The sequence below is a fragment of the Glandiceps talaboti genome, chromosome 14 (genome assembly GCF_964340395.1).
Source record: "Glandiceps talaboti chromosome 14, keGlaTala1.1, whole genome shotgun sequence".
Lineage (NCBI taxonomy): Eukaryota > Metazoa > Hemichordata > Enteropneusta > Spengelidae > Glandiceps > Glandiceps talaboti.
This window is the reverse complement of record NC_135562.1, coordinates 22,113,641-22,185,729: the sequence shown is the minus strand read 5'-3', so window position 1 is coordinate 22,185,729 and position 72,089 is coordinate 22,113,641. Positions and strand designations below refer to the sequence as shown.

The window sequence follows — 72,089 nt, the reverse complement described above, 5'->3', positions numbered from 1 at the left end:
AGAATCTCTGACTGGTTCCGTTTGACCTCGCTATCACTACCAATGATTGTCTGGATATGAGACCTGGTTTGATTACTCTTTTCAAGGCCTAGAAAATATTTCGTACTCTTTTCACCCATTTCCACCCATATCGCTCTAGAGCGGACAATTATCCCTTGGGTGACATAGTCGTATAGTGAATCTAACTCGATTTTAGCATTGTTCAGGAGCTCAGCGGTTTCGGATGAAGGGTTGTCGCTATATAAAATGTCTAAATATTCTAGTTTCTTTTCAAGTTCGCCTCTCCTTAGCTTTTTGCTTACTGTACTTGATAGTGAAATTCCTTATCCTGTATTTAAGGAGATCCCATAGAAGGCTTTTACTGTGAATATCAGCATATTCACCACACCAATCATGAAAATTTGAATTGATTTGATCTAGGTAATCTCTATCGTTCAAGAGGCTACAATTTAATTTCCAGTGGGACGGTCCCCTTTTCGAATCTCGCGAGTCCAATGAGAGGACAACTGCTGAGTGATCACTAAATGACACAGGGCAAATGTCTGTCGAATCAGTAATAGTTTGCGTATGGTCAGAAATGAGAAAATAATCAAGTCTACTACTCACAGGGGAGGGCCCACCTCTCATCCATGTAAACCGCCGAGACCCTGGGTTGCGAATACGGGGGTAATTGTGTTTTGGACTGTGATGGAGGCCCATTTTTATGTGACTTGGAAAACTTACATTTACGTTAGCTTTTCGAAGCTTGGACATATTAGCTCAAAGGCTATGAATAACCTCAACATTGCCTTAATAGAAGCAAAAAACTGCAGATCTGCCAGGGGTAAACCCCAAGGACTCCCTAAACCCCATCAGAGGTCACTCATGCATTCAACCAACAATCAGATGCACCAACAACCTTTTTACTGTCATAATGGTATTAAAATTTTCTTAGATATTTTCACCCTATTCTAATTTGAGATGCTATTGTCTTTTAAAGATGTGAAATGTTTGCCAAGATAGTCAAAATTGCCTTCAACTCCAAATCTTCCCTACCAATGATACTACCATTAGAGGTGCTGACCTTTACTACATGTATATAATGATGCTATTTAACTTTTTAATAACATATTTCAACCCTATATAAGTTATAAAGCATAGTATCTGATACTTGATGGTGCTGTCTTGTAAAGCATGGATTAAGTTATTACTTGAAAGGGTCTGAATAGCCTAAATATTGGCTTTAAGAATAAAAATCCTCCAAATTTTCTAGAGGGAGACCCCCTCGGACCCCCACATGAGGTGGACAAGATGCTATCAAAGTATATTTCAAAAGTATTTCAACCCTACCGGTATGTAGCTGCTTTTTACATGTGATGTTGGTGCTGTCTTGTAAAGCTTGGAAATTATTGTCTGAAAGGGTCTGAATAGTCTCAAAATTGACTTTTCAGAGTAAAAAACCTCCAGGGCTTCTATGGGGAGACCCCCTAGGATCCCCCCCCCCCCACTACATGAGGTGTAGACATCCCAGTCTCAAGCTCTTCCCTCTTACTGATAAGATGCTATCAAAGTATAATTCAAAAATATTTCAAACTTTATGAATACAAATATTATATCTGAAATATACCTACCTACCTACACACATGTACACACACATACATTGAACCCCCCCCCCCACACACACACACACACAAACACAAACGCACAACATACATACACGCATGCACGTACGTATGCACACTCAATTTTATGCGTGGACTGAAAGTAAAGCTGTTGATAACGAGACAAAAACATTATGTTGATCAGTACTTCTAAACTGCGGACCGATCAATCATAACATCCCAGAATTTTAGTCATTGACCACTCATTCATTCCTTGTCCTGAATTGTTCAATCTCAGGATGTGACAACTCTCTTTATTAGCTCCGCTGTCAGCGAAAGCTGAAAGCATAGCTTTAGGTATAGGTGGGTATAGAATATAGAGGTATAGGTGAATCATAGGTGTCCGTCAACTTTTATTATTTTCATCATCTTCTCTTAAAGTAACGGCCAGAATACTTCGATATTTGGTGTGCATGTTCCCTGGGGGAGGCTATTCAGATTTGTTCATGCCAAGTTGATCTGTGCAATTTTCAATTTTTTATGATTTTTTTTTCAAAAATGATATTTTCATCATCTCTTCAAATACTACTTGTCAGTTTGTTTTGATATCTGTTGTGTTGATGCACAGAGGGTAGCTTACTCAGATTTGTTAATTTCAAGTCAGCACGTCTTCTTTTCTATTTTTGATGATTTTTTTTTTTGTAATTTGAAATTTTTTTTTATATGTTAATGAGCATTATGACCGACGCCATATTGGAAATCAGTCGACGAGACTTTAAGTAAACTGCCACTTTTCAAAAGACACTATTGACGTCAAACAAGCAATGTAATATGTGCTATAGTCATAATTCTACGCATTGTGCGCCCAAATGACAAGCGTTTGTTCGAAACAGGGTTGTAAACTTCAAATCCAAATTCTGTACCCCTTCTACATAATCAGCCAGTCCGCAACATCCTCATTTGCATACATCTATCCTTCAGATTGCAACGATTACACTTTGAATGGCTGCTCATGGGTCTTATTTTTGGGTATTTTCAATTCGCCGTAACTTTCACTAGAGCCCACCATTTTAGATATTGTAAACACCTAAACCTCAACTGACATCTCTTCTTTCGTACCAGCAAAACAAATTTTGGAATTACATTTAGGAATACCAATTTTCCGACGAATTCGGGATGTATACTTGAGGCCCTGAAATTTCGACCCGGTTTTTTGCTCATAGTTTCCTTAATATAATACGGACCGGAAAGTTTTACAAATTGCACAAAAAGGTGTTTTAAATAACTATGGCAAGTAAATTTAGTAGGATCGTTGTGTAACGCTCCGTTCAAGAATTTTCGGTAGAAAACTACTTATTTGACCAGGAAGCTGAAGCTGACCTCGTTTGACCAGGCGATTTTCCACAGCAACAATACGGGAGTTCTTGGTACTCACTAAAATCACACTTCAGACCCACTATAAAAGTTTGATGTTTTCAGATAACATGTAACTTGTGATTAATTCTATATTGTCGTGCAATTTGGAGTGACAGTGAACCAGAATGAAGACAACTCGCGTAAGGAAGGCATGCCTAGGCATGCGGTTGAAGTTATGCAAGAGCAGTCTCACTGCCGACTGTGAATCGACCAAACTTTGTTTATTAGCCGACAGTTTACATGTAAAGTTAAACGACATGAACGTGTCTTGCCATTTCCTAAATGAAAATATTTGGCAAGTAAAAATAATTAAAATTATTACAACTTTAATTTGGCTTCAGACTTTGCATTATGTTTTTCGTATCTTTCCCCGTTTTACATGTAAATCCGAAAAGGTTCTCTCTGGTCATGCCAGTGGTTAGCCCTGCTTACATACGACAGGCGGTGCACGAGTCTATATTGCTGACTTGACTCTAAACAAATAGTAGGGACAATTGTCAGAATCGAGTCACGGATTACTCCGTATGCAAGCACGGCTAGTCAGTGATCATACCGGGACTGCTTTGAGTACGAGCGAGGTGAGGCATGTTGAGGTATTTTGTTGAGAATTATAAATATTGCGAAATGTCGAGGACAAGGTTTAAATACAATGGAATGATGAAAAAAATTGGCCGAGTCTGCGCCGGTCACAAGAAACTCCGTAAATTAAAATATCAGACGATGTTATGTCTGCTACAACTAGTACAAGTTGAATGTTGTTGACTTGGTAAATTTGTTAGAAAATTGAAATTCGAATTGCCTCAAAATTATTTTAGATCCCTAGTTTATTTCATTCATCATTAAAATTTTCCAGGATTAAAGCTGTAAGACACTGGAATTATTTATAGCCAACCTCAAAATCCTCTTTTTTTCTTTTTCTTGTGTGCATTTCCCAGTCATTATTTTTCTGCGATTTTATGTAATTTTTCATAACAGTAGATTTTTTTAATAAAATGGTGACTATGGTATAAAAGTACAATACATTACCAACTTTCTGTGTAAAATGTGTTTTATAGTGAGACATCATATGAACCCACTAACCACTTTATTACATCGCTTAAACAAAACTGCATAGTGAAGAGCTGAAGAACTGAACCACTTCTACATGTTACCAAAATAAAAAATAAAATTAAAAACAACAGCGGAGCTATACTGACCGATAGGTCGCTTGTTTTATTAGTAATTATAATTAGATAGCCACAGTCCATAATTATTAATTCCAAGCGTTCGTGCACGTATGGTAGGGACGATTATTGAGACATGTCTCAATGACACAGATTGCACGTTTTGTGCCAACATCACTGTAGACGATATCTCACGTCTTTGGATGTCTACACAGTGTATTCATTTCCCGTTAATTGCACGATATGTCAAATTGACACGGCAATTTAGGAGAGCGCTTCAGCTTCTGTGAAGTGGAGATATACGATAAAGGTAAGCCATACGAAGCTTAAAGCCACTCTGATTAAAAAGCAAAAAACTACAATTTCTGTGACAAATAAATTCTTTTTACAGAGCAGAAAATTAATTTGCGAAACGAAAATTTTTATTCGTGTGGCCAAAACTTTATTTTCGAGTGAGAACATTTAAGTTGCGGGATAAAATGTTTAATTGTTGGTGCAATGTTTGAAACATTAGAACCGTTTTTTCTAAAGTTTTCTAACAAGACTTAAAATACCTCATTGCAAACTATTAATCCTACACCAAGTTTTCATGAAAAAACTCTAACTTTGTGTAAAAAGTATTTAAATGTCAAGCCGGAATATGAATTTAAGTCCATTACAATCTTATACTCTGACTGCAGAAACAACATTTGTCACCATACAACCTCCTTTTCCTATCGACGAGATTTACTTAACACAGGATGCAACATTAATGTTTGGGGACGAAACATTAATATGCGAGGACAAAACTTTCTTTTTGCTTGACGGAAGCAGGACTGCATGACGGAAATTGATTATATATCCCACAATCCTCGGCAAACTCTTGGTGGCTATTTCAACTTCGCGACCAGCACTATATCTGATCATGTCAAGTGGTAAACACATCAATTGTTTCCAGTGTATAAATGTTTTTTCTCTGTCTGTCTGTCTGTCTATCTGTCTGTCTGTCTGTCTGTCTGTCTGTCTGTCTGCCTGCCTGCCTGCCTGCCTGCCTGCCTGCCTGTCTGTCTGTCTGTTCAATTCAATTCAATTCAATACAATTCAATTCAATTCAATAACTTTATTATCCGTATATGAATGTGGAAATTTGTCTTTCGGCTCAAAACACAATTTACAAACAATTTACACAAGTACAATATATACAAATACATACAGTGAGTTTAAAAGGACTTTACAGTGAGTTTAAAATAGGCTGTTGGAACGAACGATTTTTTAAAAAGGTTTTTCCTTGCAGGAGGCATTCTGTAACGGTGTGTACGTGTGCAACTGTAATTGTACCTTGTACAAATGATACGTAAGTAAGTTAGTTCGTACCCAAGAATATCAGTTTACAATTTCAATTATACAAATTTGGATGTTGTTGGAACAGGTCCCTCAAAATACGATTTTCTCGGGCTATAATTTTTATATATATCTTTATATATGGCCGTACGTAGGCACCGGAAAAAACGTAGCAGAAACACTGTCACTTGGAAAAAATGCTGTCCTGTCAGAGCTTTGATTATATACATAAGCTTTGATGAGTTAAATAAGTTACATAATGAGTGCATGCCTCTGTGTGCGTGTGTGAGTGTGTGTTTGAGTGTGTGTGTGTGTGTGTGTGTGTGTGTGTGTGTGTGTGTGTGTGTGTGTGTGTGTGTGTGTGTGTGTGTGTGTGTGTGTGTGTGTGTTTGAGTGTGCATATCTGTACAGATGGATGAATGGATGGATGGACAGATGGCTGGATGTAATTATAGGGAGATAACATTAAGTTCACTACAAACTTACTTACTTTCACTGTTAAGGTGATTAGTAATGTCGTACCCAAATGATTTGTAACATTGGTGTCATTTAGGGTTGGACTACTCTGGACAAAGGATGGGATATGCTAGCAATATCAAAGAAACCCAAACTAATCCAGCTGTCTCTGTGGCTGAATCTGTCATTGTGTCCAGGGTTTACCTTTATCAACCTATCTAACAATATAGTTTGAAAACAATTATACATACTAAATCAAATCCAAAATTAGAAAGACTACAGCATGTATTGCAATCAATAATATCAGTGTTTCTATGGAAACAAATACTACAATAAATTTCCACAATGCACTGTACATCTAATAAAGTTATCTTTATGTGTTGGTATATTTTTTTCTCTATAGTTGTCCTGTGTGTGTCATTGTTTGTTTGTTTGTTTGTTTGTTTGTCTGTCTGTCTGTCTGTCTGTTTGTTTGTTTGTTTGATTTCTGTAAACAACACCTTAGTTGCCACAGTTTTGATCATTTAACGGCCAACACCACTCCAGGAAATAAACATATTTTCATAAACTTTGGTTCTTGAGAGATTCATTTCATGATTTCACCTAAAGCATGGATTAAGTTATTGCTTGAAAGTGTCTGAATAACCTAAATATTGGCTTCAAGAGTAAAAATATTCCAGGGCTTCTAGAGGGAGACCCCTCGGACCCTCTACATAAGGTGGACATATCCCAATGTCAAGCTCTTCCCCTCTTACTGTCAAGTAGACTGTCGACAGTCGCTTGCGCCTTTTTCCCTACGTTTTATCTAAGCTTAAGTCGTTGCCACGCTCCGACCCGACGCAATACTACTATAGTAGTGTTGCGCCGGATCGGAGTTTAGATAAGACGTAGGAAAAAAAGGCGCGAGTAACTGTCGACAGCCTAACTGTCAAGATGCTATCAAAGTATATTTCAAAAGTATTTCAACCCTATGTAGTTGCTATTTACATGTTGGTGCTGTCTTGTAAAGCTTGAAAATTATTTGTCTGAAAGGGTCTGAATAGCCTCAACATTGACTGTTCAGGGTAAAATACCTCCAGGGCTTCTACGGGGAGACCCCTAGGACCCTATAAGAGATGCACATACTCCCTTCTCAAGCTTTCCCCTACCTTTCAGTCAAGATATGCTATTGAACTCCTTTTAGAATATATTTACCCTGTGTCGTCAATAATTATAATTATGATAGTGCTAACCCAGGATCTTATAAAGTAGATGCATGAGAGTCAAGCAGTCCACACCGAGTCACGATAAAAAAAACTGTCATGTGAATATTATATATGGGGGTGGGGGGGTGGGGGGGGGTGGGTGGGATCATCATGTTTTAGAATTAAGTGATAGGGTTCAGCCTGTTTTTGGTTTTACAGATAGTGGGGTCAGTGACTTTCTCTCAGCCTGATTTAAGAATCCCCCCCCCCCGGCTGGATAAAACTGACCGGACCCTTATCCCGGTTTTAATGAGATTCACAAGGTCTGTAATTTTTTACAAATGATGAGACGGGAGGTTAGGTAGACAGAAACAGTGATAGGCTTAGGCAGATATACAGAGAAATTTAACGGCGTTGCTCTGGTATTGATTATCGATACGATATTGTGGACCGTGTAATAAATAAATAAATACACAGTTTCAAATTGATGAAATCCCTTCATTATGAGATATTTATTTACTTTTTAAAATGATATTGTCTATAAATGGGAAACTGTACATAGAGCAAATAAGGGTACTAAAGGATATGATGGTCTTCAATATGGCAGCCATATTGATTGATTTCAACGGGATGTTAATACTGTATACACGCTGTGTGGTAGACAAGATATTATATTTAATATTAAGGAGAATGTTCTGGAGTAGAGATAATGTTGACTCGGTCCTGACAATGTAGGGAATGTGCCCATTTAGTCTTTGGCAGTTTTAGCCTTCCCTCAGCTCAGTCAATTAGGTCCAAACACGAGTATTGATTAATGCACTGTCATCACAAACATTACCATGGTAGTGGGAAACAACCCCTTGCCTTTAAAACTGTCAATGTGGTGGCAGCGGTGGGATCAAGTCCCAATCACCGAGTCTTGGCCAGGAGTTCTTCTCTTCTCCATATCCAACAGCATTTTAACTTATGTTTTTAAGATATTTTAATAGAAGATTCACTATTAGATAATATGGGCATAGGCACTTGAAAAGTGTTCCTTCATTACATCTCCAAGGTTATAATGCATATTATGAACTTTTACAAATATAGTCACCATTCGGCCATAATTTATCAGTTGCAAAACAAAGTGATGTGCACATGACTCACATAGTATAATACCTTTGTGTCAAGTTTGGTTGAAATCAATTGGTGCATACCAGAGTTATGAGCGTGAGCGCATTGATGGGACACACACACGGCACCCAATATAATAGTCTCCTCTAGCTGGTGCTCTTTGGGGACTGAAAAGATGTTAGGCTGCGCAAATTAAATTCTGTGTTTGACATCACCCTGAGATTGGAAAATCAAGGAGGGAGGGCGGTTTACAAACAAACTAACTGTATATTCCAAAATATGCAAATTCAGTTGAGTGTACAGTGACTATAATACAAGTGTGGCACCCATACATTTGACAAGATTAAGGTGGACAAACAAAAAACATTTTATTTGTAGTTTATTACAGATACATGTATGTACATTATACATGATAATGTTGTCTTAGTGATGAAACCACATTGTAATGATGATAGTGTCAACTCAGTGGACTATATCCATGGTCCTCACCAGGAATATTTTGCTCTTCTTTTTTCATTTTCTTTTAGTTTTAGTGTAATTATTAGCTGGAAGTAATTTTGTCAGAACTTGTAACTTATTGACTTATTTGCTTTTCCTGCTCCTCATTTTTTCTGTTATGTACCCTTTGTACAATTTCTGGTGAAATAAATAGAAAAAAGTCTTTACCATGCACACTTGAAGTTGTATTTGATTGATACATACATTGTGTTGTGTGTGTAGTCATATTCATGTCCATTCATAGATTGACGAGATCAAGTAAAGGGAGTGATCAGTTTTTACAGCCTGGGGTAACATCACTAGCCATGTTGTACTGAAGAGTGTGTCAACACTGAGTCTCTACCACATACATATGGAGTCAACACTGAATCAAAAGTTGTATTTGATTGATACATACACTGTATTGTGTGTGTAATCATATCAATGTCCATTCATAGATTGACTAGATCAAATTAAGCTATGGACATTGATATGTCATGTCACAATATATACAATTATTATAATAGTTTTAGTTTGTGTCTTTCTAAACTTGTCAAAAGTGATCTCACCAAAGTAATCTATTGCGTTTACTTACACCCATGGGCTTCACACACAAACAGACATCGTTGACAAGGTGCAACCATATTGTTTAATATCAGACTTTTATAAAATACTCTACATGCAAGTACAATACAATAATCCATACAAAAGTCGTTACATTACCATTTCTATAACAACAGGGGTTACTAAGGCATTGCTAACCCAAACTTGGCCCCGCACTAAAAACCAGATAAAAAATATTTCAAAAACTCTGGAAAAGCATAGGCATATATCGTAATTGCATCCATAAAGTACATCCATCCACTAAATAAAATATAATACTCTCCCCTTAATAAAAAGTACATCCATCCCCTAAATAAAATATTTCTCTACCCTTAATATAAAGTACATCCATCCCCTAAATAAAATATTTCTCTCCCCTTAATATAAAGTATATCCATCCCCTAAATAAAATATCTCTCCCCTTAATAAAAAGTACATCCATCCCCTAAATAAAATATCTCTCCCCTTAATAAAAAGTACATCCATCCCCTTTAATATAAAGTGCATCCATCCCCTAAATAAAATATTTCTCTCCCCTTAATATAAAGTACATCCATCCCCTAAATAAAATATCTCTCCCCTTAATAAAAAGTACATCCATCCCCTTTAATATAAAGTGCATCCATCCCCTAAATAAAATATTTCTCTCCCCTTAATATAAAGTACATTCATCCCCTAAATAAAATATTTCTCTCCCCTTAATATAAAGTACATCCATCCCCTAAATAAAATATTTCTCTCCCCTTTATATATAAAGTACATCCATCCACTAAATAAAATATTTCTCTCCCCTTAATATAAAGTACATCCATCCCCTTAAAATAAAGTGCATCCATCCCCTAAATAAAATAATTCTCTCCCTTTAATATAAAGTACATCCATCCCCTAAATAAAACATACATCCATCCCCTAAATAAAATAATTCTCTCCCCTAAATAAAAAGTACACCCATCCCCTAAATAAAAAGTACATCCATCCCCTCAATAAAAATAATTCTCTCCCCTAAATAAAAAGTACACCCACCCCCTAAATAAAAAGTACATCCATCCCCTAAATAAAAAGTACATCCATCCCCTAAATGTAAAGTACATCCATCCCCAAAACACAAAGTACATCCATCCCCTAAATAAAATATTTCTCTACCCTTAATATAAAGTACATCCATCCCCTAAATAAAATATTTCTCTCCCCTTAATATAAAGTATATCCATCCCCTAAATAAAATATCTCTCCCCTTAATAAAAAGTACATCCATCCCCTTAATATAAAGTGAATCCATCCCCTAAATAAAATATTTCTCTCCCCTTAATATAAAGTACATTCATCCCCTAAATAAAATATTTCTCTCCCCTTAATATAAAGTACATCCATCCCTCAAATACAATATTTCTCTCCCGTTAATATAAAGTACATCCATCCCCTAAACAAATTATTTCTCTCTCCTTAATATAAAGTACATCCACCCCTAAATAAAAAGTACATCCATCCCCTAAATAAAAAGTACATCCATCCCCTAAATAAAAAGTACATCCATCCCCAAAATACAAAGTACGTCCATCCCCTAAATAAAATATTTCTCTCCCCTCAATAAAAAGTACATCCATCCCCTAAATAAAAAAGTACATCCATTCCTCAAAATATTTCTCTCCCCTTAATATAAAGTACATCCATCCCCTAAACAAAATATTTCTCCCGTTAATATAAAGTACAGCCATCCCCTAAATAAAATATTTCTCTCCCCTACATATAAAGTACATCCATCCCCTAAATAAAACATACATCCATCCCCTAAATAAAATATTTCTCGCCCCTTAATATAAAGTGCATCCATCCCCCAAATAAAATATTTCTCTCCCCTAAATAAAAAGTACATCCATCCCCTAAATAAAATATTTTTCTCCCTTAATAAAAAGTGCATCCATCCCCTAAATAAAATATTTCTCGCCCCTTAATATAAAGTGCATCCATCCCCCAAATAAAATATTTCTCTCCCCTTAATATAAAGTACATCCATCCCCTAAATAAAAAGTACATCCATCCCCTAAATAAAATATTTTTCTCCCCTACATATAAAGTACATATATCCCCTAAATAAAAAGTACAATTCCACCCTCTAAATAAAACTTCCCTAAATATAAAGTACATCCATCCCCTAAATGAAGAGTACATCAATCCCCTACATCTATATGAAAAGCATTTTCATATAGGGAAAAGAGATACTTTTCAAATACTTAGGACGAAGAATGGCAGTGGTAATACAAAGGGTATTGCAAAGTTTAAGCAACCAAATATGAACAACTAACCCATGTGAAAATAACCCACAATTATATAAAGGATAAACAAACATATAACCTGTGTGACTCCCATAAAGTGTTATTCAGTAAATCCCACAATTATCATGTACTACAAATACTAGACAAGTTGCCTGGTTTCTTTGCGCAAACTTAACGACCACCGAAAGATAGTTAGAGTTACTTTTATTATATATTAGTTGGGATTAATGTTAGTGTTAGTGTTATTGTTAGGGTAAGGTTATAGGTTAAAGGTTATAGTTCAGGTTAAGGTTACATAAAGAAGGTTAAAGGAGTGATCAAAGCTTGCACAAATTAAGCAACAAAGTCTATCATTTGAAGTACATTGAAGATTTGTATCATGTTACTTAAATTTGACAATTTTCTGATGTAAATAGTTCCCCACCCAACTGTATACTAATCAGCTGGTTCTAAAGTTCTTATAACCATTTAATCAAAAATTTCAATTTCCAGATGACTTTAATCCTCTTTCTCCCAGTGGCTGTAGGATATTTGTTTGTACACAACTAACTACTAGTTGGGAGAAAGAGGATTAAATACCAGATATCTGATCATTTCGCAGTGAACATAAATTTATAATTACACCAAAGTATTACCATTACCTAACTTAACAAACCAACTGGCCTTGTGATAAAAACAAACTAGTTGTGTTCTATTATGTTCAAGGACAATAGCCCAAAATTAAATGCAGGAATGTAATGTTAATCAGTGTCCAAAATCTGCTTGTACAAGTTGATGGTAATTAAGTTCATAATATCCTGACAGTCAAGGGCAAAGGTCAGTTTTTACACAGAAAGCTCATCTAAAAGGTATGTTTACAATATACTTAAATTTGTCTGTACAAAATATTAACAGTATGTAGTAAATTGCTAGCTGACCTTGAATATTAAGGTCAAAGTCATAGGTTACTGTCTTTGATAATATCTAGTATGGTACATGCCTATGGCTCGCCTCCAGGCTGGCATGCATGTGATATGTTTTCATGGAGATGAATCAGATGTCTATGAATAAGTACACCTGTGTACAATCTTTGGTACAGTTCTTTATGTGCAGCGCATTCAAAGTGCTCATGAGAGTTTGTTGATTCCTGCAATCGAAAAGTCATTGACATAATTCAATATTAATTCACAGTAAAGCTCATGCAAATATTATTCCAAATCACAAATAATAAATACAAAGATGTAAATGAATGGACAGACCTTCATCAATAAAACTTTAAAGATTAACACACTTCTTTGCAAGCTCTTATCTGGTCCATAGCCAGTGTCTTAAACCAACAGCTGGCTACTCTATTCAGTACAGGCAGTGAGCTTTGGGTTATTTTCAAGTGGAATATAGACAACAATTCAACTGATGGCAAGATGTCAAACTTACTTCATCCTGTTTTCTTCAGATTTCTTCTTCAATTCCAGTAATACAAATTCCTGACGTACAAGTACAATCTGAAATACCAGGAGAAACATTTTATGAACTGAACAGAACTGAAATACAACTCAAAAACACTTGTTCTCATCTTTTTATATGATCTATGCTGATCCAACAATGGTGAATTCAGATAAATATAGAAGGTATTGTAGGACTATTAACCAAGATTTTTCCTCAACACAAACCTCAATAAAACATCTATCAAGGAAACAATTTCCTTATGACTGACAAGTATATAAAATAAGATTATTACCAAACTGCTCAATAAAATACTTGCTTTTCTCTTCTTTCTCTGATAATAGCTTTTTTCGACAGCTTTGAAGTCATAAATTGTGGTAATACATTTTCTTGGCAGCATTGGCATGGTCTAAAAACAATGAAACATATTATTAACAAGTCTTGGTCAAAAACCTAACTTTCCCTCTATCAGGTCAATATTCTGATTTCAACAATAAATATGACTGCCATCCAACTCATATTGTAAAAGTCATCAAACATAATTACATGCATATGTGGACTACTGTATACAACATTTGTACTAGATTTGGTTGAAAGTCGCCCATGGATCTCAGAGGTGTAACCCCCCCCCCCCCCCCCCCCCCCATAATTTGGGCAAGTTGACTTTAGACATTGTGATAAAAATCAAGGGTCTGGGTTATGAAGACAAACTTTGATGAGATCGCAAAATTGGAAACTTACCTATGTCGGCTTCTTGTTTGATAGCTTTCTGTCATATTCTTCATGGACCTGAAAACAAATAAAACATTACTATAGCTGGATGGCGATTGGATGTCAGAGGTGTACATCCACACTTTGAATAATTTTGGCTTTTTCACTTTGAACATCGGCATCATGATCAAGGGGTCGGGGTCATTAAAACTAACTTTGAAGAGATTAAAATATTTGACACTTACTTATATCTTCTTCTTCTTGTTTGATAACTTTCTCCTATAGCATAATCCTCTTCAATTCTGGTCATATTAGTTCTTCATGGGTAAGATCTGTAAATAAAGAAAACATTACTATGAACTGAATTGAACAGAATACCAAGCACATTTAAACTGAATGCCTTCCATAAGGGCAAAGTCTTTAGATTTTTGTTCCTACACACAATAATTGTTTGAATGCAACATTAACAGAACATATATAATTAGTTATGTTTGAAGTATGTACCAAATTTAATTGAATTAGGAGAGTGCATTTACTAAGGTAGAACTAGTGGTCACCAGTTGCAAACTGTTCTGCTTGTCTGTTCAAACTAAAAAAAGCTAGCAAGACTTCATGGAAGGTACAGACCCCCTCGAATACTTGACTTCTATGTGACTGAACACAACATGATTTAAAAGAATTTACTGGCAAGAAATAGATACTTATGCAGGAAATGGCTACATTTCGATAACCGACCTCTTTGGTCAACTTTGTGTATGTCTCAGTTGACATGTCACCTTTGTGCCAGGTTTGAAAGAAATTGGATACGGCATGTCTGAGAAATGACGTACTACACACAGAGAGACGCATGCAGGCATGGACAAAAAAGGTGGGTGAATCCCATTCTAATAGTCATTAGAGACTAATGATTCATTTTAGGAGTGATTAGAATATCAAGATTGCAAAATAAGAAACTTACTTGTCCTCTTCTTTTAATAACGTTCTTCGCTAGCTTTCTTCATCGTTCCTGGGTGTGATCTAAAAAATTGGGCAAAGACATCAAATAAACTGAAAAGAAATAATATATATATATACATACCTCTCATATATACACACTTGCTCTCATAATTTTATATCAATCCCATGTCAGAAACAATAAATCTGTAAATCTAAGGAAATTGTGGTCAATAGGCCTATATATATAGATAGAAGTAGGGGTACAGTGTTCTCCACCAAGAGTTTTAGCAGGGCTATCCACACCTGGCATCCTCCTATTGATGCCAAACGCCATGTTTTGATGTTTATTTATAAACCATTTGACCAAACCCTCTAAGCACACAAATGCCCTAAAACAAATCGTTTGTTCACACCTTTTCCGAAGTAAAGTGACACATGGGTATTATCTGAAAATGAAGACAAAAACATTATCAAATAAATTATACAGAAATAATAGGTATTTACTTTTGATATTCTTTTCCTTTAGACTTTCTTCAGTAGGGTTTTCTTCAATGTTGAGTCAATTGTGTTACCTGAGTAGAAGTGAAATATAGATTTACATGGATTATTTATATCTATGGTGATCCAACAATGGTGTTTTCAGATCTATAAAGAAAATATTTTGCGTCTCTTAACCATCACTTTCCCTCTACACAATCTTTGATAAAACCATCCAGTGAGAAAAAATGTCTTCATAACTTGGAAAATCATACATTTTGAAGAGACTGTAAGACTTGAAACTTACTTCTTTATCTTCTGATAACTTTTTTTCTTGAGCTTCCTTCATTAATTCTGGTGATACAAGTTCCTGGGGTATGAGCATGATCTGGAATACAAGCACAAACTGCTTGTTTTATGAACTGAACAAGTCTTAGAAGACCCCCCCCCCCCCTGAAATACTTTACTTCTATGTGACAGAATAGAGACATGATTTAAAAGAATTTGGCTACAAATATGGCTGCCATTCAATAGAAATTACATTTATAGCACCCAAAACAATGTCTAATTCTTTTCTTCACATTACTTGTAAACATGATTTAAAAGAAATTGGCAATGTGTAAACACTACAATGTGTGTGATCGGTAGGAATTGGCTGGATTTTGATAATTGGCCCTGAAGGTCAAGGTCTCCAAACATAGCTTGAATCTGATAATATGGGGGTAGACACTTGAATGAAGTGTCATGGGTATTGCAGTTTTTCAGTTAGAGTTATGCAGTGTTTATTTTTAACTACAAATATTGCCGCCTGAGCACACAGACAGACGCATGCAGGCATGGACAAAAAAGGTGGGTGGAGCCCATTGGAATAGTCCCCCTTTGAGAGACTAATGAATGATTGTATCAGAACATCAAGATTGCAAAATAAGAAACTTACTTGTCCTCTTCTTTTCATAACATTCTTCTCTAGCCTTCTTCATCATTCCTGGGTGTGATTGAAAAATGGGGTAAACACATTATCAAATAAACTGAATAGAGATAATATAGAGATACATACTTCTCATATTTTTTTCTTTTAATAAAGTTTCTTCAGCAGCATCCTTCTTCATCAATGATGACTCAATTGTGTTACCTGAGAGGAGAAGAGAAATACTGCATTCCATGGTTTATTTAAATGTATGGTGATCTAACAACGGCTTATTCAGATATATAAATATACAAAAGATTTTGGGTCTCTCGACCATCATTTTCCCTCTACACAAGCCTAAATAAAACATGTACTGAGAAAACATTTTTTCATGACTGACAAAAACATAAAATTTGAAAGGACTCAAAGATTTGAAACTTACATTATATGCTTCATCTTCTAATAACTTCATCAGCTTTTCCAGTGATCTGAAAAAACGAGGAAAAAACATTATTAAAAAATGAACAAAATTATATAGGTACTTGCCTTTGATATTCTTTTTCTTGAAATCTTTCAGCGGTAGAGTCCTTCTTCATTGTTATCTGTGTAGAGAAAAAGAGAAAAAGAGATTTATACGGGTATTAACGAGTAAAGCCATTGCTTTACTCAAACAAGACTTACCTTCTTTATAAGTCTGCAGATAACCAGATTCGCTGCGCTGCATCTGTTCATCGGAAATAGCTTGCATAGTGGCTTGCAGTTTATAACTGACCACTATAGCAAGACATATTTACATGTAGAACAGATAGAAAAATCATTCAAGATTTCTGTGAACCAATAAGGTTTTAGGAGTTTGCAACCAAGTAACACCACATGTTTGATCAGTTTGCAAACTATACGCAATTGTGCACGTGTGGTAATCTGCAGGTTACATATGCTGATATCAGCCATTGACCAAAGCGTGTACTCACAGCTTGGCCAATGACCATCTGATTATCACGATTTGGTGGATGTCCAATCTTCAGTCCAGAGTTCCTCTTCTAGCCAGTGTATGATAACTGACTTGGTGAACTTCAATTCCGAGAGATGTCTTCTGCAGTTATGACAATACTCTGGTACATGTGATGTACTTTTAATAGTTATCACAGATTACTACCATTATCAGAGTAGTGGTATCTTTTGTTGTCATCTAGGGGATATCCTCATAACATACATCTCGAGGTAACATGAGTTACACTTCCATGTTACAACTCTTCATTTTAACTTTAGTTCAAACAGGTTGTAACCCAGTGAGCTGGTTCTTCTTGTCCTTTCAATCACCTTTATATTTTTCTTTTCACACGTTTTATAATGTGTCCTATGTATCACTACTTCACTTTCTTTTATACAGGTTGCTGTGAATCTTCTATATGTATTTGTTTTGCTCACACATCGTTTCATGTGTCGTTTATGCCACTCCTCCTTTGTCCAGTGTTCTTGTCCTGTGTCGCCTATTAGCCTGTTGACACTATGTCCATTGCATATCAGTGTCCTGTTTATTTACATGTCATTTTACATCGCCACATTCTGTGTTTCGCACTGTGACTTGTTTCATTTTGTGTCCATGCTAGTGTACCTATTTCGCACTGTAGACTGTTTTTAACGTCCTTTTATATCGCAATTGTCTCTGTTTCCAACGTGTCCTCTCACTTGCCACTTTTCTTGTTTCGCACTGTGGCCCATTTCATTTTGTGTCCACACTAATGTGCCAGTTTTGCACTGTGAACTATTTTTGAATATCCTTTTCATATCGCAATTGTCTCTGTTTCCAACGTGTCCTCTCACTTGCCACTTTTCTTGTTTCGCACAGTGGTCCGTTTTATTTTGTGTCCACAATATTGTGCCAGTTTCGCACTGTACACTTGTTTTTAATGTCCTTTTATATTGCCATTATCTCTGTTTTCAACATGTCCTCTCACTTGCCACTTTTCTTGTTTCGCACTGTGGCTCATTTCATTTTGTGTCCACACTAGTTTCCCAGTTTCGCACTGTGGACTGTTTTTTAATGTCCTTTTATATCGCAATTGTCTCTGTTTTCAACATGTCCTCTCGCCACTTTCTGTGTTTCACACTGTGGCCCGTTTCTTTATAAGTCCACATTAATGTGCCAGTTTCGCACTGTAGACTTGTTTTTTAATGTCCTTTTATATCGCAATTGTCTCTGTTTTCAACGTGTCCTCTCACTTGCCACTTTTCTTGTTTCGCACTGTGGCCCGTTTCATTTTATGTCCACACTAATGTGCCAGTTTCGCACTGTAGACTTGTTTTTTAATGTCCTTTTATATTGCCATTGTCTCTGTTTTCAACATGTCCTCTCACTTGCCACTTTACTTGTTTCGCACTGTGGCTCATTTCATTTTGTGTCCACACTAGTTTGCCAGTTTCGCACTGTGGATTGTGTTTTAATGTCCTTTTATATAACCACTGTCTGTTTCCAACATGTCCTCTCACTTGCCACTTTCCTTGTTTCGCACTGTGGCTCATTTCATTTTATGTCCACACTAATGTGCTAGTTTCGCACTGTGGACTGTTTTTTAATGTCCTTTTATATAACCACTGTCTGTTTTCAACATGTCGTCTCACTTGCCACTTTTCTTGTTTCGTACTGTGGCCCGTTTCATTTTATGTCCACACTCATGTGCTAGTTTCGCACTGTGGGCTATTTTTTAATGTCTTTTTATTTAACCACTGTCTGTTTTCAACGTGTCCATTCATTTGCCACTTTTCTTGTTTCGCACTGTGGCCCGTTTCATTTTGTGTCAACACTAATGTGCCAGTTTCGCACTGTAGACTTGTTTTTTAATGTCCTTTTATATCGCTATTGTCTGTTTTCAACATGTCCTCTCGCCACTTTTCTTGTTTTGCACTGTGGCCTGTTTTATTTTGTGTCCACACTAATGTGCCAGTTTCGCACTGTGAACTGTTTTTTAATGTCCTTTTATATTGCCAAGGTCTCTGTTTTCAACGTGTCCTCTCACTTGCCACTTTTCTTGTTTCGCACTGTGGCTCATTTCATTTTGTGTCCACACTAGTTTGCCAGTTTTGCACTGTGGACTTGTTTTTTAATGTCCTTTTATATAACCACTGTCTGTTTTCAACGTGTCCTCTCACTTGCCACTTTTCTTGTTTCGCACTGTGGCTCATTTCATTTTATGTCCACACTCATGTGCTAGTTTCGCACTGTGGGCTATTTTTTAATGTCTTTTTATTTAACCACTGTCTGTTTTCAACGTGTCCTCTCATTTGCCACTTTTCTTGTTTAACACTGATGTGCCAGTTTTGCACTGTGGACTGTTTTTTAATGTCCTTTTATATAACCATTGACTGTTTTCAACATGTCCTCTCGCCATTTTTCTTGTTTCGCAATGTGGCCTGTTTTATTTTGTGTCCACAGTAATGTGCCAGTTTCGCACTGTGAACTGTTTTTTAATGTCTTTTTATATAACCACTGTCTGTTTTCAACGTGTCCACTCACTTGCCACTTTTCTTGTTTCGCACTGTGGCCTGTTTTATTTTGTGTCCACACTAATGTGCTAGTTTCGCACTGTGGACTGTTTGTTAATGTCCTTTTATATAACCACTGTCTGTTTTCAACATGTCGTCTCACTTGCCACTTTTCTTGTTTCGTACTGTGGCCCGTTTCATTTTATGTCCACACTCATGTGCTAGTTTCGCACTGTGGGCTATTTTTTAATGTCTTTTTATTTAACCACTGTCTGTTTTCAATGTGTCCATTCATTTGCCACTTTTCTTGTTTCGCACTGTGGCCCGTTTCATTTTATGTCCACACTCATGTGCTAGTTTCGCACTGTGGGCTATTTTTTAATGTCTTTTTATATAACCACTGTCTGTTTTCAACGTGTCCTCTCAATTGCCATTTTACTTGTTTCGCACTGTGACCCATTTCATTTTGTGTCTACACTAACATGCCAGTTTCGCACTGTGAACTGTTTTTTAATGTCCTTTTATATAACCACTGTCTGTTTTCAACGTGTCCTCTCAATTGCCATTTTACTTGTTTCGCACTGTGACCCATTTCATTTTGTGTCCACACTAATGTGCCAGTTTCGCACTGTGGACTGTTTTTTAATGTCCTTTTATATCGCTATTGTCTTTTTTCAATGTGTCCTCTCATTTGCCACTTTACTTGTTTCGCACTGTAGCTCATTTCATTTTGTGTCCACACTAGTGTGCCAGTTTCGCACTGTGAACTGTTTTTGAAAGTCCTTTTATATCACCACTTTCTCTGTTTTCAACATATCCTCTCACTTGCCACTTTTCTTGTTTCGCACTGTGGCCTGTTTCATTTTATGTCCACACTAATGTGCCAGTTTCGCACTGTAGACTTGTTTTTAATGTCCTTTTATATAACCACTGTCTGTTTTCAACATGTCCTCTCACTTTCCACTTTTCTTGTTTCACACTGGCCCGTTTCATTTTGTGTCCACACTAATGTGCCAGTTTCGCACTGTGGATTGTTTTTAGCCTATTTTTTCATCTCGTTTTACCTTTGCCACTGTGACTGTATTGCACAGGTGGCCTATTGTTTTTCCATCCTTTCATGTATATCACAATTGTGTTCTTGTTCACACAGGTTGTATATTTTTTCACATCTGAGAATTCCGGAAGCACACATTCCATCCACTTAGTTGAGGTTTCCAATTCTCCTGGTTCATTAGGTTTTTTAAATCTCCGGTTGGCATCACCAGTAGTTACCATATGTCATCCATCTCAGAAGGATGAAGTTAAAAATCTCCATAGGCATTCACAGAGAAGATCCTTCGCATTAGGATGTTTATGATTCCAAATTTGTAGTAGGCACTAAAGCTACCATATCTCTGTCCATTCCATTGCAATGATGGACTTCCTTACCAAAGGTAGGTCATAGGTGGATGTTTTTTATGTTCTTGTTGTGTTTTGGGCTGCAAGTTCATTAACCTGATCCTGTAACACTTGAATACTTGACAGTGCTTGACTGACCAAATGTTTGATTTGCTCTTCTCCCCGTGTTTACTTTGTCTTCCATATACACGCTCTTCATATATATAGTCCATCCTGGGAAGTAGCAGCTTACATCAGAATTCATAGTCATCAGCTCCTCTCCCCATTGAGGGTGTCCTCAAGGAAGGCTCTATTAGCCATAGAGTGATGGCTTTTCAGTCACACATTAAAACCTGTTCATACAACATATCTGTATGCATAATCTGAAAGAAAGAAACAAAAATAAATGTCAGTGTTCTGCCAAGGTTTAAAGCTAGTGGAGTCAATATCCCATAGGCTGCAACAAAATGGGAACATTTTACCTCAGGATGGCGACAATCATCAGTTGATAATAAAACCTTAAACTAACTATTTTTGATAGATAATCAACTACCCAGTAATTTCACAATCAAAATTAACACTATAATATATAAGCCTAGTAAACTATTTTTGCAAATATCAGGGGAGGAATTCAAATTTTAATATTGCCAAAGCAAAGCTGTCTCCCCGAACATCATTTACAATGTAAACAAGTCATTGAGAATAACATACTCGCCACTATGATTGGGTTTTAAGGAACTGGCAGCTTATGTTGTCATTTTCTTGATATCACTACTCTGATCACGCAACAACACTTGTGAACCTAAATCAAACAGACTTAGATATGTTGTGTCTGCTCGTTCGACATGGAACATGCCTACTCATGTTGTGTCTCCTTGTTGGACATGGGACATGCCTACTCTTCAAGATAATGTGATGGAATAAACCATTCAACAATAAAGGATGGGTGGGGATGAGGGGAGGGGACCTGTTCAAGCATGTCTGGGTTATGGCTTTGGACATGAAAACTGCACCAACAAAATTGCTGCCAGGCGGATTGTATCACGATGAAAATGGATATGCACATGTATGTCATAGCACACTGTCAATACCAACTTTGAATGAGATCTGTTCAAGCATGTCTGAATTATGGCTTTGGACATGGAAAATTTGCAAACAAAATTTGCGATATTGAATCGTATCATGACGAAAATTGATATGCACATGTATGTCATAGAACGCTGTGCTAATACCACCTTTGAATGAGATCTGTTCAAGCATGTCCGAGTTATGGCTTTGGACATGGAAAATTTGCAAACAAAATGGCTTGCAGGCAGCCATGTTGGATTGTATCACGATGAAAATGGATATGCACATGTCTGTCATAGAACACTGTCCTAATACCAACTTTAAATGAGATCTGTTCAAGCATGTCTGAGTTATAGCTTTGGACATGGAAAATTCGCAAACAAAATGGCTGCTAGGTGGCCATATTGGATCATATCACGACAACAATGAATATGCATATGTATGTCATAGAACACTGTGCTAATACCAACTTAGAATGAGATCTGTTCAAGCATGTCTGAATTATGGCTTTGGACATGGAAAATTCGTAAACAAAATGGCTGCCAGGCAGCCATATCGGATTGTATCATGACGAAAATGGATGCACATGTATGTCATAGAACACTGTGCTAATACCAACTTAGAATGAGATCTGTTCAAGCATGTCTGAGTTATGGCTTTGGACATGGAAAATTCGCAAACAAAATGGCTGCTAGGTGGCCATATTGGATTGTATCACAACGAAAATGGATATGCACATGTATGTCATAGAACACTGTCCTAATACCAACTTTGAATGAGATCTGTTTAAGCATGTCTGAGTTATGGCTTTGGACATGGAAAATTCACAAACAAAATGGCTGGCAGGCAGCCATATTGGATCGTATCATGACGAAAATGGATATGCACATGTATGTCATAGAACACTGTCCTAATACCAACTTTGAATGAGATCTGTTCAAGCATGTCGGAGTTATGGCTTTGGACATGGAAAATTCGCAAACAAAATGGCTGCTAGGTGGCCATATTGGATCATATCACGACAACAATGAATATGCATATGTATGTCATAGAACACTGTCCTAATACCAACTTTGAATGAGATCTGTTTAAGCATGTCTGAGTTATGGCTTTGGACATGGAAAATTCACAAACAAAATGGCTGGCAGGCAGCCATATTGGATCGTATCATGACGAAAATGGATATGCACATGTATGTCATAGAACACTGTCCTAATACCAACTTTGAATGAGATCTGTTCAAGCATGTATGAGTTATGGCTTTGGACATGAAAATTCACAAACAAAATGGCTGCCAGGCAGCCATATTGGATTGTATCACGACGAAAATGGATATGCACATGTATGTCATAGAACACTGTCCTAATACCAACTTTGAATGAGATCTGTTCAAGCATGTTTGAGTTATGTCTCTAGACAGGGAAAATTCGCAAACAAAATGGTTTCTAGGCGGCCATATTGGATCGTATCATAAAACAAATTGACGTGCATATGTATGCCATAGTATGTTGCCCCTGTACCAAGTTTGAAAAAAATCAGTCCAGGCATCTCCAAGAAACAGCTGCGGACGGATGGACGGACGGACGGACGGAGGGACGGACGGACAGACGGAACCCAATCCATAAGTCCCCGTTCCGGACTTCGTCCGCGGGGACTAATTAATGATATGTATTATTCAATTCACAGGGTGACATAAAATAACTATGTACTTGTGTGTATGTACTTTTAGAGAACAGAAGCAGAAGAACTGAGAGAGAAATTGCCTCTCCATGCAGGTTACACGGTGAAAGGTTTAGAGTCTGCTTTGGCAGGAATTAATGTATACCTGCAAAGCTACCATAGCCAGGCCTTTGTAGGAAACCACGTAGACAAATGTTGCAAGGTTTGTAGGGGAAAAAATTCAAAATTAGAGTATTCTTGAAACCCCATGCACTAAACAATTTGTTCTACTGACCCAGCTTATGCAATAGACAAGTGATAGTTTTATGTATTGGCTTGTTTGCATGTCTAACCTTCCAACAGTTTAGTCATACATTGATTTGCATTGACAAGGTTTCATTGTTACTAAATATTACTAATTTTGTTTACAGTGTTAACTGTTGAAAAGTTTGTTTTACAGTTTACTATGTTTTATCAGCATGCTTTGTTTCAGTTCCATATTCAGATTCTACCTGTTCTTGTATTGGAGTTCAAACAGTAAGTAATTTTCAGTTCTCAGTCTAATAATTTAACTTATTTACAGCCGGAAAATGCCAGCTTACTATGTGACAGTGTGGTGAAAACTACTGTTTGTTCCCAATTACTCAATGAAGCTTGTACGATTGTGGCAAAATACCAGCCACTATTTACATACTTTAGCCAGAGCCACAATCTCTATTCAGTTAGTCATGACTTAACCAATGAAGAGATAGACGTGTTAGGTATGTGGTGTTAGATAGGTCACACACACACACACAATGCATGTGACATAGTTGAAATTTTACAACGGTATCACAAATGAACAAGCACAATATTTCAGTACCAACTATTTTTCCATAGAAGTACAACAACCATAGTCCATAGAACACATTTTGTGTGTTTCTATCTTTGTAATTAAACTCTTTTCTTTACAGGTAGCCATTTAAGACAAAAGTACAAACTTGAATGACATATTCTCAAAAACAATTCTCAAACCTAGCATTGATTTTTCACTGAGATATCTGTGAACCCGTTTGATTCTCTGTATTTCCAAAATGTAACAATCTTTTTTACAATTGATCTAGATAAAAGATAATAAAATGTATAATTTTATGTTTATTTTTCTTTTATATCTACAGAGTCAACAATTACCAAACTGATGAAACATTACAGGGTTTACTTCCCTAATACAAATTTTTTCCTAAACTACATATGCTGGAGAGGCCGAGCGCATGTTGTACAGAGGGTGAGGGAATTTAAGCGTGGATTGGGGTTCTTTTCTGAACAGGGCATTGAAGCTATCCACCACAAATTCAACAAAAGTTTGGTAAATTTCCAAAGTATGCCTGGGGATGATCTGAAGAAAGTGCAGTGTTTAATGAACGACCACCATGTCACGGTACATCCAGACCAATGTAAACCAATAATTGCACAAATTTAACAGAATCATTGTTTACTTGAATGAGTATTGCAAGTGTTATGTGTGCCTTTGTGTGTCAGGTGCTCCTTATTGTGGAAAACAATTGACGTTTGCATGTTTGAGTATTAATGTATGCCCAGATAAAAGTGCCTGACATTGTAGTGAAATCTAGTGTAACTTTGTGAAGCACGAGTTAACATCTCCATCACAAGTGAAAACAATGTTGTAAGTCCCTTTTCAAATCAGGTTTACATTATGTAATGAGAGCATCTATGTGATTGAAATTCAAAATAAACTGTAAATATTCAAATTTCCTTTTAAATAATGACATATTTTCATTATGCATCCAAACTTGGACACTTCATGACAAAAATCCCTGTTTTTTCAACAAAATATTAACTACAATAAGAAGTAAACTTGAGTAAACCAGTAAACAAAAGAATCACAAAGTGGTCGTCGAGGGCGCAATCCAACATGGCGGCTCTCAAACTAAGTTTCCATAGGGAAACGCATGTGTATTACTATAAAGCAGGTATCGCTTTTTGCCTGGTAAAATACTCGTGTATCTTACCAAGCTTCTGTGATTATGGCTGGGTTTTGTCCTAGTTTCACAACAGGTGTTGGAAGTATACATAATAATTACAGGAGTAGTCATTTACTTGAAGTCGCTAGTCGGCAGACAACTTCCAAGAGTGCTCCAATCAACACAGACAACGGGCAATTTATTTAGTTTACATCCAACTATTATAACTTCGACAGGAAAAAAAGCAAATATGGCGAAACTATTTGAAAACAGAAATTGGAAATTAAGAGATTGCAATCACTAATTCTTTAATAGGACCTCAAAAAATTAATCTCTGAATAAGGGACAAATAATAAAATTTCTAAGACAATAGATGGACTCCAGGGGAGCTGCCTTACTGTTCAGCAAAGCAGGTACTGGGTAGAGGTAAACTATCAATGAATGTTTACTCACTACAAAATTTGCTGTCAAAATAAACAATGTACTACCCCGGTATTAAACATTATAACACACTGCATACTCAACTCTCGGCCGTGATTGGTCAATACTACATCACAGGTTATGGACTATTCTGGCGCTGTTCTACGATAAATGATGTAGCAGGCACTAATTAATGGAACTAGTCCCCAGCACCATTGATTAGTGCCTCATGATGACATCATATATACACGCGAATAATGACGATATTTTCAAAGAACAACAAATTGTAAACATGTCTGGCTCGTCTGAAACTACGACCACAAGCAGCAGCCAACGTAAATGTTTTGCTCGATTCATCGAAATTTCGGAAGAAGAGCTGGCCAACATTGTCTAAAAAAACAAAGACAGTAATCAAGACAGCAGTTGGTATTTTGGAGAACTATTTGTTATTGGGGCAACTCTAAAAGGTTATTGAACACAATGCAAACAAACTCTGCTTGCTGGAGAAGTTTGTTATAATTATTTTAGTGTGCTGTGGTTTATGATTCTTGTTTGGTGTTATAATACACATGTTGACTGACATAATTTGGGTGATAGCATGAGTTTTTTCCCCTCGGGACCAGCCAGTCACACCAAAACAGTTTCATTTCCAATCAGGTTTTGCCCTCAGGGGAAACCAAAACAGTCTCGTTTCTGAGACTGTTTTTGTGTGACCGACAAGTCCCTTGTCAACAAACGTATGCTATTGCCCTCATTGTCAGTCAACATGTGTACACTATACCACCTTCCCTGTCATTTTTTTTGACAAAGGAAAGAGCAGCTATGTGGACAGCAAATGAACAGTCAGTAACTACTAATTGCTCTGTTAATTCTGGGCTAACGGCTGTACATTTTTTTTAAAACACAAAAAACACAAAAAAAAACAGAGTTATATTTGCCGATGTCGCCAAAGTCCCTAAAAATTACAAAATTAAATTCTCACTCCCAAGGCAAAAAAGAAAAAATGTTGTTTGCTGACTGAAACAGACACTATTGCCTCAAAACGGAATTGACAAGTGTTGATTTATTCACAAAGTGTAGCCGAAAATAGAAACAGACTACATTTAAAAGGGTTTTTTTTGTGTGGAAGTTCAAAAAAATGTAATTTCCAAGCCTAAACAAAGTAGAAAACTAGTGGAAACTTGTAAGGGCTTGTTTCCAAAATTTACCAGATGTTTACGGAATGCCGACAAATCATGCATCCATGAACAACATTATCACCGTGAATTTTGGCGACCCATACTGAAAAAATATACCAAGAAAAAAATACTAACCGGGTTTGTCCTAGTTTCACAGCCGGTGTCGGAACGTAATAATTACCAGTAGCAGTAGTCGTCGTCCACCTCAAGTCGCTAGTCGGCAGACAACTTCCAAGACGGCTTCTGGTGTCTGCAGGTATCAATTTCAAGTTATCTCCCAGGATTAGTCTTCAGATGTCCCATGAAGGTCCCAAAACTTGTTCCAAAGATGCTACCATACTTGTTAGGCTGTTTTCCGACGGCAACTACTGTCAGTGTGACATGTTGTCCCCACTTTCATCGCTGATGGCGATGCATGTTAGAGCCCAATTTCACTACAAAAAAAAACATTATCATGATTATAAGTCACTGTTGAGATTAGTATAGCAGTCAACTATGATATCACTTGGCAAGAACAAGTTGACGGCCCGTTTCAAAAGGAGACTAGCTGTATTCTACCTTCACTGTAGTAATACCATCGTTACAGTCACATGGACATGTACACGTACTATATTCTATTTGGAAAAGCCACTGCGTCACACTCCCGGGGTCACACTGCCACCATCACATTTACACTCAAATCATAACACCCTTTTAAACCTTGCAAATTTCTACAAAACATTTCTTGAAATACTTTCGAGTATATAAAGTCAAATATGGTTGTGGATGAAGTTGCATGGGTAAAAACAGGCGAAATATACGGATTTTAAGAATGGCTATGGGAACGAACACTTACCGACATCTCACCCATCTCAAATTGGGCGCCTGCCTCGTTCTGAGACATATGAACCTTGACCTCGACGCACAGTCGCTTGTAAACTGTTATTCCTTTCCTAAATGGTTTTATTCTTGTCTATGCCGGGGCATGAGGTAACATTTCTGGTGAATAATAATAATAATAATATATAATAATCGCAGACAAAAAGTTTATATAAATATGGAAGACTCCAAAAAAAATAAAGAAAAAAGAAAGTATACGGATAGACATGGTGCAAAATCGACGCTTAGTGCGACAGCTGACGCGCTCCGCTGCTTGGCGTGCTCGAGCTCAAACGTATTCCTTAATCAATCAATTGCCTGAATCAAACACACAGTAATTTTCAAAGGCGCTAAAGAAGCCCCCCCCCCCCCCCCCCCAAAAAAAAAAAAAAAAAAAAAAAAAAAAAACCCACGGCGTTCAAAATGCCCACAAAACGATAAATCTAAAATCTCAATCTCAATCTTATAATAATCACCCCCGTATTTTGTTTTAGAATTCAAAGTGCCGCGTGAATCCATAGCATTTTTTTCAATGTCCATAAATAAAACCAATTATCAGTACATTGTAAATGACATTTCGCCTTATAAGTACCTTTTAAAGTTTTGGTAGTGTGTTAACGTGGGCGAAGTAGTAATGATATGAATACATAAAAACAACTAAACGGGTGAATCTCAATTATAGATCTTGGTGAAACCATAGACCCTCCACCAGGTGGAGGGTCTATGGTGAAACTAACTTCCTTTTTTTCCAAGGGATTTTAAAATCCTTTGATTTCATTGTATGTAAGAGGCATCTCTGAAGTAATTCATGATGTATTGAAGAATAAGCTTACTTGGCTAAACATCAAAAAATGTCGGTTTCAAAGTATTCATTTTAGCAATAAATAGAATCACGAAAAGATGCTATAGTTTGCTGCATGAACAGCGCCACAAGGCGACTAAGCTAAGAAAATATACAATAGTGTCATTGATGTGTATAGTAACACAATTTTAACTTTTTAAGGTGCTTATATTAATTGTCTTTTCAAAAGTTGGAGTCCATTATCCCCATGGAAAGTTAAAATATCATTTTTGACATCAATTTCTTATATTGGGAGCATACATCACAATACATCATGGCATTTTAATAGTACATGTTTTGCTTGTGATTAAAGTTGGTGATTAGATCGTGTCCACTAAAACCAAATTCCAACTAAACGAGAGCAACATATGTGATTGAAACCAAATATCAGCAAAGAATTCATGGTTTCACACACACACACACACACACACACACACACACACACACACACACACACACACACAGTGTGCTTGCATACACATACATACGTACATACATACATACATACATACATACATACATACATACATACATACATACATACATACATACATACACACACACACACACACAGACATGCATGTATGCACGCACACACACACATACATACATACATACATACATACATACATACAGACAGACAGACAGACAGACAGACAGACAGACAGACAGACAGACAGACAGACAGACAGACAGACAGACAGACAGACAGACAGACAGGCAGGCAGGCAGGCAGGCAGGCAGGCAGGCAGGCAGGCAGACAGACAGACAGACAGACAGACAGACAGACAGACAGACAGACAGACAGACAGACAGACAGATAGATAGATAGAGACAGGCAGGCAGACAAACAAACAAACAAACAGACAGACAGACAGAGAGGGAGGGAGGGAGGGAGAAGAGAGATTAAGGCATACATATTTCGTATAATCACCCATCGTAGGCTTTTGAATTCATTATGTGGCAAAGCTGCAAGAAATGTTCAAATGTACTCGGTAAACGACCACTCCCAAGGTGTACTTTGGTTCAAATCATGAGCTAAACATTTCGTGCCCCTCCCCTTTCAAACGATCAGAATTTTCATGTCCCTCCCCCTTAAAACCTCCAATTTGTTGCCCCCCCCCCCAATTTGTCCTCAGACCCCCTGCCATAAATTCAGAACTGAAATACTCTTCGTAATCTCTCGATAACAGGCCTCAATTCTGTGATTATGTCGTGAAGTCACATAGCTATGAGCATTTGGGTCATCCCAAACCAAAGCACTATATTACAGCCACAGTGCCATTCTTAGTACCTAGATCAGCGTCGGAATGTATAGGGCAGAAGTACATTCTTCGTTTTTAGTCTGTCTGTTTTTCGAGGTGTTGTGCATTCAGGGTCCAACTCTCATGATATATATTCTACAACTATACCACAGGACACTGTCATTTTCAATATAACTTTTAATTCTTGAGAATGCGATCGGTCCATTTTTCCCTATTGGTCCAGGACAATCTGATTAAAATCTGATGTGGTGAAAGCAGCTAAATGCTTTATTTATCTCTATTTCCATAGTTTGTGTCGCTTGTTTTTGTTCCGAGTGATCGCCGCCGGCGTGGGAAACATCACAAAACGATGGAAATAGAGGTAAATAAAGCATTTAGCTGCTTTCACCACATCAGATTTTAATCAGATTGGGTCCAGGAATACTAGTATTGATGGGAATGGTGTTTCCGTCCTTTATTATCTTTAAAAAAAACATTTATACACTGGAAACAATTGATGTGTTTACCACTTGACATGATCAGATACAGTGCTGGTCGCGAAGTTGAAATAGCCACCAAGAGTTTGCAGAGGATTGTGGGATATATAATCAATTTCCGTCATGCAGTCCAACTTCCTTCAAGCAAAAAGAAAGTTTTGTCCTCGCATATTAATGTTTCGTCCCCAAACATTAATGTTGCATCCTGTGTTAAGTAAATCTCGTCGATAAGAAAAGGAGTTTGTATGGTGACAAATGTTGTTTCTGCAGTCAGAGTATAAGATTGTAATGGACTTAAATTCATATTCCGCTTGACATTTAAATACTTTTTACACAAAGTTAGAGTTTTTTCACGAAAACCTAGTGTACTGCTCTAAGGATTAATAATTTGCAATGAGGTATTTTAAGTCTTGTTAGAAAACTTTAGAAAAAACGGTTCTAATGTTTCAAACATTGCACCAACAATTAAACATTTTATCCCGCAACTTAAATGTTCTCACTCGAAAATAAAGTTTGGGCCACACGAATAAAATTTTTCGTTTCTTTAGCACTTTAACAGAAATAAAATAGCCTTAAACAATTTTTTTACTTTTAACCAATTGTTCTCTTTACTGCAGTTGGTGAAGAAGAGGCAAAATTCAGAAAAAAAGAGAAAATCCAGGGAAGAGGTTAGACTTAGCACTGATATGATGTCAGAGCCCAATGGCTACAGAAGTGAGCCACCAACGTTCATGTTGGCACGATATATTTCTTGAACTCACAAAAGTACACTCAATGCATTACACATAATTCTACCACTACAATAAGGAAAGACTGGGTTTTTGAAGAAAAAAAATGTATTTAGATTATGTTATTTTAGATATTTACAAATAGCTTTATTGTGCCATGATGCCATTTGACGTGATTCAACTTTGACCGTGTGCAAATGACATCGAATGTCCAGTCGCTTCTCCCTGATTCTGAATATGACGCCAGCTTTGTAAATGTAGCGTCACTTCAAGCTTCGCTACTACACTTCCTTATATCATTTGTGGATGGCAGGTCCCTGATTAATGTCAAAATCACCCCGTCAAGGGTCCTTAATGGCACACTTTGTAAAATGTCCATACTGAAGTACTTTAAAGTGGAAACATCTGAGGAAAAACGACGGAAAGCATCCAAAACAGGAGAGCAGGCAAACCCGGAAGTGATGTCTTCAATGGAATCAGTAAGTGCAACAAAACTTGGAGGAGACATTAGCAGAGAGCATGTGAACAGTGACTCGGTTAGTAAGGAGCAACTAGTAAAAGACAGTGGCAATGGATTTCAGCAGAAAGAAGGGTCGTCGTCTAGTGGAACTCAAACTACTAATACAGACCGAGAGAAGAAAAGGGTATGGCTTGACAACTAAGTATAAATATGATGATTAAATTACCTGTCTGTGGATTTGTGAAGTGAATACACTGAGGAAAAATAGGTATCACGGGGGGGGGGGGGGGGGGGGGGGGGGTACTCGGCTGGGTAATGGCCAGGGGCCTAGGGGTAATGGGTACATGTGTACATGAACCATATGGTGGATTCAAATTATAATCAATCAATCAATCAATCAATCAATCAATCAATCTTTATAATTGCAAACTAGACGTCATAGCAAGCATTGTAAAGCATACAAAAATAGCATGCATAAATGATGTGACTATACATTCCTGTAGTAGACTGCTGGAGGACTGTTTATTATATATCTTTATATGTTCCCTGTATAATGTTTTTACTCGTCTGTTTTAGTAGTGTAATATTTATTTTGATTTTTTGTTAGTGCTGCTCCTAACAATCTTAGTGAGCCCCAGATACAAAAGGGATGCAATAAATCAATAAATAAATAAATAAATAAATCAATCAATATCTACAAGTACAAGAAATTGTCCAAGAGGAAGTTTATCATCTGATATCAAAATATGCAAATGATATAATTACCCAATACCCATGGAAACTGTCAGGAATGTATTCAATCTGAGAATGACAGAAATCCACATTATCATCACGAATGTAATCTTGTTGAATGCCAGCATTAAAATCACCAAGCAAAATTATATCCCCTCGATAAGAGTAACATAAAATTTCAGACTGAAGAGAATCAAAGTAATCATTATTAGTAATAGCGTAATAGAACCTTGAGGAAGTAATACATGTAGCATAATATAAATGCCTCAAACAAATTAGAAAGATTTTTTATCCAGTTTACACCAAAGACAATCTGAAATTTTTAAATCTAATTTCTGAATACCACTTTGTAAATTTGACTTGAAAAAGATCATCCCCAGCACCACTTTACTATGTTTATGATGAAAAGAATGATCAGATCTGACAAAGTTATAACCAATTTCATATTGTGTGGCTTGGTTGAATTTGAAATTTCTTCTCAGGACCTCATTGAACTAGATGTAAAAAGATCTTAAGATTTTTGATAAGATTTTATCAGTGCACAGATAACACTTAGTCTAACTTCACAGCAATTAGACTGAGATCTTAAGATCAATGCACAGATAACACTCAGTCTAACTTCACAGCAATTAGACTGAGATCTTAAGATCAATGCACAGATAACACTTAGTCTAACTTCACAGCAATTAGACTGAGATCTTAAGATCAATGCACAGATAACACTTAGTCTAACTTCACAGCAATTAGACAGATCTTAAGATCAATGCACAGATAACACTTAGTCTAACTTCACAGCAATTAGACTGAGATCTTAAGATCAATGCACAGATAACACTTAGTCTAACTTCACAGCAATTAGACTGGGATCTTAAGATCAGTGCACAGATAACACTTAGTCTAACTTCACAGCAATCATCAGACGATATAACTTAAAGTATGCAATGTGTTTGCGAGTACATTTCTGTAACATATTTGACTTATTGATTTTAAGAATGAATGTTTCTTTCACTGACAGAGTATGGTATTTAATGAAATGAAAGGAGATTTGTTTGGTTGTGATGAAGGTGTTAGTCTGGTTCATTGCATTAGTCAAGACTGTAGAATGGGTAAAGGCATTGCCACTCTCTTTAGGGATAAATTTGGAGGTGTTGATGAACTCAGAGCTCAAGGTAAGAACTCTATCAGCCCATTTTCAGTTAATTCATAGTCTTTATTTCACAATGCCATAGATTGTTGTAGTCTCATTCCTACTACAGGGTGTAACGTCAGTCTATCACATGACATGAAAACACACTAGTCAATTTGGAAAAGCATTCTACATGTACATGTACATGTAGCTAAAGCATAACTGAACTTTAAAGTTTGCAACAACAACAACAACAACAACAACAACAACAACAACAACGGACAACAGAGCAATTACAATGTAGTGGATGTTAATTCAAAAGCAAACAAATACATATATAGAAGCAAAACCATAGCCATAGCAACAGCTGAATTATGGTGTACATGTATATAAACAATGATAATAATAGGGGTGCATAATCATGTGGGAACATTCAAACAATTGACTTATTCACATATACCCACATATAAGACCAATAGGCTCAAAGCACCAGTCAAATTATTATATAGAATTCCATGAAATCAATGTTAGTTTTATGTCATAATGCTCCAAGTATGATTCCTCGGACTAATACAAATTCAATAATTTGTAGTCCATGGAATCATACAAGGACCATTGACATAAACCTAACATTGATTTCATGGTGGGATTATATATTCATCATATTATTAAGACAATCCACATTTTTTCTGAATCAAATTTTACAAATACTGCATAGTTTTATCCCACTTTATTCTTCATTACGTATCAAAAAATTGCATTTGACAGCTATGCAAATTACATAATCATGTGACCTGTCACTTTTGCTTTCTCAACCAAAATTATCGATTATAAACTTGTTATTTAGTTTTAAAACATATTAAGTAAACCATGCCTCAATGTGACATCCATCATTTTAATTACATTCATTATATTCATTCAGGATTTGTTAGTTTGGAGCTCTGAGCATGACAAAAAGTTGAAAATAAGCTTACCGACTGCTACATACAAATTGTCATCAATAGTCTACAATATCGTATATAATTTTAGATGGAATGAAATTTATTAAATACAAATAAAAGTACTTCTACATATCAGATTTGTGTCACCCAAGGATATATGTAACGTAATGTGACAGTGTGCATTTACCAGTTTTGAAAGTACATAATTATTATGATGATATGATCGTAACATAGAATGGCAGAAACAGTTGAGAGAACAGGGGTGATTCAGGTTTGTGATCTGCCCTGTTTGATGTCACACAGGTGGAGATTTGCACATGTTTATGTGATAATAGTATATATTCCATGATAGCTGCCGGCCGGGTGATAGAAGGGGTAGATAAGAATGTGGATAAACACTTTAAAATTAACATATAAAAAATGCCATGCACAAGTAAGACCATGGTGACAGTTAAAGCCCCTTGCCTTAGTAAACAGAAATGTGCATAGCAACCATGGAAATAGCCATAGCAACAACAAATAGCATCCTGTGCAACGATAGCAGTAAAGGATGAATATGAATCAATTACTAAGGTAGGTATCTATCAATTTACTAATTAAAGGTAGAATAATGTCCTACAATGTATCTATCAATTTACTAAAGGTAGGATAATGTCTTTAGTTACAATATATCTATCAATTTACTAAGGTAGGATAATGTCTTACAATGTATCTATCAATTTACTAAGATAGGATAATGTCTTACAATGTATCTATCAATTTACTAAGGTAGGATAATGTCCTACAATGTATCTATCAATTTACTAAGGTAGGATAATGTCTTACAATGTATCTATCAATTTACTAAGATAGGATAATGTACAATGTATCTATCAATTTACTAAGGTAGAATAATGTCCTACAATGTATCTATCAATTTACTAAGGTAGGATAATGTACAATGTATCTATCAATTTACTAAGGTAGGATAATGTCCTACAATGTATCTATCAATTTACTAAGGTAGGATAATGTCTTACAATGTATCTATCAATTTACTAAGGTAGGATAATGTACAATGTATCTATCAATTTACTAAGGTAGGATAATGTCTTACAATGTATCTATCAATTTACTAAGGTAGGATAATGTCTTACAATATATCTATCAATTTACTAAGGTAGGATAATGTCCTACAATGTATCTATCAATTTGCTAAGGTAGGATAATGTCTTACAATGTATCTATCAATTTACTAAGGTAGGATAATGTCTTACAATGTATCTATCAATTTACTAAGGTAGGATAATGTCTTACAATGTATCTATCAATTTACTAAGGTAGGATAATGTCTTACAATGTATCTATCAATTTACTAACTTATAGGTAGAATAATGTCCTACAATGTATCTATCAATTTACTAAGGTAGAATAATGTCATATAATGTATCTATCAATTTACTAAGGTAGAATAATGTCTTACAATGTATCTATCAATTTACTAACTTATAGGTAGAATAATGTCCTACAATGTATCTATCAATTTACTAAGGTAGGATAATGTCTTACAATGTATCTATCAATTTACTAAGGTAGAATAATGTCATATAATGTATCTATCAATTTACTAAGGTAGAATAATGTCATATAATGTGCCCTACAGTTATTCTACAGTGCCCTTGGTGCTATATTTTCACAAACATTTGAATTATTTTAAATCTGTTTAAAGGCCATGTTTCAATCCCTGGTTATTGTATCTTAATAAAGGTTATAGAAGATTGTTCTTTTGTTGTGGACCAACTGTTTTCTATAACTCTGCCAAACAACTGTTTTTCACACCTACATTTTATTCCTACTCAAAAGTGGTCCTTTAATGTACGTCAAACAGAGCAGTTCAAAAACCCATATCACCCCTGTTTTACTGAACTATTTTTTTTTTTCTCTCAACTGTTTGAGTGTTCCTGCTAATCCTATGCGATCTAATTATCATGATAATAATTATGTGCTTTCTTTTTTTTTTATATTCTTTATTTCAGGCCATTAAAAAAGTCCCATACAACCATAAAAAATAAAAACATAAATACACACATTACGTTACATATATCATTGGGTGGCATGAGTCTGATATATAGAGGTACTTTTATTTTTATTTGATAAAATCATGAAGATTATCGATGTAGCAGCTGGCAAGCTTACTTCAAATTTTCCATCGAGCTGAGACTTCTGAACTTATACATCCATAGCATGCCTACCAGTTCAAATTTGTAGTAGTCCACGTAATCATACTCAGAGCATTATGACATAAAACTAACATTGATTTTGTGGGATTATATATAAATATCTACGCATATATAGTTAATTTATATCTACACATACATAGTTATATAATTTACATCTACACATATATGAATTATTAGCTCCACTGTCAGCGAAAGCTGAAAGCGTAACTTTAGGTATAGGTGGGTATAAGAGGTATAGAGTAGAGTGAATCATAGGTGTCCGTCAAATTTTTATATTTTCATCATCTTCTCCGAAAGTAATTGCCAGAATACTTTGATATTTGGTGTGCATGTCCCTGGGGGGAGGCTATTTAGATTTGTTCATGCCAAGTTGATCTGTGCCATTTTCAATTTTTTTATTATTTTTTTTTCAAAAATGATATTTTCATCTACTACTCATCAGATTGCTTTGATATCTGGTGTGTTTATGCACAGAGGGTAGCTTACTCAGATTTGTTAATTTCAAGTCAGCACGTCTTCTTTTCTATTTTTGATGATTTTTTTTTTTGAATTTGAAAAAAAATGAATATGTTAATGAGCATTATGACCGATGCCATATTGGAAATCAGTCGATGAGACTTTAAGTAAACTGCCACTTTTCAAAATACACTATTGACGTCAAACAAGCAATGTAATATGTGCTATAGTCATAATTCTACGCATTGTGCGCCCAAATGACAAGCGTTTGTTCGAAACAGGGTTGTAAACTTCAAATCCAAATTCTGCACCCCTTCTACATAATCAGCCAGTCCGCAACATCCTCATTTGCATACGTCTATCCTACAGTTTCTGACCATTACACTTTGAATGGCTGCTCACGGGCCTTATTTTTGGGTATTTTCAACTCGCCGTAACTTTCACTAGAGTCCACCATTTTAGATACTGTAAACGCCTAAACCTCAACTGACATCTCTTCTTTCGTAACAGCAACACAAATTTTGGCATTACATTTAGGAATACCGATTTTCCGACTAATTCGGGACGCATACTTGAGGTCCTGAAACTTCGACCCGGTTTTTCGCTCATACTAGGGGAGTTTTACAAATTTCACAAAAAGGTGGATTTTTATGTGTTCTAAATAACTATCATGGCAAGTAAATTTAGTAGGGTCGTTGTGTAACGCTCCGTTCAAGAATTTTCGGTAGAAAAAGACTGATTTGACCAGAAGCTGAAGCTGACCTCGTTTGACCGGGCGATTTTCCACAGCAACAATACGGGAGTTCTTGGTACTCACTAAAATCACACTTCAGACCCACTATAAAAGTTTGATGTTTTCAGATAACATGTAACTTGTGATTAATTCTATATTGTCGTGCAATTTTGAGTGACAGTGAACCAGAATGAAGACAACTCGCGTAAGGAAGGCATGCCTAGGCATGCCTAGGCATGCGGTTGAAGTTATGCAAGAGCTGTCTCACTGCCGACTGTGAATCGACCAAACTTTGTTTATTAGCCGACAGTTTACATGTAAAGTTAAACGACATGAACGTGTCTTGCCATTTCCAAAATGAAAATATTTGGCAAGTAAAAATAATTAAAATAATTACAACTTTAATTTGGCTTCAGACTTTGCATTATGTTTTTCGTATCTTTCCCCGTTTTACATGTAAATCCGAAAAGGTTCTCTCTGGTCATGCCAGTGGTTAGCCCTGCTTACATACGATAGGCGGTGCACTAGTCTATATTGCTGACTTGACTCTAAACAAATAGTAGGGACAATTGTCAGAATCGAGTCCCGGATTACTCCGTATGCAAGCACGACTAGTCAGTGATCATACCGGGACTGCTTTGAGTATGAGCGAGGCCGCGAGCTAAGGGTTGAGGTATTTTGTTGAGAATTATAAATATTGCGAAATGTCAAATACAAGGTTTAAATACAATGGAATGATGAAAAAAAATTGGTAACACGAAACTCCGTAAATTAAAATATCAGACGATGTATGTATTAATCGCCATCTTAGTTTCCATACGGCGACAATCCCAAGTACCCGGATGCACAAGGGACTAACCCGGAAGCAAGTCGTTGTCAGCCATACGTTAGTAGTTACAGTGGTAACATCGTCTGAGAAATCACTGCGTGTTATATAATTATATCTACACATACAATTATATAATTATATCTACACATATAGTTATATAATTATATCTACACATACATAGTTATATATATATATTATATCTACACATATAGTTATATAATTTAGATGTATGCATATAGTTATATAAGTATATCTAATATATACAATATTTACAAATAACTGTGATATCCAATGTTGTTGTTGTATTTCTATATATGTAGATGTAAAGCCTGGTGGTGTTGCAGTACTAAAGAGAGATAAGCGATATGTTTACTATTTGGTGAGTTCACATCATTTGAATTACTACACGTAATAAAGGTGCTTGCAATGGTGTCTATATCAATATCTGTACATGTAATAAAAGTGTCTATATCAATATCTGTACATGTAATAAAGGTGTCTATATCAATATCTGTACATGTAATAAAGGTGGTTGATGTCTATATCAATATCTGTAAATGTAATAAAGGTGAATGGTGTCTATATCAATATCTGTACATGTAATAAAGGTGAATGGTGTCTATATCAATATCTGTACATGTAATAAATGGAGCACGTCCAACTCGGCCCACCAACTCGGCCCACCGTCTGCCAACTCGGCCCACCAACTTGGCCCACTCTCTGCCAACTCGGCCCACTCTCTGCCAACTTGACTATAGATATTTAGTCCTTCAGTAAATTCATGCGATCTACATTGTATATGTACTAGTATGTCAATCCATAGTGTCTTTACAAGTAGTAGTAGTATACCGATGTCGGTGCTTGGAGCAAAGGATTTTCTCTGATTATATGAATATTACTAGTATTTGATATTATCACGTCATCGACTCAAGACCTTGGCTTTAAATGACACAAACATTTTCGTCATGACGCACGTGGGCCGAGTTGGCATGTAAATGGGCCGAGTAGGCATGTGAATGGGCCGAGTTGGCATGTGAATGGGCCGAGTTGGCAATCACGTGGGCCGAGTTGGCGATGGGACGAGTTGGCAATGGGCCGAGTTAGTCCTACCCCTAATAAATGTGTCTATATCAATATCTGTACATGTAATAAAGGTGAATGGTGTCTATATCAATATCTGTACATGTAATAAAGGTGTCTATATCAATATCTGTACATGTAATAAAGGTGGTTGATGTCTATATCAATATCTGTAAATGTAATAAAAGTGTCTATATCAATATCTGTACATGTATACTGTGTTAATGTAATGACACATTTGCTGCCTGCACTGACTGAGAGTTACATTTTGTGATTTCACTTGTTTTCTTTTGTGCTTGATTATAATGATGTTTGATAAGACCTGGTTTAGGATCTGTTTGTGAATCATTATTTTAAAAACAATGCCTGTCATCAATTGTCTCTGTTAATTACATGTAGGATACCGTAAGCTTACAGTTGTAGATCTAGAATGTGGGAGGATGTTACCGTTCTTAATTGCAACTATAGAAACTCTATGTAGCCTTAGCTTGCAATAGGGAACTTGCAATCCAAACTGAGCATGCTCAGATGCAAAGGACTATGGGATTATCTGTGGTTATTGTAATACCTAATCTGGAGCTACTGATAAAATCAGCCTCCCACAAAGATCAGGGTGACTATGAATTGACCATTCCTGGTTATAAACAATGTAACAATATTGTTTACAATGCTAATTGATTAGTATTTATTATCACATTTCCCATGATGCAGCATTCAACATGGCAGGTTTGCAAGTTCCCTATTGTGTTGTGTACGTTGTGTGTGGAAGGGGGGGGGGGGGTTGAAAAATTATTGTGTTCATTTGTAGGAGGGGACAGGAAAATTGTTGAGCATGTGAAGGGTACATGTAGGTGTGGGAGGTCTGCAAAAACATTTTTGCTCAAAACAATTTCTCCCCAGGTCCCCCTCCTGTAAATCAACATCTAGCCTGATATGAATTCCACACATACACTCAACCAGCAATCACTATTTCAATAATCAACAATACAACGTATCAAAATGAAAAACTTCAAAGCTGATATCAATTGATAGAGTTTATTTCTTTGTAATCATGGCAAATAAATTCAACAGTTTTATCATTTTTAACTATCTGTAGTCAAACTCTAAAATCAACAGAATATGTACATGCATATGATAGTAAATTCAAATACCTAGAATGTCAGCAATCTGTGAGAAATTGATCTAGTTTCACTCTTTTATCACAAAATCTTCAAAATGAATTGTCGATCCATATATATTTGAGTACTAAGTGTCATCGGTGATAGAGTATAGCTGTTGTAATTTGTACAAGGAAAAGAAAATCAGACAAAACTCCACACAGGGAACTGTCGTCTGCTTCACTTTCTTCAGTTTGTTGGTGGTCTGAGATTGTTCCAAATCCCATTGCCAACTGAGTGACGTACCCATGCTATTTAAAACAATAAAGCCACTGGGATATAGTTGAGGATTGGTAGCCTTCCATACCTTCTATTTTTACAGGAATATTGATTAATTGTCCATAATTTCTCAGTTGTATCACGTTCAATACTAGGCAGATGTACACATAAACATCTTGAATGTGATACAATGTAACACACTGTAGCAATGTCATCATGCCTGGAATGTCCTATGTCACGTGCACTACATTGTACACACGTACACCCCACATTTCATAATTTCTGGTACATTAATTGCATTCGGATTAATATACTACATGTACATGTTATTGGCTATTTATGGAGGTACAATTTGTAATAAATAAATTAATATTCTCGTGTGGGGTTTCCATCCTGCTGACGATATTGAAAAGACTTACAACAAGATGTTATGTTACATTCTGCAATTGACACCCCTATCATTGCCATAAGAGGAGAATTGGGAAGAGTTACCTTAAAGGTTTATTGTAAAATATTGGTTGAGGATTTTGAAAATGGATGATGAAAGACTTGTATGCAGATGTTATGAGTTTTTTTTGACATAGTTAAATATTATTTTTGGGCTAGAGATGTTTACTACAAAGCTATGGCTTATGAGAGATATGGGGTTAAAACGGTGTTGGTGATGGGGAGGTATGGGATTAAAACAGTGTTGGTGATGGGGAGGTATGGGGTTAAAACGGTGTTGGTGATGGGGAGGTATGGGATTAAAACGGTGTTGGTGATGGGGAGGTATGGGAACAACACGGTGTTAGTGATGGGGAGGTATGGGATCAACACGGTGTTAGTGATGGGAAGGTATGGGATCAACACAGTGTTGGTGATGGGGAGGTATGGGATCAACACAGTGTTGGTGATGGGGAGGTATGGGATCAACACAGTGTTGGTGATGGGGAGGTATGGGATCAACACAGTGTTGGTGATGGGGAGGTATGGAATCAACAAAGTGTTGGTGATGGGGAGGTATGGGATCAACACAGTGTTGGTGATGGGGAGGTATGGAATCAACAAAGTGTTGGTGATGGGGAGGTATGGAATCAACAAAGTGTTGGTGATGGGGAGGTATGGAATCAACATGGTGTTGGTGATGGGGAGGTATGGAATCAACACAGTGTTGGTGATGGGGAGGTATGGAATCAACACAGTGTTAGTGATGGGGAGGTATGGAATCAACACGGTGTTGGTGATGGGGAGGTATGGGATCAACACGGTGTTGGTGATGGGGAGGTATGGGATCAACACAGTGTTGGTGATGGGGAGGTATGGAATCAACAAAGTGTTGGTGATGGGGAGGTATGGGATCAACAAAGTGTTGGTGATGGGGAGGTATGGGATCAACACAGTGTTGGTGATGGGGAGGTATGGGATCAACACAGTGTTGGTGATGGGGAGGTATGGGATCAACACGGTGTTGGTGATGGGGAGGTATGGGATCAACACAGTGTTGGTGATGGGGAGGTATGGAATCAACAAAGTGTTGGTGATGGGGAGGTATGGGATCAACACAGTGTTGGTGATGGGGAGGTATGGAATCAACAAAGTGTTGGTGATGGGGAGGTATGGAATCAACAAAGTGTTGGTGATGGGGAGGTATGGAATCAACACAGTGTTGGTGATGGGGAGGTATGGGATCAACACAGTGTTGGTGATGGGGAGGTATGGAATCAACAAAGTGTTAGTGATGGGGAGGTATGGAATCAACACAGTGTTGGTGATGGGAAGGTATGGGATCAACACGGTGTTGGTGATGGGGAGGTATGGGATCAACACAGTGTTGGTGATGGGGAGGTATGGAATCAACAAAGTGTTGGTGATGGGGAGGTATGGAATCAACAAAGTGTTGGTGATGGGGAGGTATGGGATCAACACAGTGTTGGTGATGGGAAGGTATGGGATCAACACAGTGTTGGTGATGGGGAGGTATGGGATCAACACGGTGTTGGTGATGGGGAGGTATGGGATCAACACAGTGTTGGTGATGGGGAGGTATGGGATCAACACAGTGTTGGTGATGGGGAGGTATGGGATCAACACAGTGTTGGTGATGGGAAGGTATGGGATCAACACAGTGTTGGTGATGGGGAGGTATGGAATCAACACAGTGTTGGTGATGGGGAGGTATGGAATCAACACAGTGTTAGTGATGGGGAGGTATGGAATCAACACAGTGTTGGTGATGGGGAGGTATGGAATCAACATGGTGTTACATGTGTGTGTGTGTGTGTGTGTGTGTGTGTGTGTGTGTGTGTACATGTGTGTGTGTGTGTGTGTGTGTGTGTGTGTGTGTGTGTGTGTGTGTGTGTGTGTGTGTGTGTGTGTGTGTGTGTGTGTGTGTGTGTGTGTGTGTGTACATGTGTGTGTCAAAAACCACTATTAAGTCGTGATATTACTTTGAGTTTCCAGTTGGTCAATTAATGATCACACTATAATGTTGGATTTGGGTTTAAAAAAATGTGATTTTTGAGAAGAAAAAATTGAACTCAAGAATGACTGGGCAGATTAGTGTGAAGTTTAGTTTGGATGTGTTTGTTTTCAATATTATATCGTACATCTCACTCTACAGGTTACAAAAGTCAAGTACTCAGACAGGCCAACTTTGAAGGATCTGCAGTCCAGCTTGGAAGCCTTGAGGAGACATTGTGAGCCACATGATGTCAATCATATAGCTATGCCAAGGATTGGTTGTGGCCTGGATGGTTTGGAATGGAGGAGAGTTTCACCAATAATACGAGATATCTTTAAACATACTAATATCAACATAACTGTTTATACAAAATAGGCAGCTGTCAGGAAAATGTAGATTTTTGGTATGGGTGGTTGAAAACAGATGTTACAAAACTTGTAAATCCAATCAGCATGAAACTGAGCTTCATAATAACTTAATATTATATTTGATTGACAGATTGATTAGCTCTTAATACCCTTACAACTTTAGCATGCAGGTTTATTAGCTCTTATTACCCTTACAACTGTAGCATGCAGGTTTATTAGCTCTTATTACCCTTACAACTTTAGCATGCAGGTGTATTAGCTCTTATTACCCTTACAACTTTAGCATGCAGGTGTATTAGCTCTTATTACCCTTACAACTTTAGCATGCAGGTTTATTAACTCTTATTACCCTTACAACTTTAGCATGCAGGTGTATTAGCTCTTATTACCCTTACAACTGTAGCATGCAGGTTTATTAACTCTTATTACCCTTACAACTTTAGCATGCAGGTTTATTAGCTCTTATTACCCTTACAACTTTAGCATGCAGGTTTATTAACTCTTATTACCCTTACAACTTTAGCATGCAGGTTTATTAACTCTTATTACCCTTACAACTTTAGCATGCAGGTTTATTAACTCTTATTACCCTTACAACTTTAGCATGCAGGTTTATTAACTCTTATTACCCTTACAACTGTAGCATGCAGGTTTATTAACTCTTATTACCCTTACAACTTTAGCATGCAGGTGTATTAGCTCTTATTACCCTTACAACTTTAGCATGCAGGTTTATTAGCTCTTATTACCCTTACAACTGTAGCATGCAGGTTTATTAACTCTTATTACCCTTACAACTGTAGCATGCAGGTTTATTAGCTCTTATTACCCTTACAACTGTAGCATGCAGGTTTATTAACTCTTATTACCCTTACAACTTTAGCATGCAGGTTTATTAGCTCTTATTACCCTTACAACTGTAGCATGCAGGTTTATTATCTCTTATTACCCTTACAACTGTAACATGCAGGTTTATTAGCTCTTATTACCCTTACAACTGTAGCATGCAGGTTTATTAGCTCGTATTACCCTTACAACTTTAGCATGCAGGTTTATTAGCTCTTATTACCCTTACAACTTTAGTATGCAGGTTTATTAGCTCTTATTACCCTTACAACTTTAGTATGCAGGTTTATTAGCTCTTATTACCCTTACAACTGTAGTATGCAGGTTTATTAGCTCTCATTACCCTTACAACTTTAGCATGCAGGTTTATTAGCTCTTATTACCCTTACAACTTTAGCATGCAGGTTTATTAGCTCTCATTACCCTTACAACTGTAGCATGCAGGTTTATTAGCTCTTATTACCCTTACAACTTTAGCATGCAGGTTTATTAGCTCTTATTACCCTTACAGCTTTAGCATGCAGGTTTATTAGCTCTTATTACCCTTACAGCTTTAGCATGCAGGTTTATTAGCTCTTATTACCCTTACAACTTTAGCATGCAGGTTTATTAGCTCTTATTACCCTTACAGCTTTAGCATGCAGTTTTAATGAAATGAAATATTAAGTTCAGCCAGAGACTGACTACAGAGTTTAAGTTAACATTACAAATACAGTAAAGTTAGAGACTGTCCTCTTACTGCAATACTAAGTATTTCATGCTTGGTCTGTCAAGTCATAGACTCTCACACTCTCAATCTTGAGAATGTCGCCATCAGAAACTGTATATACCGATATCTACTACATACATGCAAGTACTCAGATCTAATGTCTATGTACTGCATACAAGTACTCAGATCTAATGTCTATGTACTGCATACAAGTACTCAGATCTAATGTCTATGTACTGCATACAAGTACTCAGATCTAATGTCTATGTACTGCATACATGTACTCAGATCTAATGTCTATGTACTGCATACATGTACTCAGATCTAATGTCTATGTACTGCATACATGTACTCAGATCTAATGTCTATGTACTGCATACATGTACTCAGATCTAATGTCTATGTACTGTAACAAGTACTCAGATCTAATGTCTATGTACTGCATACAAGTACTCAGATCTAATGTCTAATGTACTGCATACTCAGATCTAATGTCTATGTACTGCATACATGTACTCAGATCTAATGTCTATGTACTGCATACAAGTACTCAGATCTAATGTCTATGTACTGCATACAAGTACTCAGATCTAATGTCTATGTACTGCATACAAGTACTCAGATCTAATGTCTATGTACTGCATACATGTACTCATATCTAATGTCTATGTACTGCATACAAGTACTCAGATCTAATGTCTATGTACTGCATACATGTACTCAGATCTAATGTCTATGTACTGCATACAAGTACTCAGATCTAATGTCTATGTACTGCATACAAGTACTCAGATCTATATGTCTATGTACTGCATACAAGTACTCAGATCTAATGTCTATGTACTGCATACATGTACTCAGATCTAATGTCTATGTACTGCATACATGTACTCAGATCTAATGTCTATGTACTGCATACAAGTACTCAGATCTAATGTCTATGTACTGCATACAAGTACTCAGATCTAATGTCTATGTACTGCATACATGTACTCAGATCTAATGTCTATGTACTGCATACAAGTACTCAGATCTAATGTCTATGTACTGCATACAAGTACTCAGATCTAATGTCTATGTACTGCATACATGTACTCAGATCTAATGTCTATGTACTGCATACATACAAGAACTTAGATCTAATATCCTTGTACTGTGTGCCCTCATTGACAATGAACGAGGCATCGCAATAACAGCAGGTCGCAATAACACGTCCATGAATGGTTATACATTGTAGTTCTAAGTAGTCAATGAGGACACACAATACATGGATACTAGATACATGTATAGTATGGTAGATATTGGTACATACAAAACAGTTGCTTTCTGCTAGTGACATTCCCAAGGAGAGAGTCTAGTTTAGTCACTGCAAAGTTAGTTATGTGAATGTTTTAATCTTAGACTACCAAGTCTACCATATAATGTCTATTGTAATGTTAAGAGTGTGTATGCTGCTGTTGTTCACATCATTAACCAAATACAGAGCAAACTTTGTTTCCACTCTTTTATACAAATTTACTATCACATACCAGAGGTCCTCTATAGTTGACAGGTTTTCTTGTCCAGTTGTGTCAATGTCTACAGCACCATAATGGACATGTACAGGCAGAAATTTATAACACTTCTTTTAAGACAAAATGAACATAGAAAGTAATACATAAAATAGTGATACTTGATTAATGGTTACAATTAATTTAAAAACAAAGAATATAACACTGTTACCCACAATTCCAGTGATGTCTAAGTCGATCACAGAACTTCAAATTCACAACTTAGATTATCTTTACTGTTGTGAATCTGATTTGAGGTATTAAAGATATCCCAACAAGTAATGTAGTGTCAATAGTATTTGTACATTATAACTTTGTTGGTGTGACTTTGATGTCTGCAGAGAGTTTCGTACATTATAACTTTCTTCAAATGGAAATTCATCTGTGTTGGTAAACCATAGTATTCAATTTGAACTTTTGTTCCAAACACAACTAGAAAATTTACCTGAAATTTTCGACTGTACACTTCAGTCTTTGTCAACAGATTGACCCACTATTCAGCACACGTGACCTTACAGGAAACCCACCCATACAGACCAGTACCTCAATTTTTACTCTAACCACCCTTTACAGCACAAACTAGGTGTGATCCGGACGCTTCATCACAGAGCAGATACGGTGATTACCTACAACTCAGATCGTGAAGAAGAAAAGACTCACATCAACCAGGCACTGTATAGGTGTGGATACCCAAAGTGGGCAGTAGATAAAGCCACAGTCATCCAGCCTCAAAAGTCAAAGACCATCCGTAAGAAGGAACAACCAAGTAAGGGTTTAGTGGTCCTACCTTACATCAAGGACACTTCAGAGGCACTAAAAAGAATCTTTACTGCTTACGGTATAAACACCTGCATCAAGCCCACTAAAACCTTGCGGCAATTATTGGTGTCTCCAAAGGACAAGACTAAAAAGGAACATGTATGTGGAGTAGTATACCAAATTCCTTGCCAGGGCCAGACCAACACAGGCCAATGCAAAGATTCATATATAGGGGAAACTGAGAGATCACTCAAGACCAGATTTTTGGAACACAGAAGACCTAGTTCCAGCACATCAGAGGTCTCCCAACACATCCACATTGAATCACCCGGTCACTCGGTTAACATAAATGAAGTGAAGATACTGGACACTGAAACCAGATATTTTGAACGGGGAGTGAAAGAAGCTATTTACATCCGAGCACTCAAACCATCACTAAACAGAGACGGGGGGCGATACAAACTTCCAGGCACCTTTGACCCCTTATTAGGCTCACGTGTCCTGTAAGGTCACGTGTGCTGAATAGTGGGTCAATCTGTTGACAAAGACTGAAGTGTACAGTCGAAAATTTCAGGTAAATTTTCTAGTTGTGTTTGGAACAAAAGTTCAAATTGAATACATTATAACTTTGTTGGTGTGACTTTGATGTCTGCAGAGAGTTTCGTACATTATAACTTTGTTGGTGTGACTTTGATGTCTGCAGAGAGTTTCGTACATTATAACTTTGTTGGTGTGACTTTGATGTCTGCAGAGAGTTTTGTATGTTATAACATTGTTGGTGTGACTTTGATGTCTGCAGAGAGTTTTGTATGTTATAACATTGTTGGTGTGACTGACTGATGTCTGCAGAGAGTGATCTCTTTATCTTTATTTTAGCCATAATTAAAGAATAAAGAAAGCTGGGTTCATACTTCTAAATAGTCTCGGTTACCCAGACTCTCACTGCTGGGGGCTCTACCACAAGACAACCATGAATCTCACTGCTGGGGGCTCTACCACAAGACAACCCAGACTCTCACTGCTGGGGACTCTACCACAAGACAACTTAGGATCTCACTGCTGGGGGCTCTAGTAGCTGTCAGAAGACAACCCAGACTCTCACTGCTGGGGGCTCTACCACAAGACAACCATGACTCTCACTGCTGGGGGCTCTACCACAAGACAACCCAGACGCTCACTGCTGGGGGCTCTAGTAGCTGTCACAAGACAACCATGACTCTCACTGCTGGGGACTCTACCACAAGACAACCCAGACTCTCACTGCTGGGGGCTCTACCACAAGACAACCCAGACTCTCACTGCTGGGGGCTCTAGTAGCTGTCACAAGACAACCCAGACTCTCACTGCTGGGGGCTCTACCACAAGACAACCCAGACTCTCACTGCTGGGGGCTCTACCACAAGACAACACAGACTCTCACTGCTGGGGGCTCTACCACAAGACAACCCAGACGCTCACTGCTGGGGGCTCTAGTAGCTGTCACAAGACAACCATGACTCTCACTGCTGGGGACTCTACCACAAGACAACCCAGACTCTCACTGCTGGGGGCTCTACCACAAGACAACCCAGACTCTCACTGCTGGGGGCTCTAGTAGCTGTCACAAGACAACCCAGACTCTCACTGCTGGGGGCTCTACCACAAGACAACCCAGACTCTCACTGCTGGGGGCTCTACCACAAGACAACACAGACTCTCACTGCTGGGGGCTCTACCACAAGACAACCCAGACTCTCACTGCTGGGGGCTCTAGTAGCTGTCACAAGACAACCATGACTCTCACTGCTGGGGACTCTACCACAAGACAACCCAGACTCTCACTGCTGGGGACTCTACCACAAGACCCAGACAAGAGTATCGGGGAAACAAACATTGTAATCCAAAGTTACGTACCCGCACTGGAAGTCACACAGTACATTTCTTTTCAGTCATGAAAAATGAGCTCATGAGGCCTGTTTGTTGTAATTAAGATGTATCAGTTGCTTAAAATTGAGAGACATGATAACCTGATATGAAGGTACCTGGATCATTCAGCCTGCAATTTTGGATTTGAAGTATTCCTAGCATGTACTGCTCTGGGGAATTTAAGAAATCCAGTGCAGACGAGCTTGGTTTACATTTCCCCAGACTCTTGTCTCTGGTGGTCTCATAGTAGAGCCTTCAGCAGTGAGCTCGGAATCTGGGTAACCTGGAGACCAACTCCTAGATATTGCAGGTCACTTAGAAATTTACAAGAGTTGTTACTTCTCTGATCCTTACCCACTTGGCAGAGTTCGGATTATCAAATAGGGGCTTCACACTGGCAGAAATTAGTCTGCTCCAGGGCTGCTCTAAGTTATAATATGGACTAAAAGTACTGTGTGATAGCACTTGGGCAGTCTAAGTCTGACTTTAAATGGTCCCGACCAAAAAGGTTGACTAAGCCAGGACTATAATATAGTCCTGACCAGATTTGTAGATGTGAACGCATTTAGAGCAGACCTCCACGTCTATGAGCAGACTTGGTCCTAAATCTTGGTGCATATTCATGAGATCAACACCTCGACAATGAATAATGTGTACACTTCTTTTGTCTTTTGTTTGTCAATTTATCATTTATGCAGGTATACTATGCGTCTTCAAGTAAAATTTTCCCCCAAAAGTTAAAAACTCATCTTGTTTGGGGGAGGACTACTATGATAATATTTTGCTGGCCCTTTATTGTCATGTCAGGAAAGGCAAAAACTTGACGAAAGCTATTCCAAACATGGACACCAAAGTTGCAAAACCAAAATGGTGCTGTGGAGAGTTAATTTGTGTCTGATCATGGTTCACTCAATGGTCTGATCTTGTAGCAGTATACCATGCAATGTCGAGCAACTCTACATTATAAACACACTCACATACACACAAAGACACAGTACTTGAATTTTGCTTTAGCTGGAGGAATTTGTAGAACATTAGTGCATGAGTTTATTGAATATAGTTCATAAACCATCAACATATAACTTCTTTCGATGGGTTGGCTTAGGTGTATAGTCAATACAACAGTATATATGGACATTTCATGATTTTCATGAGTTGGGAAATGTCCGTTTTTTGGGCAGGTAAGGTGTAATTTAGCAGAAAAATCCACCCAGTTGTGATTCAGATCTGAATCGCTTCCATCTATTTGCAGAGGCATTGTAGCGTTTGCTTCCAGTTAAACATGGGAACAAACAAAAACAAGAAAATACCTCAAAATCACAGCAAAGGCTACAATTATATTGCAGCCTTATATTTAGGGTAGAGGATGCTGTGACTTTGGAATGTCTGAGGCCAGGTCCATTGTTTCACAAATCAAATGTGAAAGAGGACTAAATAACGAACTATCATTGTTAGTGATTTAGAGCAGACTATATTTTGCCAGTGTGAAGCCCCTAAAAGGCTTGGAAGGTATCAATTTTGTTAGGGAATCCCATGTTTAATGTTTACTTATGAATAATTAATTACAATCAGACAGGATTCTATTCCAATCTTTACCAAATTTTCCAATATATATTTTCGATATTGTGTAGTTCTCTTAAAGGAGCAGAATTTACTCGAAAGTGAATGTCCACAGACAGCCCTAATCAGGTCAGTTAAAAGTCACAAAACATTAGCCAATTGTCATAATCTGATTCAGTTGTAGAGTACAGCTAGGTTTCTGGTTAGACCACACCTCATAATCTGATTCAGTCATAGAGTACAGCTAGGTTTCTGGTTAGACTACACCTCATAATCTGATTAAGTTGTAGAGTACAGCTAGGTTTCTGGTTAGACTACACCTCATAATCTGATTCAGTCATAGAGTACAGCTAGGTTTCTGGTTAGACTACATCTCATAATCTGATTCAGTTGTAGAGTACAGCTAGGTTTCTGGTTAGACTACACCTCATAATCTGATTCAGCTGTAGAGTACAGCTAGGTTTCTGGTTAGACTACACCTCATAATCTGATTCAGCTGTAGAGTACAGCTAGGTTTCTGGTTAGACTACACCTCATAATGTGATTCAGTCGTAGAGTACAGCTAGGTTTCTGGTTAGACTACACCTCATAATCTGATTCATTCTGATCTATGCATTCAAATGTAGCAATGTATGAAGTGCATGATTCATAAAAAACCGCTAGACAGCATTCAGAGGCAAATAAACTATCTTTATTGAAAATAAACATGCAAGACCATTGGAAATAAGATTATATGACAAAACCCAATCACGCTGGCACACATCTGAAAAAAACTGCAATCATAGTAATAGCTATTAAAGAGTCCTGTCTGCCTGATGGCATACAAGTTGACCTTTGACCTTCAGTGAAAGTTCCATGAAAAAAAAGATGTACAGAATAAACTGATATCAAGACATATTTAGTGCTTTTAAAATGAAGATTACAATCCTACATCTGAATATGTTAACCAAGTAGAAACAGATGATTAACACTTTGTATGTTACTTATAGTAGTATCATTTCATAACTACAACTATTTTGTATACCTTGTATTTGAATATCTTTACCAACATTTGAATACTTGGCTATACTGTAAATACATGAAGCTGAAGATTATATAAAATCCATACCATCAAATACTGAACATGATTATAATTTTAATGTACATTAATTAATCTACTACATGTACCATTAAAAGTTTACAAATGACATTTAACAGCAATAGTAAGTGATTAAGTCTAGATGCCACACATGGTATCAAATAACCTCTACACCCAGTATAGGTCAAATGATTTGACCATAGACTCTAGTTTTCTATTTCATAATTGCATTTCAATACTATCCTTGTGTGTAAGTTATCGTAGTGTATTCACCTTCTCTGTAGTGAGTGTTTGCAAAATAACAGATTACCATTATATATTACACCTGTATAAGGCAAACAGTTGTCGACTTCCTTTTCAATGTTGACAATGACAAGTTTATCACTATGCCAGAGGTAACACTGACAGAAGTGCTGTATGAGTTTTTGCAACAAACAATTTTGTTTGTGTAATACTATAGGCATCAATATATACACCATGTATACTTGTGTTGACAAATCTACCTTGACCATGACATTCCTTTATAATATTAAAACATTCTGTAAATACTATAATTCAAGATGTGAGTAGTAATTACTTACTTACAACAATAGAACAGTACTCCATACCATATAACAAATCATGTTACTATAGAAACTGATACTGAACTCTACTAAGTGAAGTTAGTAGGAATAAGGTCACCTTTTTGTAATCTAGTTTCAGGTTACTACATAGCCAGGTAGCTTATGGTCATTACATTGTGAGTTATTCAGATATAATGGTAACATAGTCACTTTACACATGTACACTGTAGATGTGTGAGTTATTCAGATAACGGTGACAGTCACTTTACACATGTACACTGTAGATGTGCGAGTTATTCAGATAACGGTGACATAGTCACTTTACACATGTACACTGTAGATGTGTGAGTTATTCAGATAACGGTGACATAGTCACTTTACACATGTACACTGTAGATGTGAGTTATTCAGATAACGGTGACATAGTCACTTTGCACATGTACACTGTAGATGTGTGAGTTATTCAGATATAATGGTGACAGTCACTTTACACATGTACACTGTAGATGTGTGAGTTATTTAGATAACGGTGACATAGTCACTTTACACATGTACACTGTAGATGTGTGAGTTATTCAGATAAAGGTGACATAGTCACTTTACACATGTACACTGTAGATGTGAGTTATTCAGATAACGGTGACATAGTCACTTTAAACATGTACAATGTAGATGTGCGAGTTATTTAGATAACGGTGACATAGTCACTTTACACATGTAAACTGTAGATGTGCGAGTTATTTAGATAACGGTGACATAGTCACTTTACACATGTACACTGTAGATGTGTCAATTATTCAAATAACGGTGACATAGTCACTTTACACATGTACACTGTAGATGTGTCAATTATTCAAATAACGGTGACATAGTCACTTTACATATGTACACTGTAGATGTGTCAATTATTCAAATAACGGTGACATAGTCACTTTACACTTTTTCAAAAAAAAGGTAACTTTACTCTTACTAGTAAATCATGTATTTCATAGAACATTTGAGACAAGAAATTCATTCTATGAAAAAGACTGAATAACAACTGGCTACCCCAACAGCTATCCAAATTTTGTGACATGCTACATAAGTACAATGACAATTTGACTACAATACCCTGACTTGCCTCTAACATTGACATAAATGCTATGGAGAATATTGGCAAAAACTTCCCAAAAACTGCCCCATTCTTTGATTTGTAAACACTGTTTATCTTATCTATTAAATGTAGAAACCCTCATAATAATCAAAATGATGCCATCAACACTGAATGTAGATTCCTGTATATTGACATAGTACATGTAACTGATAACACAGGGTGAGATTAAGCCAACTATATACCGAGTCTAACCACTGTTTTATACCGACATAGTAAAATAAACCCTCACTAAATACAAATCATTGAAGCTACAGTTTGTATTGCATTGTGTGATTTACAGCTGGTAAAATTTACTTTTCACATCATATTTAAATCTATTTTAAATACACAATTGTTGGATTGTTGTTGTTATGGTGCTTTGCAGCTTCATTTTACAGATGGAACTGGTAACATATTGTGATATCTATGGCTGGTAAGGAGGTGGTGTTGGCATGTTGGGTGGTACCTTGATTACAGTATTGTAGGCTGGTGGTCCCAACAAAGCCTGTAATGTATACAACAAACCATGTTTAGTATAATGCAATATACATACAATCCTATGATTTATATTAACAACTTATGTTTTGTACAAGTTAGCAGTCCTTCCAAATTTGAATAAAGCTGTTCAAATTATGAATGAGAACACTTATGATGACAACAGTGCCTGGTGTGATGAAAAGTATGACAATAGTGTCAGGTGTAACATAAGCAAAAGAAAGGTATTTGTTTATAGTGATCAAGGAAATGTTCACAAATAATGAATCTTTCACTCTGAGAAAAAACTTTATTTCAGAATTCTTCTTTCTGTCCAATCAGATTGGAAACAGTTCATGTAACCACAAATTCTGGAGTAACATGCTAAGGACTTCAGGCAATATGAATGACTTACCTCAGTATCCTCTGACTGGTTGAATTGTTGACTGTCACGGTTGATGATGTACTTGTAACAAGCCCAGACAACAGTAATTATGTAAGCCTACAGAAGAAAACAACACAGAAGGAATAAGTTGCTATCTTGTTACCATGTTGGTACCATCACATGGCAGTGTCAATTTCAATTCTACATGCAGGGGTGAACAAATCATTTTGTGAACTGGTGGTCCCCGGACCAGTGCCTTAAAAAATCCAGTGGTCCTGCTGAAAGATTTAGTGGTCCGTGGTCCTTGGTCTCGCTAACATGAAACATTAAATCTTGCCTATGAATCTATATATTTAGACGTACACCACCACTTATAGTTGAACAATACCCAATTTATAATGATAAATATAAAGTTGACATGCTTGGTTTCAGTCAATTGACAATTCTATTATATTTGTAACGGTTATTTTTGACACATCGATGAAACGAAAAATATTGAACGGCGACTTCACTTGGATTTCACGAAGGATTAGAAATTTGACAGAAATATGCGACAAGCACATTGAAAAACAGTTTTACTTGGTAATGATTGCAGTATGATGACAAAAGTTGTACTACGTTTTGTCAAACTCGTCTGGAAAACCCAGATTGCAAGCAAATCTTCACAATTGTACAAAGAAACTGACCCCTTCAAAGTTGATCCTATAAAATCTCACGAAAAAAAAAACTACGAACACATACATTGCCTGACTAGGAGTCCTTGTGTCCATGGTGTGACTGTGTTGAGATAAAATCAAATTTACCAGTTGTCGAGGCTTTGGAAAAAGACCTAGGAACACATACATTGCCTGACTAGAGGGAGTCCGTGTGACGGTATGGAGATAAAATCAAATTCGCCAGTTATCGAGGCTTTGGCAAATATCATATCACAGTGCTAAAATAGATACTTCGTTGACTATCTGTAAGTGTAATCCTAAAATCAGAATGTTCATTTGGTGTCAAGTCATGCTGGTCAGTTGTTTTCCATAGCTCAAAAGATTGACCCATGTCCGTGTTGTCCATTTAAAACTTTACAGCCATTCGCGTTTCAGATGGGTCTAAATTATTTACGAGATGGATAGCCACACATTACACAGCAAATCTACTTGGGAAATGGTCGTTTATTTGAGAGGTACTACCGTAGTGTGGACACTGACGTCCTATGTTTACAGATAGTAACAGATAAGATATCGTGGGAAATGCCTTGGCGCATACCATTTCTGTCTAGGGTTGGTCTTAGCACATTATTTTTAGTTACACCTAAATTACATGCAAGGAGAAAATGAAACAGGTGGTGTATATTTTTGATCGTGTAATGTTTTATCTATTACAAAGTAAACGATAATAAGCAGCATAAATGCTCAGATTTGGAGTGCATTTGTGTTATGTGTCTAACAAGCAACCCACACACCCGAAATGGAATGAGCAACATGTGTGCACACATCTGAGCTCTACATCTGAGGTTCGAGATGACAGTCAGTGATTGCTATCAAAGTATCATGGAAGTACATGTAACTGAGGTTGGCAAAAAATGATGAAACCTTTGTTATTCACTTGCCCAGTGGACAAACTTGGTAACTTTTGTCCCGGACTTTTGTGGGATAACATGAAGTTTGTGCGTCATTTGGATGACTTCATTTCATGAAAAGGGTTCTATTATAAATCATTTGAAGCTCCTTTATGAATAAAAACAATACAATCAATGCTGACAGTATGATAGCAAATAAAATGTTTCGTTTGATACATTTTAATTATTAATTTTATACAATGAAATTATTACTCTTGTCTTCCTAATTCTTGTGTCCCTAAACCGGTATGTCCCTACTAGTAATGATATGAGCCACATGTGCGTTTAGTGTTATCTCCTGTCTATCATTTCACATTGTTGTTGATTCAGTGAAATAAACTACGATGTACGGCCGCTACTATGACGTATTGACGCACCACCAGTCATTCAACTGTCAAAGTTCACGCCCCCTCTCTTTAGCATATTGCTGGTTTGAAGTCGGAAGTCACCTGATAATACTTCATGACCCATCGAAAGGTCATGCAAGGCTTGTAGTTTTAGCTCCATCGTGATCGTATTTCTTGTTTGTTCACATTCAGTTGTTGCTGTTCCTACTTTTTAGCATGATTATTTACAGTTTAAGGTACTGGTCCGACGGACCAGACAAGGTCAAATTTGTGTGGTCCGCCCAAAAAAATCACTGGTCCCGGACCTCGGACCAGTGGATTTGTTCACCCCTGTACATGTATTCTTGAGTTACTGTAAGTTCTTTATTACCAAGTGAGCTATTGTAAGTGCTTCATTACCAAGTGACTTTGTAAGTGCTTCATTACCAAGTGACTTTGTAAGTGCTTCATTACCAAGTGACTTTGTAAGTGCTTCATTACCAAGTGAGCTATTGTAAATGCTTCATTACCAAGTGAGCTATTGTAAGTGCTTCATTACCAAGTGACTTTGTAAGTGCTTCATTACCAAGTGACTTTGTAAGTGCTTCATTACCAAGTGAGCTATTGTAAGTGCTTCATTACCAAGTGACTTTGTAAGTGCTTCATTACCAAGTGACTTTGTAAGTGCTTCATTACCAAGTGACTTTGTAAGTGCTTCATTACCAAGTGAGCTATTGTAAATGCTTCATTACCAAGTGACTTTGTAAGTGCTTCATTACCAAGTGAGCTATTGTAAGTGCTTCATTATCAAGTGACTTTGTAAGTGCTTCATTACCAAGTGACTTTGTAAGTGCTTCATTACCAAGTGAGCTATTGTAAATGCTTCATTACCAAGTGAGCTATTGTAAGTGCTTCATTACCAAGTGAGCTTATTGTAAGTGCTTCATTACCAAGTGAGCTTATTGTAAGTGCTTCATTATCAAGTGACTTTGTAAATGCTTCATTACCAAGTGAGCTATTGTAAATGCTTCATTACCAAGTGAGCTATTGTAAATGCTTCATTACCAAGTGAGCTATTGTAAGTGCTTCATTACCAAGTTTCATTGAAAACCTACATGTACATATTATATACACCATACCACTGATGATTATCAAATCTAATTTCTAAATTCTTATGATATTATGATACTTGTCTCAGCTAGATTTCCAGATTTCACAAGGACTTGCTAACTGTTGATCAAGCTTGACTGAATCCAAATTTGTACATCACATTGAAATACTGTGTCATTCAAATGTAGGATAAGTGGTGGAGTACATGTATTAGAGAATATTGTCAAAGATTTAACGAATGTATAGAGGAATTATAACAATGAGATAGTGTCTATATTTAAGTTTGTAGTCTTATGACTTGTCTATTTTGACTTATTTGAAATGAACAACATTAGGCAAAATGGCTAATGGTTTTCAAAGCTGATCACACAGTATTGGTCAATGTATTGGTCATACTTTTTGATCATTTTTCTTACCTTGATTGTCATCACTAGAAGGAAGGTAATGATGGAAATAAGCACCATCCATTGGTTGCTGTAGTCCTGGGTTCCAAATTGCTCCTTCATTTTGTTATACCATTCTTGATTGTATGGGAAATTCTGTCACAAAACAAAAGTGGTACAAAGACAATACAGCTATCATTATGTCAATTTATGAATACAATACAGTTATCAGTATGAAAAAAGGTCTTCATAGAAGACACATACCCAAAAGGCATTGGTACTGCAGCAACGAATACACATAACTTGATTTTGATAATTGACCATGAAGACCAAACCCAAGGTCAGAGGTCAATGTCTTTAAAAAGAACTTGCACTTGATAATATGGAGTCTCCACATGTATGTATTGCAGTTATTGATTTATGCAGTAAATGCTGATTTTTAGTACAGTTGAACTTAGGTTCAGTCATGCTACAGGCATAGCAAAGTGCCTGTCTGTCGGTCTGTCTGTGTGTCTGAAATTTGATGGGAACATTCTTAGAATTGTTCATAACATGATGATCCCATCAGTGATATGCAAATCAGGAAAAAACATGCAACTTTGGTCAAAAACCTTTAATTCCAAAACTACTGAGCAAATAGGCCATTGCAGACCTGTGGTTCTGCTGGCGCTCATAATTTTGTAAATTGCGAATTTTTGGGACGTTTACGATTTCTTTCAGCGAGTGAGTAGTAAAATTTATGACAGAATTACAATTATACTAGACAGTCATACAGCGTCTGGGAACCTAAACACGCCAATGTAACTGCAAAGCATTTTTAGCTCACATAAGCTTTAAATTTGTTTCACGTTTCATGATTGGCCAGTAAATTCAGAGTGTTTATATTAACCCTTTAAGGGCGGAAACTCGATATATCGGGTCTAACGGTACCTAACCTTTGACCTCAGCATCATTTCATCATTGACGTAGTGTTATTCTAGAGCTTTCCAGTGAATATGCAACATGGCGGCCATGACATGTGGCTTGGAAGTTTGACGGCCGATCCAAAACAAATTTCCCAATAGAAAATTGAAATTTTAAAAATGACAGCCAAGTCATTACGGGAGAGGAGGCAAGTAGACTATGGAGACTGTTATTTATGAAGTGACAGGAACAATGTTAACCAAGGTGAAGGTTCAACTCTTTGATTACCTCAGTGAATGGGTTCAACCTAACTCCGGGTAAATCATGGCCAAAGGCCAAATTTACGTGATTTTGAAAAACTGAGTCTTCAAAATTTTTGAAGCAGAGTCCAGTAATGACTATTTCCTTGGCTTCAATGAACAAGAAATTGATGCCACTTGTACAGAAAATAACCCGTGTCAATCTAGTATGAACAACAACAATGGACGTGGTCATTCTCTGACATGTACACATCTAGTCGATTACCATAACAACAACAACAAATGAAATGCTTGGCAGTATGATCCGTCCATGACATTTGCATCTAGATACATGTATATGCTTGCAAGTGTCTGTCCATGACATTTGCATGGAACTACATGATGCCCTGTGAATAAATGTTCTCCATCAACTAATTTGTTATTTTCATGATTTTATTGCGTGATAGAATGTTGGACATGATAAAATGCATGACTCTGATCATTAGGAGAGCAGTAAAAGTATCCAAACACTAGGTGAATATCTTCTGAAAAAGATATTTATGAATTTAACAGCAGCCATTTTGAATATTTAATTAGGTCATCTGGGTCATAAATGATAATTTTTGAAGATAATGTAAATCTTGTCATCATCTTGACATCTCCATTCAAAATTATACATTTCATGAGAAAAGATTGTTTCATAGACAATGTTACATCTTGGAAGATGAGGGGACATGTACAGAATGTTGAGCTTACTTGGAGCTCTCTCTAAAACTTTTTATTTTACAAGGAATTTCTTTGTGATTTTGCAGTAAAGTCCCTGTAATATTGCAAAATAGTGAATTCTTAGTGTAATGAAAGGTGAAATTTCAATGATCAAGCTGTCAAACCTAACATTTCAATCAAGAATAGTTAAAAAATGGGGCTAAAAGCACTTACTGGCAACCATTTTGAATATATAATTAGGTAATGTAGCAAAATTGCAACATTTTATATACAATGTTGCACTTGTTTTGTATTCCTTATTTAATGACCTTTCCAAATATATATAGATATATGGGGGTTAAATCATCAAATTTCCCCAATAGTCATACACAAAAGTGCATAGACCCCCCCCCCCCCCCCCCCCCCATGGGGTTCCCCTTGCTAAAAACATTGAGATACTGAAAAATTAGTGAGACCTGACAGCATGGGTACCAGTAAATGATAAAGTTATCAATAAGTCAATATACACATAATAGTGACTTACCATACCATCTCCATCTGGATATGCAGTAAACCAATTGATGGCAGTCAGACAGGATAAGACAAAGTCAAACAGTTGTAGACAAAAGAATGGCAGTAGATATCCAGCACGATGCTACAAGATGATGAACAGACAGACAGACAGTCATAGGACAATGCACAGTACATTTGTATTCTTGTTAACAACTCTTATAACAGTAGGCAAATATAAACTCAACTTACCATAGAGGATGAACTATCGTAAGTACATGTAAATATAGCTTACCTGTCTGTGTTATACTAATTATGGAGGGAAAAGGTACCTGCTACTTTATACAACATCAGATATCCAAATTCAATAACTAGTTTGTCAATGTACATCATCCATGTAGTGATATAATTTGATACAAGTATCTCACCTTCATTGCTCCACAAAGCAGCATACATGTCACCAAAAACATACAGAATGTGATGATAAATGCTACAGACAGGTCAGCTGTTAGAAAAATATTTACAAAATGTAGTTACTCACAAACAATTGTTTGTAATTAATATCATTGTTAATGTTACTGTACTACATTGTATAAGGTACAAGTCTTTGTTGAAGATTGGATTGTATTACCCAACATTATGACTCATTAATTCATCATCCAAATTTTAGGACAAATAAAATATGGCAGCCATTCAGTTTAAGGACTATGAAGGTCATCCATAGATGACATAGATGTAGCCCCCCCCCCCCCCCCTTTCAAATGTGACTGAATGGAGACATGATTTAAAAGAAATTAGTGGCAACAATAAGTACTACAAAGTGTCTGTGATAATGAAGGGAATTGCTGAATTTCAGTAACTGACCCTGAAGATTCAGGTCTAGATCTAAAAAGAAAGTAATATGTAATGTAGTCTCCATGTACAGTGCAGCTCACATAAAACATCACCTGAGTGCGCACATCACAAAAGGATCATTCTTGCACAATTGGGGTGCTAACAATGCATTGATGCACTGTTGTTGTTGCACCATCAAAAATGTACATTGTTCATGATTAGATTACGTTTTTGTAGCTTAGCAAGGAGGTACCCCATGATCAGATGGTAAAAACTCATTACAGCTCTTAATGAAAGCTGTGTGGCTACAACTGTCATCCTAAAGCTATCACAACAATTGACATTTAGTGCTCTTCTGTCACTTATTATTTAAACATGCAACTTTGGATATTATTCACGACTTACCATGATACAAACTGGATTTTGAAAATGAAAATGGTGCCTATATTGTGAGTAAGGCAGATTTGGTAAACCATCCTACATGTACATGTATTTGTATACATTACTGATAAACAAGTTATAAGTTCAAGTGCATGCATGGTTTGGGTTGGTAAAAGTATTGTAAACTTGAGTAGATTTACAACTACAAATGTACATTTACATGAAGTTATGGCAATAAAGAAAGTAATACATACATTTCAAACATAAACTAATCTCAAGAACAATACATAAAATAAGTAGTTATAACTCACAAGTGGTGTGTTTTTCCTCATATATCACATCTGTCTCAATCAGTTGTTTCTCAATAATACCGCCATATACAATTAGGTAGCCAAGACAGACCATAACAAACACCTGCATGGTCTGAAATAAAGGAAAAATACATTAGAAAAAATTAGATGTCTGACCACAAGATACAATATGTCCCTTGTTCTGTATTACCATGAAAGTAGAAAGGGCTGTGACTAAATGACTCTATCGTCATGGTATCACCAATGCACAACATTTGAAAAGTTACATGAAATGGCACAAAGTGCCTGGGAGATGAACACATGGACTCAAGTTGATGATTGCTGGAAGGTCAAGGTCTTTTAATAATGCTTCCAATTGTAGATGCCAAGGTAAAAATGTAGTTAAAAATGAAAACCTCAGTCAACACTTTATTGCCTCAGTTGTTGTTCTAATACTACAGTACTACATGCAGTAGATAAATAGAAGCAGTTTTACTGTCTGTAAACAGTAGAAGTATAACTGATAAGTGTCTTGTTTATGACAAGTGTCTTGTTTATGTTTGGACAGGAAACTACATTGCACTTACAACAGACTATCGTTGAATCTAACCAAACTAGTGAAGTGAGTGTCTTCAAATACAAAAATGTAGTACATGAATAAAGCAGATACACAATGTACAAATGTATACTGTTCTTGTGTGTTGAACTAACTGGTGGCTTGAATGTACAAATGTAGTTAAAATATATATTATCCTTATCTCATAGTATGTATACTTCAAGTATGAATCATATCATTGATGTATATGTTTCTCTGACATGGATGTATTACTGATTGGATCCGTGATCATCCATGTCTTGGGTAGACTTTTTCTCAGTGCAATTATCTGTATAGAAAAGACATATGTAGCCTCTTGTCCCAACAAACACAGATAAAAACAAACACTCAACATAAACAAAACAATAAAAGTGCTGCTATCTATCTGATCTACTAAAACACTACTGTGGCAATGTTGCAGGTTGATAGGATAAGATTACATTTAATCATATACTGTCTTTGTATTAAAATTATGGGGCAAACTAATTTTTTTTGACAAATATGACTGCCTTCAGCCATACTTGATGAAATAAAATGGTAGTTACTGGCATGGCACATGTCATTATTTTTAATCTCAGGCTCTTTGTGTATTCACATGTATTCCTAGGATCTCAGGCTCTTTGTGTATTCACACGTATTCCTTGGATATAAGGCTCTTTGTGTATTCACCTGTATTCCTAGGATCTCAGGCTCTTTGTGTATTCACACATATTCCTAGGATCTCAGGCTCTTGTGTATTCACATGTATTCCTGGGATCTCAGGCTCTTTGTGTATTCACATGTATTCCTAGGATCTCAGGCTCTTTGTGTATTCACCTGTATTCCTTGGATATAAGGCTCTTTGTGTATTCACACATATTCCTGGGATCTCAGGCTCTTGTGTATTCACATGTATTCCTGGGATCTCAGGCTCTTTGTGTATTCACACGTATTCCTGGGATCTCAGGCTCTTTGTGTATTCACATGTATTCCTGGGATCTCAGGCTCTTTGTGTATTCACACATATTCCTGGGATCTCAGGCTCTTTGTGTATTCACATGTATTCCTAGGATCTCAGGCTCTTTGTGTATTCACACGTATTTCTGGGATCTCAAGCTCTTTGTGTATTCACATGTATTCCTAGGATCTCAGGCTCTTTGTGTATTCACATGTATTCCTAGGATCTCAGGCTCTTTGTGTATTCACACATATTCCTGGGATCTCAGGCTCTTTGTGTATTCACACATATTCCTGGGATCTCAGGCTCTTTGTGTATTCACATGTATTCCTAGGATCTCAGGCTCTTTGTGTATTCACACATATTCCTGGGATCTCAGGCTCTTTGTGTATTCATACGTATTCCTGGGATTTCAGGCTCTTTGTGTATTCACACATATTCCTGGGATCTCAGGCTCTTTGTGTATTCACACGTATTCCTGGGATCTCAGGCTCTTTGTGTATTCACATGTATTCCTGGGATTTCAGGCTCTTTGTGTATTCACACATATTCCTGGGATCTCAGGCTCTTTGTGTATTCACACGTATTCCTGGGATCTCAGGCTCTTTGTGTATTCACATGTATTCCTGGGATCTCAGGCTCTTTGTGTATTCACACATATTCCTGGGATCTCAGGCTCTTTGTGTATTCACACGTATTCCTGGGATCTCAGGCTCTTTGTGTATTCACATGTATTCCTGGGATTTCAGGCTCTTTGTGTATTCACACATATTCCTGGGATCTCAGGCTCTTTGTGTATTCACACATATTCCTGGGATCTCAGGCTCTTTGTGTATTCACATGTATTCCTGGGATTTCAGGCTCTTTGTGTATTCACACATATTCCTGGGATCGCAGGCTCTTTGTGTATTCACACATATTCCTGGGATCTCAGGCTCTTTGTGTATTCACACGTATTCCTGGGATCTCAGGCTCTTTGTGTATTCACACGTATTCCTGGGATCTCAGGCTCTTTGTGTATTCACACATATTCCTGGGGAATGAGTAGTAGTAGTAGTAAAATTTAAGGACAGGGTAGCCAGGAAACAACAGAAGCTGATTTACACCTGGGTCCTATTACCACACACAAAAAAAACATTACATATGGTACCACACAAAAAAGAGATTACAAACAATGCGAAAGCAACGTCAAGACAAGATGAAAAAGCAACAATATCAATAGATAAATTTACACCGCCATCCAGTTACACCATACTGGAAGTCATCCTCTCTGACATAATATAATTTATGTATGTATTTCTAAAAGAATGCCTTATATGTGTTGGTAGACTGTTCCATAAAACAGCTCCAGAGTATTTAAAGGTTCTCTTGCCAAAATTACTGCTAATTCTCGACACATACATATTGAGATTGGATCTTTGTCTATCTAGTGGAATAGTTATGTACTTCATCAAACTACCTGACCTATTTAGTAAGATACAGAGGTGTTAATTTATGAAGAACTTTAAAATAAATGCATGACTTCTGAAAAGCAAAACACTCATTACATGACAACCAATTTAAACTCTCTAACATAGTAAAAGAGTGGGTCCTCGGCCCACACTGAAGGATTATCCTGGCTGCTCTATTCTGGAGCCTCTGAAGTCTGGTCAGCAAAGTCGTACCACTGTTTGATCACACTACTGCAGTGTAGTCAAACAGTAGCAGTACCATCGCATTATAAAGCATCTTTGTAGTATCAAATGTAAGATATGGTCTTACCCTCCTAAGCACAAACCAGCCTTTGTATCAAATGTAAGATATGGTCTTACCCTCCTAAGCACAAACCAGCCTTTGTGAATTGATTAAATCTGATTTTATTGAACACAAAATGTATTGGATTTCCTGTGCAATGTGTTGGTGAATGCAGATTAGATTTACTCAACTCAAGGGATCAGAATGTAACAGCTGGCAGACATGTTGCAATGCAGTGGCACTGTGCCATGAAAAACATTGTACAGTAAACGTGTCATCTCATTCATATATCTATTAATTGTAACTGTCATTCATCATCTAAACTTTATTTTTGTGTATCAAATAGCTTTTCAGAACAAAATACATTAAAATAATGTTTTCATCTTGAGATCTGCCATCATTTTGCTGCATACACAACATGCACAAATGTATATATCTTTGTATAATGTATTAGACAACTGTTATTACTGGGTAGTTCTATTTATACATTATGTTGTGCCTTGAATTGTCATTTTGCTGCATACTATTGAAATACTATTGTGACACCCACAATACATGATGATGTACATTTTGTACATGTATACTTCTACAAGTAGTTTCAAACTAATATATACAAATTGCTTTCAATATCTACAACTAAATAACATCTGTGATCTTTTCTCTGTACATACATGATGTAGTGTGCTGTAGTTTCCATAAATATGACACAGAAATTATGCTCTTTGAATTTACAGATTAGATATTTTGTTATTAACAATACACACAGTTTTTAGTTTTACTTCTCAGACAATATGGAATATTCTTTTGTAAATTATAGTTGAATTCTTATAAATACATCCCTCGGGTCAAGACAAGTTCATGTAAATATATGTCCCTGGCAGGATTCGGGTTTTATAAGAGCATGCCCTCTTCATTGCACATCATTGGGTCAGTGCTAGTAGATGCAAGACGTAATGAGACGTAGTGATTTCAATGCAGACATAAGTACAAGATATACCATAATAAACACAAACACTTCCGGGTCTATGCGGCAAGTCCCGTGTCCGCCATTTTGGAAATTATCAACATAACAAAATATTGTGGACACCATCCCTACATCCATTTTGGTATATTTTACGATTTATCAACTTAGGACTGATAAAGATATATTCAAATTCAATGAAAAGTTATACTAATACAAATAAATATGCTGAGATATTAGAGAACATTACCAGAAAGAACAGACCAATAAGTATCGTCCCGGTACGGACATGGCAGAAAAGACAACATGTAGGGTCATTCTGCCTACGTTGCGTTACGACACCCATCGTACACGGGTTGTTTATGTGTTATTCCCGTCCGCTCTCCTTTCCAAATTCCAGTACCAAACGCACTACCTCACTTCACACTCAAAGGTTGACTTTCTTGTAACTAGAACACTTCTGACATTAGCGTTTACTGGTGTGAATATAAGTATGTCGTCATCAATGTAGGAACTACTTTCATCACTATTTGCATAACAAATATCACTTCGCAATTACCATGAAGTACGATAACTGTCGATTGAATTGACTTTTGTACGATGTAACAATTTTGTACCGATTATCTTTGAAGTGTCGAAAGTGTTTTCATTTTATATATAAAGTAATATATCCTTCTGTTAAATTATAAATCGCACATTCTCCTAGTTGAACTACATGATTTGAGCGTAATAACACAAAATTTATGACATAAACATACATTTTCTATTTTCAGAATCAAAACATAGCGCTAGTCGACTCTGATCCTGTACTTGTTTCTGTTTTGTGGGCGTATACTTTCAGTAGTTACGTTTTAGTTCATTGAAGTTTTAATCCTGAAACATCAGCTATCTACCCATAATACATCCATGATTGGACTCAGTACATTTCGTCTCAACTTTTTCTTTTGATTTTATTCAAAGGTATACGAACAGTTAAACATTTTACTAGGGACATTGCAAAATTTACTGCAGGCGGGGGGGGAGGAGAATATGGGTGTGTGAAGAGATGGGCACGACAATTCTGATGGTCTGAAAGACAATGGGGAGGGGGAGAAAATTTTGCTAATAGTTTCAGACAAGTTCAACCTCAGGAGTGGTCGTTTACCAAAGTACTATTGCAAAATCAAAAAGTGTTGATATACAAAGATAATTGATACAAAATTGCAATATGTCATTGAAGGACATCACAAACTTGACATTGATCGATATGGAGAGTGTAACAGATCAGACAGTCCTGATTTTTGGAAATCTACACATGTTTAGGGACCGGTCAGTTTCTTCGGCCGGGGTGGATTTGTGAGGGGGGGGGGGTCACCCTGTTTTTGAAATTGGCACTAGGGGGGTCATGCTGTTTTCAAAATTGTGGATAGGGGGGGTCATTGTGTGATGGAAGAAACAAAATCCTTTTTCTACAATGGCATATAGCCATGTCTGAAAGGTGGTACATGTAAATATTTGTTCTTAGGCTGCTTTCACAAAAACTTGTTGGGGGGGATTCTAGGGGGGGGGCTTGAAAATATATGGATAGTGTGTGTGGGGAGGGGGTTACCTGAAAACATGTTATGGGTTGTAGGGGGGGGGGTACCTGAAAATAAATTGACATCATGACTTTTCAAACATGGGAAAATAAGCTTTTAAAATGTTGGTCTTCCTTTTTCAACAACAACAACAACAACAACAACAACTACAAACAACAGTTGCTCACAAGTTTGTAAAATGAAAACAAAAACAGTCAAATTTTAATTTTCTTTTAATAAACTGTTAATGTAATGATAAATTGAAATGGGCGAATTGAGTGGTACAGATTGTTTTTGTCTGAAAATACCAGTGTCTTTCATGTACACTACTATCTACTGGAATTTGGTTCATTTAATGTGTGAAATTACCTTTACACTGTACTGAAAATATTCTTTGTGACATGACTGTGTTTTGGTTTGTGGTTATCACAATGATATGTAACTTTTTCATGTAAATTCTTACTAGTATTAAATGACAGACAAATATGACAGACAACATTTTACATTTGCAGCTCTTGGAAGTTAAAAAAAAAGAGTTGGAAAAGGTTCATCTCAGCCTGCCATCAAAATGTAAAAGATGCACCTGCACTAAAACATACTTGACAAGTATCAAAAGCTTCTGTGCAAGGTATTTTTTCATCCTATAGATATGACTATAATTTTCAACATAAACTTTTAATAACACATTCTAGAATTTCCTAGAATTAGCATATTGGCAACGTCTGCTACATGTGAAACAGAAGACAATATCTCACAAGCTGAGTTAACAGAGAAAAAGTAAAATAAGTTTTTTGCACATACTTTTCAACTTTGCATGAATATACTATTACTTGTAAATATAAAGATAAATAAATAAACTTTGACATAACTCTCAATATAAAGTTACCCTAAAGATATATGGCAGGAATGAGGTAGTGAACTGAAACAATATGAGCAAATACTCCAATATAGTCTCAATAAACATTTTCATAAAGTAGTGTTTGCACAAACAGTGGATTTCTTTTGGAATGCTTAAAACATATCTCTGTAAAACATATCTGAAGTACCGTTCCAACTATGAAATTCCAGCTGTGGCAGGAATGCACAAAATATACAAAGTTGAGGCTGTAAGATGCCACTATTATCAATCTAAAGAAAGTGAGAGTGATTTGTCATCTGATGACAGTGGCAGTGAGAATGATGATACAGCTAGTTTCAACTCTGATGAAGTTGAAGGAGAAATTGGGTCTGATGATGATGATGACAATGCTATGTTTATATACACAAGATCTGGAAGGAGAGCTACCACTTGGAAATCAAAAATTTAAATGAACACATTCTGAGACTTTGTTTAAAATCCTGCATTCACCTTTGTAATGTAATGTCAAAACCAGTCCAATAATCAGGCACTTTAATACAAGGTAAATGTATTACCAGGTTCATTAAGATATACAATTACTATGATAATAGGGCCATCTTAATTATTATTATTACCACTAATATATATCACTTGATTCCTATTCTGTTAGATGAAATGTGGCTGGCATTTTTGAGTCATACATTTATTTTCTTTTGACATTATATTGAACTCATTTACATCAAACAAGAACGGGATACATGGCAATGCATTTTATTAAGAGTTTTTTCAGTGTTATTTAGACCAATTTGATTTCTTTTAGCACACATTTAGGAAACTGAACTGGAACAATTCAGTATAAAACTCTCTTTAGATAACATGTGCATCACAATATTTGCAAATACAACTAAAATGACATTCAACTGTAACACTACTAGTATAATGTACTAATACAATATTGAACAGAAAACAAAGAGTCAGTTGGTCTGCTGATCATTTTACAAGAGTTATTCAAAGTGTAATTCATTTACAAGTATGTGTGTATATATATATTGTGTGTATATATATACACACAATATATGAATTGATTATATATATAATGGACAAAGTTGATATTAAGTGTATTATGTACAGTTTTGTACTTGGTATGGAATGTTAATGCACAGGAAGAGTATTCCAACAAAATTTATTCGGGTGGGGGTACTTGAAAATTTATTCGGGAGGGGGGTACTTGAAATATTTGGGGCTTTGGCAGGGGGGGGGGTACTTGAAAAATTTTGGAATATGGCAGGGGGGGGGAATTGAAAAAAAATTAGGGTTTTACAAAAAATCTCCCGACCCCCCCCCCCCCCCCTAACAAGTTTTTGTGAAAGCAGCCTTATCCCTGTTTCTTACATGAATTCTTTAATATTACTTATTAGTTCAAACATAACTATACATATACATGTATTACCTAGCTACCACGCTAGTTACAGAACATGTCGTTTAAATGCTTGGCTGTTTCACAATCAGTGCTTCACTTATATTGCACTTTGGGGCAAAAGTGAACTTGAAGGTTTCGTAATGGTAATCTTCATACATAGTTTATAAAAGAAGTTAATCCAAAATGTTCTACTCTTCACCATGAACTTGTCAGAAGGGATTAATACACTTTCTATTTTGGACACTACATGTTCTTGACACTACAAATCACCACATCTCATCAGATTCCAGTTTCTATTATACACTAGGTATGACCACCTAAAGTTCTCTAACATACCAGTGACTTTACTATACATGCAATATTAATGCCCCTATACCAATGTTACGGGGCCATTTTTATGTGACATGGGAAACTCATTTAAAACTTACATTTACGTTAGCTATTCGAAGCTTGGAAATATTACCTCAAAGGCTATGAATAACCTAAACATTGCCTTTAATAGAAGCAAAAAACTGCAGATCTGCCAGGGGGAAACCCCAAGGACTCCCTCACCCCAGAGGTCACTCATGCATTCAACCAACAATCAGATACACCAACAACCCTTTTACTGTCATAATGATATTAAACCTTTCTTAAATATTTTCTCCCAATTGTAATTTGAGATAATATTGTCTTTTGAAGATGTGAAATGTTTGCCAAGGTAGTCTAAAATAGCCATAAACTCCAAATCTCCCCTCCTACCAATGATACTACCATTTGATGTGCTGACCTTTACTACATGTATATAATGATGCTATTCAACTTTTTAATAACATATTTCAACCCTATGTAAGTTATAAAGAGTAGTTTCTGATACCTGGTGGTGCTGTCTTGTAAAGCATGGATTGAGTTATTGCTTGAAAGGGTCTGAATAGCCTAAATATTGGCTTTAAGAGTAAAATCTCCAGGGCTTCTAAAGGGACACCCCCTTGAACCCCCCCCCCCCCCCACATGAGGTTGACATATCCCAGTCTCAAGTTCTTCCCCTCTTACTGTCAAGATGTTATCAAAGTATATTTCAAAAGTATTTCAACCCTATGTAGTTACTTGTTACATGTTGGTGCTGTTTTGTAAAGCTTGGAAATTATTGTCTGAATGGGTCTGAATAGTCTCAAAATTGACTTTTCAGAGTAATAAACCTCCAGGGCTTCTAGAGGAGAGGGAGACCCCTAGGACCCCCCCCCCCATAAGAGATGTACATAATCCCTTCTCAGGCTTTCCCCTTCCTTTCACTGTCAAGATGCTATTAAACTCCTTTTGGAATATATTTACCCTGTGTAGTCAATAATTATAATTATGATAGTGCTCACCCGGAATCTTATAAAGTAGTTGCAAGACAGTCAAGCAGACCATACTGAGTCACGATTAAAAAATGTCATATGTGAATATTATATATAGGGGGGGGGGGGGTCATCATGTTTTAGAATTAAGTGATAGGGGGGTCAGCCTGTTTTTGGTTTTACAGATAGGGGGGGGGGTTCAGTGACTTTTTGTCGGCCTGATTTAAGAATCCCCCCCCAGGCTGGAGAAACTGACCGGTCCCTTAGAAATGTATATAAACACAGTGTATCAGGCTTAGAAATGTGTATAAACACAGTGTACCAGGCTTAGAAATGTATATAAAGACAGCATACCAGGCTTAGTGT

General features: G+C 36.7%; 2 protein-coding genes and 1 long non-coding RNA gene across 3 annotated transcripts; 1 reads left to right on the top strand and 2 right to left on the bottom strand.

Annotated features, from left to right (window-relative positions):
- Positions 1-13,310: 13,310 nt before the first annotated feature.
- LOC144445532 (uncharacterized) lies at positions 13,311-14,718 on the bottom strand. Its single transcript, XR_013481915.1, has 4 exons — positions 14,677-14,718; positions 13,964-14,050; positions 13,749-13,796; positions 13,311-13,416 (listed from the first exon to the last, which is right to left on the bottom strand). It is a non-coding gene; the product is annotated as an uncharacterized LOC144445532 (long non-coding RNA).
- Positions 14,719-31,592: 16,874 nt separating this feature from the next.
- Positions 31,593-45,928, top strand: LOC144445617 (ADP-ribose glycohydrolase OARD1-like). Its single transcript, XM_078135233.1, has 4 exons — positions 31,593-31,996; positions 33,560-33,713; positions 39,169-39,227; positions 43,907-45,928. Exons 1-4 carry the CDS (start codon positions 31,724-31,726, stop codon positions 44,120-44,122), a joined length of 702 nt encoding a protein of 233 aa, XP_077991359.1. The 5' UTR covers positions 31,593-31,723; the 3' UTR covers positions 44,123-45,928.
- Positions 45,929-52,113: 6,185 nt separating this feature from the next.
- LOC144445989 (lysosomal-associated transmembrane protein 4A-like) lies at positions 52,114-67,092 on the bottom strand. Its single transcript, XM_078135653.1, has 7 exons — positions 66,841-67,092; positions 62,385-62,496; positions 61,287-61,363; positions 60,893-61,003; positions 58,535-58,657; positions 55,107-55,193; positions 52,114-54,722 (listed from the first exon to the last, which is right to left on the bottom strand). The coding sequence occupies exons 1-7, from the start codon at positions 66,934-66,936 to the stop codon at positions 54,642-54,644; spliced, it is 687 nt and encodes a 228-aa protein (XP_077991779.1). The 5' UTR covers positions 66,937-67,092; the 3' UTR covers positions 52,114-54,641.
- Positions 67,093-72,089: the final 4,997 nt, after the last annotated feature.

Coding starts and splice junctions, on each gene's coding strand:
- LOC144445617 (XM_078135233.1), top strand. CDS start 31,724: ATGTCCATACTGAAGTACTTTAAAGTGGAAACATCTGAGGAAAAACGA. Junction 31,997..33,559: donor CAGACCGAGAGAAGAAAAGG/GTATGGCTTGAC, acceptor TTTCACTGACAG/AGTATGGTATTTAATGAAAT. Junction 33,714..39,168: donor TGATGAACTCAGAGCTCAAG/GTAAGAACTCTA, acceptor CTATATATGTAG/ATGTAAAGCCTGGTGGTGTT.
- LOC144445989 (XM_078135653.1), bottom strand. CDS start 66,936: ATGGGTGTCGTAACGCAACGTAGGCAGAATGACCCTACATGTTGTCTT. Junction 58,658..60,892: donor ATCCAGATGGAGATGGTATG/GTAAGTCACTAT, acceptor GTTTTGTGACAG/AATTTCCCATACAATCAAGA. Junction 55,194..58,534: donor TTCTAGTGATGACAATCAAG/GTAAGAAAAATG, acceptor TTTCTTCTGTAG/GCTTACATAATTACTGTTGT.